General features: G+C 40.2%; 1 protein-coding gene across 2 annotated transcripts; it reads left to right on the plus strand.

Annotated features, from left to right (window-relative positions):
- Nucleotides 1-24,081: 24,081 nt before the first annotated feature.
- On the plus strand, nucleotides 24,082-50,942 carry CNR1 (cannabinoid receptor 1). 2 transcript variants are annotated; one of them, XM_007111152.2, is made up of 2 exons: nucleotides 24,082-24,120; nucleotides 45,362-50,942. In XM_007111152.2, exon 2 carries the CDS (start codon nucleotides 45,425-45,427, stop codon nucleotides 46,841-46,843), a length of 1,419 nt encoding a protein of 472 aa, XP_007111214.1. In that variant the 5' UTR covers nucleotides 24,082-24,120; nucleotides 45,362-45,424; the 3' UTR covers nucleotides 46,844-50,942. The 2 variants fall into 2 exon arrangements, with proteins under 2 accessions (XP_007111214.1, XP_007111215.1); XM_007111153.2 differs by lacking the exon at nucleotides 24,082-24,120 and having other exon boundaries at nucleotides 45,425-45,510; nucleotides 45,586-46,843.
- The last annotated feature ends 11,787 nt before the right edge of the window (nucleotides 50,943-62,729 follow it).

The raw sequence follows: 62,729 nt of genomic DNA on the forward strand, positions 1-62,729 counted from the left end.
AAAATCTTCACATATCAAAGATATGTGTACATAAAATTCTAATATCAATTTTCATTTTTAAAAATTGGAAAACTTATTTTGAAAAACAGTATTTCCAGAGGAGGAAAAGGGCTTTTTTTCTACATTAATCACTGCATCCTTAGACTAAGTAGTCTTGTTTTCCAGAATAATAGGCTGATTAATTTCCAACCTTATCAAATTTCCTGGTTGTATCAGATTTTTATCAAGTAAAATATGTTTTAGACATCCTTGGTCATTTTTTTGTATATTTCATCACAGCATGGTGCATTAAAATTTGGGGGTTCATAATTTTTCAGCACTTTCATCTGTACAATGCATTTTCATCCATTTTCAAATGGATGCGTGCAGAGAAGAGCAGAAATAGCTTTACCCCAGAGTCAATTTCCCATACATTCTAATTCAGGAGTGTGGAGGAGAGACAAATTATGAAGTCTCTATTTTTGTCACAGTCTCTTGCTCCCCACCATTACCTTCTCATCTCTGAAAGCTTTTCATCCTATCATTAAAAAGACTGCCAGCAATGTATGCCTATACTTTGGCATTTAACTCATAACTATAGAGAACATGTATACATTTCCCCTCCTGCTAGAAGATGAATAAATCCTTAACTAATCTAAAAGAAGCCAACTCACCAAGTTCTGTGTCCAACATTTCCATTTCTATGTGGCCTCTGATGCCACCTGCCTCCTGAGAAAGTGGCTTAGAAGTGAGAAAAACTTGCATGAAGAGCAGTTGTTAGATACCTGGACCACAAACCATCTAGGAAACCTAACCTGTCATGGACAGCAAATGCCACACTGAGAATGACATCTTGTTCATGGGTAGCACCCAGGTTTTGTCACTCTACATTAAGTAGGATGTGCACAGAGGGAGTAGGGTCCAAATATATGTATATCAAAATGGAAAATGAATCTCACAAGTAAAGATTAAAGGAATGTGGGTAGGACACTTTGGTAGGAAAAAGCTGGCTTTTTTTGGCACCATACCTGGACAGGGGTGTGGAGGTGGAGAGAGGAGGAAGAGGGGTACAGGAATAGATTGGAGGTCTAATCTTTGAGCTCTGGGCTTTCATTTCTTCTCAGAAGACATGCCTTCGTTCCACTTTTTCCATTAGTTTAACACATTCATTTCAATTGCACAATTAAATCTCACTAAAGTGTGAGGGAATTTAGAAAGAAACAACATAGTTGAGTGGGGGGAAAAGAATCACAAATATAATCTTCGATTAATTCTCTTGGCACAAATCTAAAACAATAAATGCCTTCAAGGGGTCCCTGAAGACATTTCACTTTCAGATGATAAGGACTCCCCGTATGTAAAGTTTCATTTCTAGGTCAATGGCTTTTTGTTTTTTGTCTTACTTTGTTTTGTTTTTGCTTTTGTTTTTGGAAAGGAGGAAGGAAAGGAGGAAGGAGTAGTCATTGTTCTCTTTGAGAATCTGATGCTTTCTAAGGGTCTGAGCTTCTCCCCAGGAAAAATGCAGAGACATACACATTTTTACACATAATTCCATTCCACTTCTACTTCTCAGTCCAAAGACAACTTACTGAGCCCCTTTCTTCTCCTCGAAGAATAAAGTCCTTCCCAGATTGAACCTAACTCCAGACTGATCCAATTTAACTTCCAAACACACCTAGTCAGTGGCCCTGGGTTTCTGCCCCTAATTTTGATCTTTCTGTCTAACCTGAGCCATTTACTATCTCCCAGAATCTTTGAGTCCTAAGATCCTCGCAGGCTTCTTCCTCACCTCTCAAGTCTGCAGGAAGAGTCCCTGGCCCTTAGAGATTCAGTTCACCTCCTCCCCCCCCTCCCGCCCTGCCTTTACAATGGCTCCTGTGGGGAGCCACAGTAATGATGAAGTAATGACAATCCCACAGTCTTCCCTCACAAATTTTAAAGCACTCAAGTCTGCTCCATTTACATTTTAACACAAGAATCATTAGTCCCTTGATGGAGAGCTCAGCTCTTCAATTCACAGCATTTTTTTTCTTTCCTTTTTTTTTACCAGTAGGGAACATTTTATCACAAGCCTAGATAAAGAAGATAAAGTATGACTTAATGGCCCCCTTCATGCATATATTTCATTAGAGATTACTCTATTTTCAGAGCTACCAAAAAATCACACTATCGTCATAACTTAAAAGTAAGCCAAACCAGCATATTTCTTATCAGTTTACATTTTCCCACAAAAGTGAAAGCATGTGAGAGCTAAGATTCTGTATATTAAACACCAAAGCCCTCTTACATTTTTTAATTTTTATTGAGAAATAATATAAAATGATTAAAAATGATTAAAATTACATTGTATAAACATACCTTTATATATGATATGCAAAGAGTATTAATTATAAATTGAATTATAAATATAATAAAAGTCTTGTTTTTCCACAGGCAAAATACTTTGAACAGTTCTAATTAATTGCTGATCTGAATTTCAGGCTATATGTAGTTTAGTACCAGATACATTTTTGTGACTATTTGCTTTCTTTGTGCTTTTTTTCCTTTGTATGTGTATGTTGTCGACTTAAAAAAAAATGCACAATGTGAGAGTTGAGAGTTAAGTGTTATTTGGGGCAAAATGAGGACTGCAGCCAGGGGACAGCATCCCATTATGATGGGAGAAACTGCTCCCATCATAGCTCTGAGAAACTGCTCCAAAAATATAGGGGGGAAGGTCAGTATATATGTGATTTTGGTGAAGGGGGAATGCATGCAATCAAGCACGTATTTTTTACAGAAGATTTCTGCTAGTCTCACGCAGGTTACTGCTAGTCACTAGGAGCAGACGTCACCATGAAGGATTTTAGTGCTTTTCAAGATATGAGGAGATACAAGAATTGGGCTCACAAAATTGGCTCCTGAAAATATCTACCTATCTGAAGACCTGTTCTGCCGGTTTTCCCCAGAGCACAGAGTGCCCCATTTCTGCTCTCCACCCGGAACTCTTTACAGGGGGTGTTGAAAGTCAGCAGCTGCAGCAGGACATGATTTGATCCTTGTAGAGGTAGATGGCAAGTGCCAATGGAAAATGCCAGTTTGTAGTTGACAATGTCCTAAAGAATTGTTAAGAATAATATCTACCAAAATGCATGCCAATACAGGATATATTTTTTATGTAGTAATATTTGAAGAACTCCCAATGTCTTTTTCATTTGAACAAACTTAAAATAATGTTTTTTGACAAGGCATTCTCTCAGTAACTTTACTTATTGAAATTGCTGGGAAATTTAACACTGTTAGCTGCACTATTTCTCTTAGTGGTGAAAAGAGATGAAAAATGACACAGTGGAGTCGATATTGCCAACTTGCTGACACATCTTGGAGAATAAGTCCGGTCATGGACAAAGACTATATTAACGTGAAATTTACTAGTGACACTTTATTAGGGTCCCTTTAAACACAGCATCCAAGTAGTGAGGACGAGATGATCTCAAATCAAACCTCTTGCCAGCTTGTAAGTCAGAAGATTGGGTGCCTCCCAGCTTTCACATTCTCCCATGGTGCTTTGAACACACAGCTCTCATCAGAGCACTTTGGTGTTATGCTTACCTGTTTCCCTTTGGCACTGCTCAGTCAAAAGCATGGAATTGAATATATTTTACTTGCTTTTGTGTTCCCAGTGCCAGTTACTTAATGGGTGATCAGTAAATGCTTCTGAAATGTAGATAAGACATCAGTTCCTGCTATGATCTGAATGTTGGTATACCCCCAAAATTCATATGTTAAAACTTAATTCTCAATGTGATGGTATTTTTTGGTGGGGACTTTGGGAGGTAGGATTAGTGCTCTTCTAAAAAAGACCCCGGAGAGCTAGCTACCCCCTTCCACCACGTGAGATTACAGTGAAAAGATGGCCATCTAGGAAGTGGGCTCTCACCGGACACTGAATCTGCTAGTGACGCCATCTTGGACTTCGCAGCCTCCAGAACTGTGAGAAATAAAAGTGTGTTGTTTGTTAGCCACCCAGTCTGGGACATTTTGTTATAGCAGCCCACACAGACTAAGACAGTTCTCTATGAAAATTTTCTTAGGGCTTTTAATAAGGCTATTTTAATTAAATTGTATCATGGTTGTTCAATCCTTATTGAGTGTCGACCTGATAATGCATACAGCTTGACAGCTTGGCCTAGATTTCTTCTGAACTGCTTTGCCTCATTAACATTTACTCATCCTTCAGTCTCAACCAAGACCTGGAGTTTCAGCTAAGATCGCCCTGGTCCTCCTGGACTAGGTTGTTCCCTGCCAAGGTGTTCCCATAATATCCTGTGCTTCTGCTTCCAAAGCTAAGTGAAGAGGGACCAACCCACCAAACTGGTATTGAGATTGCTTCAAAGTGGAAACATCTGAGTTACAAAAGGTGCAGAAAACATTCTTATCTGAATTTCCCTTATCCGACTAGAATGGAACTTTATGAGAATCAGCTGCCTCAAATCCCAGCCGTCTCACCCCTGGCCCCTCCCACCACCAACCTTCAGGGAGGTCTCCAGTCAGGGAGACACTGACCTTGGGCGCCAGGACATTCAAAAAAAAATTGTATAAACAAGTCTCATCAGAACCTTCCATCCTTTGAACACCTTAAACTCCTCCCCATCCCAGCCTTTATTAAGCTGGTATATATACTTTTACCCTTAGCTCTTCCAGGAGCTACTATTTCTATTAGGGTACTCTTGCATGCATAGTAATTTTTTCCTCCTGTCAATCTTTCTGTCATCAGTTAATTTGCAGGCCCTTGACTAGTCTGACCTAAGTTGGTAGAAATGTTTTTCTTCTCAACACATAGCTCTGTTTATTACAAATTTGTTTTAATATGACTATGAGCTCACTGAAAGCAGAGATTGAGTCTGTCTTGTACTCCATGAATCTCCTAGAAGGTTCCCTAAATCCCTGCTTATCCTTGACTATTTTTTCACTTCATTCACACATGAACAACAAAGTAATTGGAATTAGAATCCATTGTACTATAGTCTTTTTCTCCCCCAAAGCTAACTGGATATTTCTTGATTAGACTAGTATTTAATTCTTGTTAAATATACCTATTATTCTCCTTCTCCACATCCTCATCCCCTCCTCTTTGTCCATTCCATGTTTTTTTTTACCCTTTTCTGACCACTGTTTTCTGAGAGCTGTCTTCTCTCCCTGTTGGCATTCTTGTCGGCTTGCTCCTGATAGAGTTTGACAAATGGGAGGTACCAGCAGGAAATCAGAAGGTAGGAGGGGAGAGAGAGGTCAAAGTTAGCTTTTCCCCATTCCCCCCTTGCTCAGTGCAGCATCTCTGGTAGTAGCTCTGTCCCTTTGCAATTTGAGAACCCCTCCTCCAGGGTTCCAGCTCACTGGACTCTGCTAACTCCACTTTCTCCCCTGGCTTCTTCAGCCCAAGGTACTGAAAACTTCCCCTCATTGCTAATCTCTGGGTGTTTCACCTTCCTTCTTTTGTACCTTGGATCCTCTCTGTAAGTGGAATATTTATTAAAGTCTCTTCACTGAACCATCAGAAGTGGTTACTGTTTCCTACAGTGCTCATACTGACACAGTAGATAACTTGATGTGTTGTTGTTGGTTTTACTTTGTGTGTGTATTGGGGGTGGGGAGGGGTAACTGAAAGTGCCTAGAATTTTTACATACCTTTATTGGGAATGAAAGTTGTCAAGTATTATTGAGTATTGTTGTTTTGTTATGGCATTTGACTGGAATATTATCCATACTTTGATCCTTAGATGTTTAGACTGAATTTCTTTGGGTCAGCAAAGTTTTCTTCCATTAACTCCTTGATCTTGGTACTGGTCCATCTATTCTGTTATCTGCTTTGGGAATTCTATATCCCTTGGTTGAATCTCCGTGATCTTTTCCCCATATTTTTTTATTATTTCCATTGTCACTTTAATCTTTTATCTATTTCTTCTGTGTTCTGGGAGAGTTTTGCAAATTCTTTCTACTTCACTAATTGATTTCCTGCAATACTCTCGTTCTATTGGCTGCTTCCATCTCTTTTAAATTTAGCAGTTGTGTTTTTCAAATTCAAGCAATCTTTCATTACTTCAGATTTTCATAATTATTTATTCAACTTATATAAATACAATCTCTCTTGAATCTTAATGAGAAGACAAACCAAATATTTTTCAAAGCAGTTTACTGAAAATGGCAGTTCTCTGAGCTGGATTACCCCCTATTTTTCTTTGGTTTAAAAATATCTTTGTAGGCAATATGATATTTCTCTGTTTACTCATCATTCAGAGGGTGCTATATGCTTCCCAGTTTTGGCTTACAATTAAGTAAAACTTAAGTTAGGTTCTATCAGAGATTGGTGTGAGTTTCTGCCCAAATCCTTCATTCAGAGGGCCAACAGGGTCTGGATTAAAAAAATGAAGAAAAAGGGGCTTCAGAAGATACCAGCAGAATCCAGCAGGGAGAGAGTCAGAAGTGACCTGGAGCCTGAGTTGCTGCCAGAAACCATGTTTTATTCCTCTTTGCATTACTAGCACAATATTTGGTTAAAAACAGTTTAGATGGATGGAGTGAATGAGTTCAAAGTTCTAGAGTTTTAAAAGTAGTCATTGTAATTTCCATATTAAAAAAATCAACCTTTTAACTATTCATTATTTTAACACACTGTCAACTCTACAAAATTGTGGGTTTAAAGAAAAGATTAATTTAATGTTTTTAAGTCCTAAAGTGTCATTTTTATTAAAATGCCATTGCTTTCTAAGTCCTGAATCAATATTCTTTCTCTCTGTACTTGGAGAGAACAAATATGAAAATGAATCATCCGACTGGCAAATAGGCCATGGGAGGCACGATGGTGTCAAGAAAAGAGCAAACTGATTTGTGAGAGTAGAATCAAAGTCCCATTTTCACCATCTAGCCATATGACTTGGATGTGTCATTTAAGCAAAGTCTCAGTTTTCTTATCTGAAAAATCTGCCTTATCTAACTCAAAAGAAGGGGACAACAGTGCATTTTAACTGTGAAGTTGCTATGCAAATTTTAGTTCTGGTTATTATTATAATTTCATGTGCTGTATTAATTTTAAACAAAATGTTCTTTGAGTTAGAAGGTAAAGAACATGAAACATTTCAAGAATGAGGAAAAAAAAAAAAAACCAACCCTAACGATCTCTGACTGTACCGAAGGGGGAACAAAAGGATGTGAGTTTAAACAAGAAGAAGAAGTTGAAAAAGTAAAGAGTCCTTGAGTTTGAGTGGATAAGTAAATGTAGACACACAGGAAAAGTGTTGTTATTTTCCATTTCCTTTGGAATCAAACAATACTCCTATATGGACCTTTTTGATTTAAGTGATAATCCGTGGAATATGTTATCTACCATAGGGATAGAGAACCAGTCTTTCAAACATGTACCTTTGATAAAGCAGAGCAGGCTGAGAACACTGTAAAGTCATTAGTCCACTGCTATGTGCATTCTCCTTGCAGTAAACAAACTGCAAAAAGTACCAGTTGCAGTATAGGCTGAAAGAAAATTTCTTGACACACTCTAGGGCCCTCTGGAACACAGGTGACGAAGCTAATGGACCAAACCCCCCTAAACAATATAATACCATTTTATCAATTTCATCAAACAGGAGGACTTTCAGTTTTTACACTGCTTTAGAAGAGAAACAAGAATAACAGATTTGATTTGTAATAGAAAGACTGAAAAACAAAACAAAACAAAAACCAGTATCAAGAATGAAATGCCATAAGAGGGATTTCATGATTCCTAGATTATACTCATTTAGGAAAATAGGCATAACTCTTTGAAATATTCCTGTGTAACAGTGATCCAGCACCATACTGATTCTTCATGACCATTAGAGTAGATTAGCAGATTAGGGTTAAATAAAAGTTTATACGAAAAGGTTTTTGACCTTTGAAATGCAAGCATAGTTGCACGGTGCAATGACAGTAACTAGGTCACATCTCCCCATAATCGCAAAAGAAGGAAGAGGTTCCTTACAGAATGTACCAACTCATTAATTAAGTGTTATTGAGAAACTTGTAGGCCCTGTTCTGGGAGCAGGGACTAAAGTAATGAACAAAACATACAGAACCTTGTATAAATGCAACTTGCATTCTGGTGGATGGAGCTGACGTTTTGGTGTTGGTTAATGCTTTTTTTAAATTTTAGAGTTTTATGGTAGTATTATAGGTAGTCAACATTTTGGAGAAAGGATTTTCACATTATGTAAAAAGGAAGTAAACAGTAATAAATCATCTTTGGAGAATAAGAGAGAGAGAGAGAGACTGAAAAATATTTAAAGTGCAACTGAATAATATTTTAATTATGTAATTTAACACAATAGTTAAGTTCATTCTGATAACATGGGAGTCTGGGCTATGGTTAGCACCTTGTATAGTAAGCCATATATATCTGGCACTTGCATTCTCTTTCCATACCTAAAACTACAAAAAGCACCAATTACACAGCATAAGTTGAAGAAAAATGACCTCTCTCTCCATAGATAGATAGATAGATAGATAGACAGAGCTATATCTATCATATATATAGGAGAATATTATATATGAGGGTATTAACTTTAAGATCTGAAGACTGAGCCTTAGACATCCTGCAGAGTGAGAAAGCAGAACTCAAGATTTTCATACTAAGCCAGGACCTTACAAGAGGATTAAAGTAGATCTAAATCAGTAGCATCCCCTGGCTTCTAGTAATCCTGGCTTCTAGGACCAGGATTTATATCATAGCCACCCTCACATCCTGGTTCTCAGGCCTTTGGCCTCGGACTGAATTAGACCACTGACTTTCCTAGTTCTCCAACTTGCGCATGGCAGATCATAGGACTTCCTGGTTTCCATAGTCACATGAGCCAATTCCTATAATTGCATTAGTTCTGTTATCTGGAGAACTCTGACTAATACAGATATCAAAGAAAAATAGAAAATCTTAAAAGTAATCATTCAAAAGAGAATGACAACTAGACAAAGCATACTTCTCAACAGCAAATGGAAGCCAGTGTCAGTGTAATTTACCTTTAAAGTGAATTGTGTACTCAACTAGATTATCTTTCAAGAAAACTGTCTTTCAAAAATGAAAGCAAAGTAAACATATTTCCAGACAAACAAAAACTGAGAAAGTTTTCACAGGCAGACTTTCAATAAAGGAACAGTTAACTTCTAAACTACACCTAACACTTATATAACACTTATTATGTGCCAAGTTCCTTTTATTTATTAACCAATTGATCCTCAAGATAATCCTGTGCAGTAGCCACTATCATTATTCCACATTTTACAGAGATATTAAGGGCCAAGGTCATGCAGCAAGTAAATACCAATTCCAGGGCTTGAACTCAGGCATAGTACAAGTCTAAATGAAGGTGTATTTCAGGACAAAAGAAAATATTACATTATTAAAATAATAAGTAATGGACAAAGAAATCAGTAAATATATTATATAAATATATATATAAATATATATAAAAATATATTATATATTAGATATATATTATATATATTATATAACTATATTATATATTATATATATTATATATTATATATATATTATATATCATTTATTATATAAATGAATATTGTCTACATAAAATGATAATACCAATAATGATGCTGTCCAATCTGAGGGGTTAAAAATCATATAAAAATTGATAAAAATTGCATGTAAAAAACTTCCAAACTCATTACGAGGCCACCATCACCCTGATACCAAAACCAGACAAAAATATCACACAAAAGGGAAAGTTACTGGCCAATATCACTGACAAACATAGATGCGAAAATCCTCAACAAAATACTAGCAAACTGAATCCAACAATACGTTAAAGGGATCATACACCATGATCAGGTGTGATTTATCTCAGGGATGCAAGGATTTTTCAATATCTGCAAATCAATCAATGTGATAAACACAGTAATAAATTGAAGAATAAAAACCATATGATCATCTCAATAGATGCAGAAAAAGATTTTTGTAAAGTTCAACATCCATTTATAATGGATGTTGCGGGCATAGAGGGAACATATCTCAACATAATAAAGGCCACATATGACAAACCGACAGCTAACATCGTACTTAACAGTCAAAAGCTGAAAGCATTTCCTCTAAGATCAGGAAAAAGACAAGGATGCCCACTCTTGCCACTTTTATTCAACATAGCTTTGGAAGTCCAAGCCACAGCAATCAGAGAAAAAAAGAAATAAAAGGAATCCAATTTGGAAAGGAAGAAGTAAAACTATTTGCAGATGACATAATACTATACACAGAAAATCCTAAAGATGCCACCAGAAAATTATTAGAGATCATCAATGAATTCGGTAAAGTGGCAGGATATAAAATTAATATACAGAAATCTGTTACAATTCTGTATACAAACAACAAAATATCAGAAAGAGAAATTAAGGAAACAGTCCCATCTACCATCACATCAAAAAGCAACCTAAATGTCCACTGATAGATGAATAAAGAAAATGTGGTATATAGATAAAATGCAACATTATTCAACCTTAAAAAAGAAGGAAATCCTGCCATACGTGACAACATAGATGAAACTTGAGGACATCGTGTAAGTGAAATAATCTAGCCATAGAAGGACAAATAGTGCATGATTCCACTTCGATAAAGTATCTAAAATAGTCAAACTCATGGTAGCAGAGAGTAGAATGGTGGTTGCCAAGGGCCGAGGGGAAGGGGAAATAAGGGATTGCTAATCAAGAGATATACAGTTTCAGTTATGTAAGATGATTAAGTTCTAGAGATCTGTTGTACAAAATTGTGCCTAAGCTACAATACTGTATTGTGCACTGAAAAATCTGTTAAGAGGGTAGACCTCATGTTAAGTGTTCTTAGCACAATAAATTTTTTTTTTTAATTGAGAAACCTTTAGGGAGAAACTGATATATCCATCATCACAGTGGAAAATTTTCAACACACCTCTCTCAATTATTAACAAAACAAGCTGACAAAAAATTAGTAACGCTATGGAAAACTTGGACACCAAAAGTAACAAGCTTGGTCTTCTGGACTTATATAGTACAATGTGCCCATTATTTACCACATTTACAAATGTTAACCATGTTCTCAGCCATAGAACAAGTCTGAATAAATTTCCAAGAATTTGTGTCATATAATCAGGTTCTCTGACCACAAACAATGCAATTAAGTTAGACATCCATAACAAAAAGATCAATTTTTAAAACTCTCCGTTCTTGTATTTGGTAAGTAAACAATGTTCTAAAAATTCATAGTGCAAAAAATAAATAAAAATGTAAATTTATTTTAAAACACATAGAAATAATAGAAAATGAAAGCAACATATCAGTGCCTATGGGATACACTGAACATGTACTTTAAAGGAACTGTATAGCTTTAAAGTACTTATTAGAAAAAAAAAGACTGGAAAATTAAGAGGTTAAGTATCCACCGTAAAGAAGTTGAAAAATGTAAATTCAAAGAAAGCAGATAGGAAGAGCTAATACAGATAAGAGGAGAAATTAATGAAATTATATAGGTAGACATAAAAATAAAGCTACAATTGCTAATAAGGAAAATCTCTACAATCTATTATTAAATAAAAAAGCATGGTGAAGAATCACATAAACAATAAGATCAAGATGGTGTAGGAAGTAAGATTATACATTTATATGTATAAAATATCTTTAAAGATAGGAGACAACAAATGATCATTGTTTCTGGAGATTGGAACTAGGTTTGCAGCAAGGAGGAAGACTTCATTTCCATTCAACCCTGAATTGGAAATCCTAGTTGGTATGGCAATAGGAGAAAGAAATAAAAGCAGGATGACTGGAAATGAAAAAAAACAAATTCACCCTTACTTGCCTATGATATGATTGTCTCCATAGAAAATCCAAAAGAAGCTACAGACAAATTACTAGTCTAAATAAGAAGGTTTAGCCAAGTGACGGGATATGCAATCAATATATAAAATTCATTGCATTTCTATAAATACACAGAAAAAGTAATTTTTTGAAAAAAAGAGACATTTATAGTAGTAATAAAATGTATAAAATACCCAGGAAGAAATTTACCTAAACTAATCATTTTATGTAATTCCTTCAAGATCTCAACAAGGTATACAGAGAAAATTGACTAGCTAATTCTAAAATTTATATTGGAAAGCGAAGCATGAAGTATAGCCAAGACATTCCTATAGAAGGATGAAATTAGAATTTCTACGTATTGAAAGACTGTAAAGAAAGTCAAAAGCCAAGCTACAAAATGGGAGAAGATAGTTGCAACGCATGTAACCAATACCACATTATTATCCAGAATCAATTTCTTTCTCACGCTCATCCTCTCTCTTCCACAAATCAATAAGAAAACAACAAACTACATCCTATATGTGCGATAATAATGAGCAAAAGACATGGACAGGAATTTCACAAAAGGGGGAATAGGTATGTGTATAAACATATGAAATAGTCATATTGATATCAAAATGTATTGAAAAAGAATAGATACATGTAAAATGTATAACTGAATCACTCTGCTGTACACCTGAAACTAATACAACATTGTTAACCAACTATACGCCAATATAAAATAAAAACTTTTTAAAAAGTGTAACTACTAAATTAGAAAAAAATTAAAAATCTGACAGCACCAAGTTTTGATGGTGATGTGAAGCAAGCAGAAGTATTCTACACTGAATATAGGAGAGTGAAGAGTACAGGCATTTGGGGAAAATAATTTGACATTATAAACACAAGTCAAATATGTCCATATGTAATAACCCAGCATTTCCATTCTTAGGTATATTTATCCATGAAAAACTCTTATATCTTATCTGGAGACGTGCACAAGAAGGTTTATAGCAACAAGCATCCTTCAAAAGAAAACAGTTAAATTCACTGGGGTGTGTTCATACAAAGATATACTATTCAGAAGTAAAAATAAATACAACTATTAAAAAAACCAAGCTGGATAAATTTTGTCTACATAATACTGAGGGAAATATGCAATCTACAGTACCATATTTCTATAAGTACTGAAAACAGTATTTTTGGTGATAAATATGTGATTAAAATTTATTTAAGAAGAAAAAAAGCAAGGCATGATAATACGAATGTCAGGACGTCATTTACTCTGATGGGGGAGAGGGCGTATGGGACAGGAAAGGAGTTACAAATAGACATTTTAAAAAGTAAATTGGCTCTTAAGTTGGGTAGTTATGTTCAAGAGCATTTATTTTATTAATGTTTCATCATTTACTTATGTCACATATATTCCCTTTCTGTTACCAGAAAGTGAGGCAGCTGTATGAGGTTTGAACGAGAGGGGATTCTCTGAATGCGGTCCAGGAGAGAGGTGCCCTGGGCGGCTGACAGGGCTGTTTCACTCCATCAGTAGGTTCTTGTAATGGACGTGGAGGTTTTAGGCTCCCTTAGCTTCATGACAGCTGCTGGTAAGGTCACCAAACCTCCTTCCTAGGTTCTCATGCCTACCAACTCCCTTCGGATAGTAATTTAACTTCCTGTGCTCTGAAAGAGACTGTGCTGATCAGAAGAATCACAAGTGTGCATTCTCATCATTCATTGTCATTTTAGCTTACATACATCAGTCTCTTGTGAGTTTGGTTACCATAAGACAGCATCTCTTAGGGATCTAGATCGATTAAGGACCTAAGGACAAGCTGGTGTTTCTCATCATGCAGAGCTAAGGGTCAGACTACAGCCCATGGAGCCCACATCAAGGTGCTGCCACCCTGACTACTCAGTCTCATTCCACATTGTGGTTTTTTAACTTTCTCAGATGGAATCATGACATACAATGTGAATTTTGTTCATGACCCCAAAAAAGTTTTGTCTTACATGAGATAAACTAAATGTGTCTCATTAGGTTCCTATATAAGACATGCAATGTCTTATTTTGGGGGGAATGGATGGATACATATTTTAATTCATTTACTTTTATTGAGCACCTACCTAGCAAGCTCTAGTCTAGGCTTTGAGGTTACAAGTTTCCTACTCACATATGACAGCTTATGTTCTAGTGGAGTGTAACAAATAAAAGGAATTGTCTCTGAACTAAAAATGTGCTTTTAGGGAAATTAGAAGACAAACATCTCATAAGCATGAGATGAACTTTAAGCAGCCATAAAGGAAAAAAGTAACACAGTAAGGTTAGTAGCATTAGCATATATAATTACATGAATATCCAGGATGTATTTTTAGGTGATGTATTCCGTTTAAAGTGAAATCAGATTGTATGATATTACTCACACTTGTAAAATACACACAAATACTTATGTATAGGGTTAGAGTAACCAGTTTAGACAAATATGCTCCAAATATTAATGATCATTTCGGGTAATCAGATTATGAATTACTTTAAATTTTATTATTCATACTCTACATTTTTTACAATAAGCATTTATTACTTTTATAGTGAGAAAAAAAAATCTATGGCACTATTTCCAATAGAAAATAATAACAATAGCAACAACAATTCTCTGCTTGCTTATGAAGACTTTACTACCCATCTACTTCTAGTAGTGGAGAGAATTTTCACTGATCTATGCAGCCTCTCGTCCCCTGGATGACCAGTGACACATGTTCTCTAGATACTGGGCAGGTCTCAGGGCAGTAAGCGAGCATCTTCATGTTATTACTCCTCTTTATATGCTCACGGTCACTAGGTTGGCCAGTTTCCTTTCTCCTAGAAACAGAGAGAAGCTCTTCTGCCCACAAATTGCACTGTCCCTCTGGAGAGCACTGGGCAGAACTGTCTTGGCTGGGCTGGTTCACTGGAGCTGCTGTGTAGGATTGGAGTAACTATCTTCCTGTGGGTTCAGGGGCCTGGAGGGTGAAGAAGGGATCCCAGAGCCTAAGCAAGCTCAGAAGCCAAATGATCCAGCAGGTCCCTCTTGAACCGGGGAATGTGAATGTTCCCTAGCACAGGGGGTTTCATCCCTGGCAGACACAGTGCCTCTTTTTATGACAAATATTTTGTAGTATAACCTTAAGTAAAGTGAAATAGAATTTATAGATAGTATAATTTACTATACACATACTTTAAAAAAAAATGAACGTCACACCCTAAACACAATATAAAAGGAACCAAAAGGCAAGTAATTTATAAAATAAACATATATACCATTATGTAAAAGCTTGGGTATAGTGGTAGCATAGTCAGATTACAAATAGAATCACTGTGAATGCACTAGTTATAAATAGAGACCAATAAAAATATGTCGGTTTAGGACTTAAAATGCCACAGCGACGCAACTTTCCAAAACGTTTAACTCTCTATTTACATCGTGGCTATATTCCTGGAAAATTCAATGTATATTAAAAAATCACAAAGGAAAAAAGAAAACAACAAAAAACTGTGGATGAATTTATATGTAAAATGTAGCCAGGCTCTGGGCTCAGGATAATAAAGATTCTTCACCAACATGAACGCCCACCAAAACATTTGTAGATTGTATGGGACACAGGACAATTGTTCATTCGGTGAGACTGCCCTATGCACTGCAGCATGTCTAATGTCCCAGCCCCTTATTCCACCCTCCCAATCATGTGACAACAGAATACCCTTTCTCCTACAAATTTCCAAATCCCCAAATCCTCATCTACCATCTTTGAGCTGGCCCAGCGCTGTTGGAGAGATGGGGCCAGACTGAGTTCTCACTTGACTCTAGCTGTGCGTTTATATGGATTGATCATGTCCATTTAAAAGGCTTAGTATACAGTTGACATTTTCTTTCAACATTTGAAATACACGAAACTTTCACTCCAAAATTCCACTCCTAGGACTTTGTCCTTTCATTCAGTCAAGTAATTCTATATACAAACAATGGATAGAAGGATATATATATTACCCTTAACAGCAAATGCCTTTGAGTGAAGAGTTGGGAGATTGGGGTATGAGGTGCGGACTTTGTACTTTCTATCACATAATTTTTCATTTTAATGAGTATGTTTCACTTTTATGAAAACAGTACTTTTTTTAATGCCATTTTTACTCAAAAATAATAATAAAGCCTGAGAATGAAATGATCAGCTTGAGTAGTGACCCAACCCATTGAGCACATTAGACCCAACATATTACTGTGATGTCACTAAAAGGTGTCGTCTTGACATTGTGTTGTCTTTGAATCCTTTTCTCAATAAAATAAAATGAAATGTCCAACTTTACCTCAGTGTGCTCTCACTTTCAGGGTTATTGTTAGACCAGTTCGTTTCTCTGAGGTCTCTTAGAGCAGAAATGAATTAGTTAAGAGCTGCTTACACAGAATATGCCAGGAATTCTCCGAAGTCACCCTTGGGGCTGCCTGTAAAAGCTGAGGACTATTACCACTTCAGCTTCATATTAGGCGAAGTGTCAGATCACAAATTCACAGACCATCGCAAATTTCTCATTTTCAGTATTTAAGGGACTCTAAGAGATATTGATATTGTCGAGAAATCTTTCTTATTTTCTACTTTCCTCCTGTTTCTTTTTTCCTTCTGTTTATTTTTCCTTTCTTAGCTCTCCCACCTACCCACCCAACAGGCTCCTTATTAACAAATACATCTGTTAAAGGACAAAAGAACTAGAGAAAGGGGAAACGAAAGCCTTCCTCTAGAAGGTGACAGAGTAGTGGAGGCATGGCCTTGACATTGGGATTCTCCTCATAACAGATCATGATAGGAAACTTCAGAACTGAAGCTTTTTTAAAAATGCCATTTACTGATGGTTCATTTTACCCTTTTATATTCTTTAATAACTTTGACAATATAAAATTGTCACATGATTTCTTTTTCTAGACTGTTGATACATTGGATCATATGTGGCAAATTATTAACAGCTTTTAGATTAACTTCTCATATGAGATTTCTACCCTTACAATTCTTCTTCTGATGCCTGAAAACCACACACTACATGGAGATGAAGTTGCTCTTATTTTACTCAATCCCTGCTCTAGGGAGGATGTTAGTTATACTGCCTTAACACTCAGCAACCAATTTTGAGGAAAGTTATATTTTTAAAGGAGTAGTAAATTGCACATTTTCCAGATTTTTATGCATAAGGGAAGTATATCCCCTTGAGTGGAAAAAGTGACCCCCAGTGGGCAACAATTTGCAGCATGCAGTAGCGATAAGCACAGGTGGATCAGTCAATTTACTAGCATAGAGAGACATACCATCATGCCAGGGACTGAAATTCCTTTCAATGCACATAATTATCTATTACCTCTGTCCAGTATTCTTGCCTAAGAGTCTTCAACTTGGTTATTAGCACACTACATCCTCTTCTCTGGGCCTTAGATACAAAATCAATGCCTTCGCAGCTATAAGATTCATTATTTATTATATTCTCTCGACATAAGCAGAATAATTAAAATATTCTATGTAATCTTACACAACTGAGAAATCAGTGAACCACTATATCAGATAAATTATTAATGGTAATAAAATCTTTCAGTGAATTTTTCTTAAAGCTTTTTCCAATGTGTTTCTACCTTTATTGTCTTATTAGCCATTTTCAATGACAGTGTAAAAGAATTTAGGCAAATTAGTGGTACTCCCATCTCACAGAATCGAAAAGTGAGGTCTAGACATGGTAAGTGGCAGTCTGGGTCATTGGTGCCATACCTTTGGATTCAAATCTATACCGCCAAGATGTTCTGGTCTCAGATCTCACTTAAAATTAGAAGACAGTAGGATCCTTTCAATTCTTTAAACGAAATCTTTAAACTAAACGAAATCTTTAAACTAAATTTAGAAGACCATAGGATCCTTTCAATCTTTAAACTAAAATTAGAAGACAATAGGATCCTTTCAATTCTCCAGTGCTGTTGAAACAATAAAGTCTGAGCTGTACCTGTTTCTTTAACGTGTTTTGGATTCAACAGACAAGACAACAAACTCACAGAATAATCATACACCCCATTGGCTTTTGCCAATTCTTACCTTTACTGGCAGCTGCATTTCAAGAAAAAGCTGGTGAACTGCAGGCAATGGCTAATGGGGACTTCTCTGGGTATCAGTGCATCCAGACAACCGCCTAAAGCAGATAACCGGCAGCATCTGTTTAGAACGGGGGCAACAGCAAAGAAGTCTCAGCTGAGCCCCAAGAAACCCTCAAAACGTGAGCACTTTGTTTACGAATCAGCTGCCCGCCCTCTGATTTGAGAATTAAAGACCCTCCAGCCATACTGTGGTCCTCTCCAGATAGTGAATACAGATGCAGCTACAATGTAACAATAGTAGTGAGGGAAAGAAAAACAGCTATCATTTATTGAGAGCCTAAATTCCAGGCACCAGCCTGGGAGTTTTAGGTTTATTATTTCTTTTAATCCTCATAACCCAAGATAGATAGTCGTTTCTTCTTCTAAGTTCCCACCTGAAGTTGAAAGACCCATGAAGAACACTGAGAAGAGAGTTTACTCAGAAGGCAGGTCAAGTGACTATTTAAGATGTACATATTTTTAGCACTATTTTTCTATTATTTGCCATATTTTGATACGATAATACTGCTGCTAGCCCTATTTTTTTTCAACAGGAAATATTTAGACATATAATGTTTGCAGCCTTTTTTTTTTTTTTTTTTTTTTTGTGGTAAGCGGGCCTCTCACTGTTGTGGCCTCTCCCGTTGCGGAGCATAGGCTCCGAACGCGCAGGCACAGTGGCCGTGGCTCACGGGCCCAGCCGCTCCGCGGCATGTGGGATCCTCCCGGACCGGGGCACGAACCCGTGTCCCCTGCATCGGCAGGCGGACTCTCAACCACTGCACCACCAGGGAAGCCCTGCAGCCTTTTTAATCATAGAATTTCGATGACTATTTTGCAAGAGTTTAATCAAGGGGGAACAAAAGCTTTATGAACCTGTTTTCTCACTCCCCTTATTTGCACTATGTGCTTATTTATTATCTGTTAGAACATACTCTTCATATGGTTTGAAATGAAAGGATGATCCATCTCCTCATTACTGATCCTCTGCTTGGTGATGAAAAACAAAACAAAACATATGAACAAAGGAAAAATGCCTTCCTGTCATTTCTCAGCCTTCCTTGCTGCTTCTCAGCTGGGACGGTTCAAGAGTGGGGTTTAATGAAAGAAGGTGAGTAGGTGAAGAAAAAAGCCCTAACGAGCATGTGTTTAGTTATATGGAAAGATCACTGAGACACGGCAGTGATTTTCTTTGTGCCTAACATAATGCAGTGTCCCCCAAGGTCAAAGAAGCCCATCATCCGTCCTTCCCCACCCCTTCATTTCCTACCGTGGCAACCAGCTCCTCCACCTCCAGCATATATCATAAAGTTTAATTTCGGATGGCGGAGTGGAAAAGAATGTCATTCCCCATCACCAGCTTGTAGCTCTTGAGAAACACACAGAAGTGGTGCAGGAGGGTCTTTTGGTTGCTTGCATCACTGGTTGAGCATCTCATGAGCGCACATTTCAGAGGTCAAGCTTGGGATGACAGATACCCAGCCCAGTCCGCAGGCTCACTCACACTCACCCTTTACATTGGGAATGAAGAATAAATTCCCATCTCGCAATGCAGCGCCACCGAAAAAACACACTGCTTTAATGCTTCGAAGGAGAGCCAATAATAACTGTCGAACTCCAAAGCAACGCACCGAATGAGAATGAATCCTGTCGTCATAACATCATTCTGAAAATGTCTTTAATCACCGAGTGTTCCAATCGTGTGGTGTGAGCATCACACTGAAAATACCCAAAAAAAACCCTAAAAACCAAAACAAAAAAAACCAACCACATGAAGCCCAAACTCAGAACTCCCAAACTCTAAGAGAGAGCGATGTTTTTGCTTCCACTTCCCAAACCAGGAAACCGTTACTCATCAATCCCAAGAGATCACTCCTTTAGGGAGTGGGCGAGAGGTACGACAAACCAAAACAAGCAAAAAAAGAAACTGGGGAGTACGGCTCCTTTCGGATCAGCATCTATCTCAGGGAGGCAGAACATGCTTCTCTAATGTTCTATGTCCAGTATAACTATCAATACTTTGGCAGAAATTAATTGAGATCTATTTTTCTTTCAAGTTGAAATCTGCAGCCTGAACTGTGCTCTCATCCTCTACATTGCACTGAGTGAATAACCTAAATTACACAGAACGGCAGTAAATTGGCTCATCATAGCCCTGTTCTAATTTTAAAAGCATAAAAAACTGAAAAACCAGACAGCCTCACACGTAGCAATGCAGGGACTAGTGAAGCCCGCTAAGGGGCTCTCAGTGTCTTTCCCCAGAAGGTCATGGGTTCAAGTTCAACCTAGGTCTGTGATGACCAAGGACCATCCAACGTCTTAGGATAAATATACGTGTGCCTTCAACATAACGTTCCCAAAAGGATGCTGACAGCTTGCATCTGTCATGCTTGCTGACTCTCTCATGAGGACAGTGGCTGGCCAACCACATGTGGAAACTAAATCACTTCCTCCCACATAAACGTGATCTTTGCCAAATGCGAACTCCGAGGCACTAAGGAGTATCTTGCTTTCACGCTGTCTGCTGTCTGCCCATCTTCCAGCTCCAAAGGAAAAGTAGAGCCACTCTTTGACTGACAGTCTAACACCTTGATGAGCCCAGGACAGACTTTAAGTTTTAAAGACTTACAAGCATGCCCACAAGAAAGGTATTTTCTAAGCAACATGATAACTCTCTCAGTTTCAACAAAGCATTCACTCATGGCGATAAAATGCCAGGTCACAAGTCAAATTTTGACTCCATTACTGAGCATTATCCTTGAGCTCTAAATGGAAAGTCAGTACAATTCACCAGCTGTCAGGCTCCAGCCTTCCCCTCACCCTGAACAACAACAGACTAACAGGCTAAACAGTTATAGCTGCTGGAGTCACTACTTGATTAGATTCTTAATGAGTGGCTCTGTCCACAGGTCACTTCAGCCAGTCACTCAACAAATAGACTTCAAGTCATTTTTGATCCCAGGTTTCTGCTTGGAATTTCATAGAATTCAGTGAAGAGATCTGCCATCAATCAAAAGAGATTTAGGATGATTAGAGATAATTAAGGTAATTAGATTGCTCCTCTTTAGGAGAGAGCAAAAGTCGGTGTGGGTGAGTTGAGATATGAGATTTCCATAGAATTCCTTCCATAGGTTGTAAATGGTTTCCACCCTTAGATTTTTGATGTTCAGCACCAAGGAGTAGATTGGTAAGTGGGAGAATGCCCTCTAAGGGGCACCCCCAGGATGTGTCAGTGTTGTATATCCGAGGGATGCTAAAAACCTCGGCCACCTCAAGAGCATAGATTGCCACGCTACAGGGAAAGATGGCAGCACCCATGTGAAATCCTGTTGGCTAAAAGCCCTCCAGGAGCCCAGCTCCCTAGCTTTTCCTGTCACCTGAAAGATGACCTCATCATAGCCAGAAGAAGATCTGCCTAGATCCTCTCTTTTGAATACTAGAGGGGACGATCCTCTCTTTTGAATACTAGATCCTCTCTCCTGAATACTAGTGATCATCTGAACCTATGCTACCAGGAAGTGGCAGACTTTGAAGTTATTTCTTGTCAAGTCACAGGGTCACCTGGGAAATTAGAGTCTGTAAGGTCACAAGGGGGACGAAACTTGGTGAATACTTCCTCCTGCCAAGGGTGTGAGGTGAAGGTAAAATTAACAACCATGACCCCTAAAAAGAAAAAAAAAAAAGGGAACAGATGCTGAAGCGCCTCCCACCCCCCTTTTAAATCTCTAGATGGAGCTGTGTCCGCAGTGCCAGTGGGTTGAAGACGGCTTCTGGCAGGAGCAGAGTCTGCCTGAGGCATCAGGTTTAATCCCACACCTACCCAACCTCCATAGACTGATGGGTCCATCAGATCTTTATTTATAACTTAGTCTATCTACCTACCTAGTAGAAATTGATCATTTCAGCTGTGAACTCTATCGCAAATGGCCGTTTTTCCGATAGAGAAATGAAAAATACTTTTTCTAACCTAAAGCAGTCTAGGGGGATTTTCGGAGACTTCACTGGCGCTCTGTGCCTTTCCAGGATTTGGCCTGATTTTTCCAAAAGGCGCTCAACAGCCTTCTCTCCTCCAGGACTCTGGACCCACCATCCTTGGGCTTCCTCCGCACCAGTTTTCCTCCCTTCCTTGCGAGGCTGGCTTTTCCGGATTCTCACCACGTAGTCCAAATATGGGGCCCAGATATGTTACGATTGCTGTTGGTCTCTGGGCTTGGGCAAGAGGAGAGTGAAGGTCGGTACCAGAGCGAGTGCGGGATGAAGACTGGGGCAGAATTTGCCAGATGCCCAGCGGGGTGTCATAAGATGAACCCCGAAGTGGCCACGGAGAGGAGAGCTTGGGAACTGAACCAAGGGTTTTCGGCGGGGCTCCTGGGGCAGGAGTGACATGGCTCCATCCATCAGGTGGAAACCATGAAGTCCTCCCCCGACCCAACGCCAGAGAGATAAAGATGTCTAAATAACCAGGGTCGCTGCCACAGCAACACTGCCCGGGCCCCGGGGGGAGGGGGAGCGCCTTTTCTGCTTGAAGCCACGGCTGGGGCTTGTTTGTAGGTTCGCAATTCACCAGGATAAATGTAAAGACCAATTAAGGTTTGATCCGTGCACACAGGAGGCAGACGGCGGCTGATAGTGGAACCAATTAACGAGCATGTCCCCTAATTCCTGCCGCGGCCGCCGGGCGCACCGAGGATCCCCAGGCGCCTGAGGCGCCTGCCCCCGAGCCCCGCGCGCCCCCCGCCAGGCCCTGGAGGGGGGCGTCCTCCTCCAGCTAGAAGGTGCAAGGAGCGGGTCCCCCGGGCGGCTGGGGAGGGGGCGCGCCCGGTAGGGAGGCGCAGAGCCAGCCGCCTACGGAGCCCAACTGCTTGCAGCCGGGGCCGGGCGGGTGGGGCGCGCCCTAGTGGTCCGCGCCGGGCGGGGACCGCGGGGGCTGGTGGCGGCGCCCGGCGCGAAGCCAGGCGGTGCCCGAGGGCGGAGGACAGGTGGCCGCGTGGCCGCCGCCAGGTAGCAAACGGCTCGGGGGCTGCGCGGTGCGGTCCCCAGCCTTTGCCTGCCCCCGGGCCGGTTCGTGGCCGCCCGCCGCGGGGGGCGGCCTGGAACGGGGCGGGGGCTGGAGGCCGCACCCCCGGGCCCGGTGCGCCGCCGCCTCGGGCCCCCCCTCCCCAGGTGCCCCCTTCCCTTCAGGCTCAGCCCGCGGGTCCAGACGTGACCCCCGCGCAAGGTGCTGGCGCTGCGCGCTGCCGGGGCGCGTGTGGTTAATGGCCCGAGGTCGGGGACGGCGCAGGCACGAGCCCCTTCTTGGCTCGGCCAGGGTGTGAGGGTATCCGGGAGGAGAGCCAGGTCATGGCGGTGGGGGCCCTGGGGACCGCGGCGGCGGCGGCGGCGGCGGCGGAGGAGGAGGAGAAGTAGGTGACGCGGCCCGGAGAGGCTCGTCCCCTCTGGCCCCGGGGCCGGCGCCGCGGCGGATCCCCAGCGCCAGCAAAGTTTGGAGCCAGGGGCGCCGCGCGCCCGTCCCTCCCCGCACAGTTCCCTCGGCGGTGTCTGTGCCGCCGCTGCTGCCAGGGCAGGACAAAGGCTCATTAACACGTGATGGGACCGCGCTTCATAAATGGGACCGGAGCGAGAGGGAGCCAGAGGCAGAGCGCGAGCGGAGGGAGAGGCAGGGGCCGCGCGAGCCGACCAGGCGACGGGCGCCCGGGCTGGCGGAAACCGGTGGGCCCGGCGGGGCGAGCGGGAGGACCCAGCGAAGAGCCCCGGGAAGGGGTGAGGCTCGCGGACGGAGCGGGCGCCAGTCCCGATCTCTGTCGCGGGCGGGCGCTCGAGGCAGGGGACGCCGGCGCGCGGGCTGCACGGACCGACCGACTTACTGACCGACCGACGGAGGCACACCCCGCTCCACCCCACCCCGCCCGGCCTCGCCCGCATCCCCGCGCCGGCGCCGCCTCCCTCTCGCGACTCCCCCGGCCACCTCTTCCTGCTCCGCTTCTTTTCCGCCTCCGCCTCTGCTCGGCTCCCGCGGCGCCAGTGCCTTCCCCTGGCCCGGGCGGGGTGCCTCGGCTCCCGGCAGAGCTCTCCGTAGAGTCGGGGCGGGGGGTGGGGTACGTTTCGTTCTAGCAGAGAAGCAGCCCCTGCGCTGGGCAAGAGGTGCCGAGGGAGCCTCTCCCGCGAGGACCGGGGGATGCGAAGGGTAAGACCTGGCAGAGTTGCGTTTTTAAATACTTCTTCCGCCTCCCGCCCCCTCGGGTGCTGACCGGCGTGGTCCCCAAGTGTCCTTCGTGGAGTTCTTATTCCGTGCGAGCGAATTGTGCATCGGTGTTTACCAAGCCGTAGAGTCCCAGCCTGTTAACTGTGGTCTGTGCTACTTCTGGAGGTTTCTACCATTTACTAGTTATTGAATGTGTGTGCACCTGGCTCTCTGTATGCACTGACGTCTGTTTGTGGAAAATGTGTAATTGTGCATGTTTGAAAAACGGGCGCTTGAGTTGGTACTTGATGCTTCTAAGCCATATCATCAACTAAGTCTTCCCGAAGAAATCCATCGATCTCTGCACCAAACCTGAAAACTGTCTAAAGTCAAATATTAAATGTCATATAAAGGAATGTATATCAAATAATAAACTTTTGCATATAAAAATATAGCTACAGGAACCACTCTTCTTTGAGGAAAAATGAACGAGCATTTAGCTGATATCTCAATTTGAAGTGATGGAACCATTTAATTCAGAACTAGCTGTTAGATGAAAAAGTTGACGTTGTGTTTTTAAGAGACATTTCTTGCCAAGGCTCACAATCACAAACGGATCAGCTCCTGAATGAAAATGTGTTTGCTGTGACAGACGTGAGAAACTGTCATTTGGTCGTTTGAAAGTTTAGAAGCAACGTGCATGTTTCTGATTTTAGTTTTTAATTAAACAGATGAGAAAAAATGTAGTCACCTTTTAATCAGTGTGTCTCCCATGTTTTTTATTTTCCTTCGGATGAGTACTATTCTTGCCTTTGTTGTTGCTTTCTTGATGTATTAGCATCCTCGGGCATTTAATCCAATAAGAAATTAGGGCAGAGCTACTGGTTTTAAAGGTGTTGAAATATATCTCAGTGGGTCCCATAACTTCTTCTCATTTTTAATACCAAGTTAGTATCTTTTGAACAATGGGGGAAATGGAATCTCTCTGGGGAAACTCAGTGGGCACTGAGTATCAGTGGGTGACCACTGCCATCAATCGATTTTGCAGAATATTGAGAAGCTCAGAGCAACCAACCTTTAAGGTTCCCATAGGACTTCATCTGATTTAAGGTGTTGCTTTTCTAATCCCACCCTACTGACAGTTTGCAAGAGAAGATATACTGATTGATTTTTCTCTGTCCTTTTTTCTTGGTATTCCTTGCCCCTCCCCCACTCTGTAACTCAGTTAAAAGCAGTGTTCTCAAAATAAAAGGCTACGTATAGTTTCTTAAGTGAGACAGATTATTTTCTGATTATCCATACATGAACAGAATCCACACACCTCCAGAATTTTAAACGTTGCATGCTGCAGGCGGTTTCTGTAGGTACAATAGCAGTTACCACAGTTGGGAAGACGCTTGGACATGGTTTTTAAAAACAAATCCATTTTTAGGTTATCAGGAGAACTTACTGTAAACGAACTCTTTTTGTTCCAAAGATGTCTCCCACTCCAGGCAAGGAGCAATCTTGGTTGAGGTAGGTATCAAGTGTCTGATGGGGAAAGGTCTCATTGTGTTCCTTAGTCTCCCTGGGGGTAACATGATGCCACAGGGGGCAACTGCTCAGTTTTGACCTTTCAAAAATAAAATTACTATGCTTGTATACTCATTGTTAGGAAGGCAAATTATATTCATGACACCCCCCCCCCAACTTTTAATAGATAGCATCAGTACATGTGCATATAAAAAGAATGTTATGCCTAGTCCCTTAAACAAGCCCTAGGTGATATTATTTACTCTGGCGTGTGAAGTTTCACCTTGTAGTGAAAAATCTCATCTCACGTTGGAGTAGTGCTCGGCTTTGTTTGTTATCCACTGTTTTCTTTTTCTGTTACCCTTTTCCCAGTGGACCACGTGCCTCCCTGTCTCGCTTGTGAGATTGTTCTTCTCTAATAAGCCTAGCTGCAGGATCAGTGTGTTCTTTTTGGCATTTCAAAATGTTAAAATAGTGAAATTGTTAAATGTTACCAAGACGAAACTGCTGGGAATGAAATGCTCCAGAAGAACCACTACATTTGTGGCCTATCACAGTCTCTTCCAAAAGAAAACTCCTTGAATCGGTTTACCTATTTTCTCAAGAAAGAAGCAGTCCCAGTGATTGTGTTGATATGTATTTAGTATGCGGTGTCAGCTTATTAATTACTAAGGCAAAGCCTGAAAAACTCACTCAAAACAATCATGTGACATTCTTTTTTGCTTTGACTGAATTAATCTGAACCACCAGGATATTTAGACAAGCTCCTAGGTTGTCTTACCTATTAGTATGTGGAATTAGAATTGGAATTCTCGGCTGTATTAGAATAAACTGTTATGAAATGGAACTTATAATAGCAGTTTATAGTTCACCAGGCTTACCAAATGTTTCTTCCCAGAAAACAGTTGGCCTAATAAGGAGAGGGATTATTTCCCATAATTAGCTCTCCAGGAATGCTGCAAGAAAGAGTAATAAATCAAATTTGGAAATACCTAACAACACATGATGAGTAAAACGAGATTTGGTTATAGGGTCTTGAATTTGGTTAGGAAGATGGAGCCTGTCTGTTAGTTTGCTGACTGTTATTCTTGGGGTAATGATGTTAGCTCAGTTGCATGAAGCACACAGATGAGAGCTTTCATTCCTCTTTCATTCTAAAGGGATGCCATTGTCTCCACCAGTGTAAGTCTGTCTCTTTTATTTTTGTATTCATCATTTTCTAATTGAACTAACAAATGAGAGTGAAGACAGCCTTTGGGTTTAAATTATTTATAATTCTGCTTCTGACTCTGCAATGACCTGGACCTAACATTGTTGTGAAAAACTGCCAGGGCAGGTTTATATATTGCATATCTATATTTTGAGGGGCTGAAAGCTCTACTGATTTTGCTTTTCTTGACTGAAAGTTGGTTGAGAAGTTAAAGAATAAGAGGAAATCAAAACCAATGGATGTATTTTGTGTTGGCAAAATTTTAACTTCCTATATTCCCCCCTGAATCTCCAGCTCTTTCCTAATCCTGTTCTCATGATAATGTTAACCTTATATTATAACCACATGAATGCTGATTTTTGAGGGACTGGAGGGTTCAACACTTTGTAACTGAATTGCTGTTTAATGTTTTGATAACCATTTAATTCACTAATCTGTATATTCTGACATTAGATTAGGTTAACTTTATAACATATTACAGATCAACTCAGATTTCTCCCAAATATTTTCTGGACTAAAAGAAATAATGTCATCCAGAGTTTACAAAATGTCAGGTTATATACTGCATAATTTAAGATGACCAAGATATATAAATACACTTTTATAAGTATGTCTGAAGAAACTTTTTCAAAGACATATATCAAGACCGAAATAAAAACTGAGACATGTTGCCTTGATATATTTGAACATATGAATCAGATTTTAAATAAATACTACAAATTTGGGGAAATGTCCAAATTCAAGGCAGCTCTGCAGAGGACATGGAAGACTCAAGGCAAAAGGAAGTATCCAGCTTGAATCAAAACAAGGCTGTTCTTATTTTCCAGGATAGTGGAAATCTGTTCCAGTGTCCTGTGTTCTAAAAATCTTGCAAAGATGCTAGTATGGGCAGAACCCTATTCGATTATAGTTTTCTCATAAACACCGATTGATGTGTTTAACACAGTTTTCACCAATCTTGCTGATTGGTTATTAATTTTGGAAGAAAGTTGGGAGAAGATATACAAGGTTATTACTGTGTCACGAGATGCATGTTAGTATAGGTATATTTGTTGGATATAACACATTATAATGCTATCACAACTAAGTTAAAACTATAGGAAATGTGTGAGGGGGAAAGGGGAAGGCTGTTTTAGCGGTTTTCCAGTGCTTCCCTTGGTACTCTTCAAATGGTTTGAGGTTAGATGAACTTCTATCTCAAACAGGCTTGCATGGATAATAGATATGTTTATGACATATCAGTAATCAGAGGTCAAAGCCATTACATAAAGTAATCAGTGTGATTACCTCTAGTTATTAACATAAAATATTTACTGAAAATCTTTCCTGGGTCATATTTCTTCACTGAACAGGGTGCCTTATGGAAAATAAAGTACATTTCATTGTAACAGTTTTTCTAGGGCAGTTGTGATTACAAATATATTCTTGATCTAGTGTTTATGGCTATTTTCCATATATTTGAAGTACTTTCCATATAGATTATTGGTGAATAACTTTGGGATATCCTCTGAAAGTTTCATTTGGACAGGTGAATTTCATAACTTAGTGAGCATGGAATTCTGAATTTCAGAGTTGTGTTTGTATGGGTTTTTGAGGAAAGAATTGTTTTCACCCCAAACCTGAGCAAGTAGGCCTGGCAGAGTCATAGCAGTTGTTTCAAAATACTGTGAATTCTGTTTTAGCCCCAACTGGAGAAATGTTCACACCTGCACTTTAGGAAGGCTTTCAAAAGTTTTGCTTTGTTTGTTTTCTTTTCTTTTCTTATTGAACATGCCAGTTGAGACTGGTCTAATGGGAATCAGTGTGTTTTTAGCCAGCTCTTTTTTTTTTTTTTAACCCCCTGCGCTGTTATTGCATTATAGTCTGTATTTTTGAATAAGTTTATTAAAATAAATTTTGCATTTTTGAATGCAGCAAGGGATTTAAGTTCCCTTTTCTCCTAACACAGATGGCAAATCATTTTTCCCTTGGAGTATGATATTTTATTATCTGATGTCTTATTTTTCCACTCAAATTTGGATTCTTAATTGTTTAGAGTTTGGATTCGATGAAGAGAAATTTGATACCTTTGACATGATTCCTTACCACCATTATAAACTCTGAATAGTATTAAAATTTTTTTTTAACTTCAGGAGGTAAAGTGCAGCATAGTTTCCAAAATTTGACAGTGTGATGTCTATTTCTTTATTCCCACTAGCAAATTCCATGCTATTGCTTTTTAAGGAAAAGCAGAAGCATTTTTCAAAGACACGCCAGGCAATCTGTTGTGGGAATTGAATGTACTGGCAAATGCTTTCACAAACTGTGTATGTCAGTAGTATATTTAAATATAATTAAAATAATATATTATTAGGAAATAATGTTTTTCAAAGTTTATGTTGAAATGGGAGGGTTCCCCTCTTTCCTTTATCATTTCTTTATTTGTTCTTAGACCATATATTTAGAGAAGAAAATTGGAGTCAATGTGACTTCTGTAAATTGAGTTAAAAGGAGTTTTACATTTAAATTGGTGATAAATTCCAGTATGCTTTAAAAAAAATTCTACTTTCACATTGGACATTTGTACCAGGAAATTTTATAACATTGATTGCTGTTGGTCAGGTGGCTAAAAAAGATGTTTTTAATATAGCAAGTGAACCAATACCATAGATAGTATGCCTTTGTCACTCTTGTTTGCTTTTAACCCAGCTATATTTAAAAATAAATCAGCTTGATTTATTCTTTGTAAGAGAGCTTATTTTAATACCACTGTGATCTGTGTATTTTGGTTTATCCCAGTGTTACTTCTTAAATGGACCATATTTTCAACTCATTTTAATGCATTGCTACCAGAATTTGTAAATGTTTTCTCTAGCTTTTGTACAAGTTGTGGTGAACAAGCGATATGCATGTGGAGAAAAAGGAAAAAAAAAACTAAAAAGAAAAAAATTAAACAACTTAACTCATAACTAAAGGAAGCAAAAGATTGTCCAAAGAAATCTGTATCTTTGTCTATGTGGGAATTTGACTTTGGAAAATGTACAACTACTTTTGGAAATTAGATCTAAGTTCATACAAATTTTTAAAAAGGGAAACCTTTTGAATGATTTTAGTCCTCGGCTAAGGAGACTAATTATGAGTAATCTGTGATCCATTTTTATTGATGAAATAATTAGAGAGGGAACAGTCTGCCCAGAGTCATATATTTAAGTGCTTTGGGATACATTTCCATATATTTATAACTTGTAGGTATTTTTGAAAGATCCCTGCCAGCTATAAGCAGTGCAAATTGCATAATTACCAGGGTAACTCTGTAAGATAATTTGCAGTAGATTTGCATTACTTGGGCCTACTGCAAAATTTCCATTTTAGTTTGTCATTTTCTGGGTTCACCTCCCGTGATACATTATTTTATGGTTTTGGCAAAAGAAGAACAAATAGAAACATTTCCAGCTTAAAAAGGAAATAAGCTGGAGTGTTACTTACTTTTACTTTTTTCCTGTTCTTTTATGCTCAGTAGTCAAGGGTTCCTTCACAACGGTGTTGATAGACCTGGTTAGCAGTCCTATCAAACTTTACATAGACTTTGTAAATAGAATTAAGAGAAAATGGTATGCAGTTTTTAATTTATATCTGCTTACTGGGTAAGTACATGTTATGTCTTGAAGCCACTTTTCTTTGCTGGACAAAAGATCTAGCAAATAAGTTACCTGAAAAAGTACAGAGAAGCTCATTTTCAGGCTAGACTACATTGTTCTACTCCAATCAAATAGAAAAAGCTTGGTTTTAAAGATCCTCTGTGGGAGACTACTTTATCATGAACAGAATTCCTTCACCATCCATTTCGATGATCGAAAAACCTATGCTCATAGAATATTCTTTCTTCCTATCTCACCTCAATTCTTCTTAAAGACTGGTTCTATTTTCCTCCCCCATCTAGTCTTTTTCACAGGTTTCCATGTTTAACAATGGTTCTAAAATTTTAGATTGTCTTAGAATCTCCTGGAGGCCTTGTGAAAACACAGATGTGCCCCAACCCAGGAACCGAGTTTCTGATTCTGTAGGTCTGAGGCCGGACCTGAGACAGCATTTCTCCCAAGTTCCCAGGTGATGCTGCTTCTTCTGGTTGGAGAGCATCCTTTGAGAACCACTGACCTATAAAATAACTAACTCTGTGTGCCCTTCCAAACCACATGTGACTTCTCAGACTGTTCTTTAAGGTGTACTCTGGGATATCCAGCCTATGCTCAACTATCTTATTTCCTAGTTCTTTATCTTCACATCACTTTTTCTGAATACTTTTAGTTCCTCAACTCTGTTCAAAATCACATAGTTGTACCACACAAACCATGATTCAAGGTCAAACTCTTAAGTATAATAGAACTACCTCATGGTTTCAATGGCATAAAAACTCTGTACTTGCATCCAATTTGTTACTACATTTCCAAAGCATATTTTACATCATTACTGAAACCAAGTTCTGTTTGTAAATTAAAATTTACATCTTGAAAGCATATTTTTCTGTTTATATCTTGTATTGTTCATACACACCGAAAATTTTTTTTATTAAGTGATTTTCAGCTAAAGTAGGTGATATGTAAGTACCTAGTTTTTAAAATCATGTTTAAATGGAACCCTGAACTTACACACAATAAAAATGTTTAAAATTATTCCAGTGAGAAAATGATAGGAAGGAAACTGAATTATTTAGAAAACGAGTGTATCCTTGATTTGTATGAGTATTTAAACAAATATTAACTTCTCTCGTGAAATATTCCATTTTAGCTTCCGTAATGATAGAAAATAATTTTCCATTCTTTTTCATCGCAGAGTTATGACCTGTGTTGGTGATTTTATATTTGAAAATTGGAAAGCCAAATGTTTCATAAAATAGAAATGAGTTGAGTTTGTTATTAGAATTGATTTGGGGCTCCTGAGACCTTCCATTCTTACTTTTAGCATCTCTTGGCATAAACGTGTCATTTGTTTTCCGTATAACTACTTTCCTTTACTCATTCTTAATTACTTGCTTGAGGCACAATTCCAAATACTCACAATTAATTTTTATCAATATATTAAATTTTCTTAATGCCCTTTTGCCTCAGAAAAGCAATTCGAAATTTTGTTTTTGTAGGCACTAGTAATAACCCTCTTTAACATATTTTCTTATTTATGTTTAAATTAATTCAGTTGTAAAACGCATAAAATGTTGTTAGCAGGAAAAGTTGCTCAACCAAAGCAAGAACCAGGTCCACTGAACAGAGTAACAGATTGATTCCTGAGGGCTTATAAAAGCCACTCCATCTAGTGGTTGAATTTTCACATAACTTCTCTTGATAAGTTGCTTTGAAAACACTTGCACACAGAGAAACCCATCTGGGAAAAATCAGTGCATAATAGCATGCATCTGAGGGAAGGAAAAAGTCCATTATAATCATAATTTCATACACTGTCTTTAAAGGTCTATCAACAGCACATAGTTAGGATTCATTCACAGTTGTGCATCTCACAAAAATCTCCTTATATGTCATTGTTATATGGCAAAACATTGAGGTTCATAGTACATACTCAGGCTGAACAAGGATCAGAATAGAAAGTAAATACCTGATCTTTGTCCGTAACTTCTACTTGCCATCAAAATAATTTCTGTTTGATACTGAGATCAAAGATCCTGGGATAAACAGTTGTTGATGTCTTTCATGTAACTTTTACATCTGGCTACAGTTCTTTCCAGTTGGATGTTTGTATGAGACCAAGACTCAGGTTTACTTCCCTAATGATCAACTGACTTTATGCCAAGGAAAACTGTCCACAGTTAAAAGTCATTCTGCTAGGATAGCTCTGCTCTACTGCCAACATTCATTTAGTAAACGGGCATTGAGTACATACCCGGTGCCAGGCACTGTGCCAGGCAGAGGACATTCAAGACCATATAATACAGGCCCCTACTCTCAAGGTGTTCATGATCTGAAGGGTTTAGACACAAGAAAGACTGCTATGGGATGACTCAGCATTGCCAATCATCTCTCCAGGGAGAAAACCTCAAAGCACATATAGGAAGGGAATTTACCCAAGCCAGTACTATTTGATGCTGAAGTATCATCTGCTTATTACTTGTATTCATATCCTACTCAACTCTGTCTTCTGTGGGAGGGGAAAGGCAGATGGATGGGCTTTATTGGATGGGTTCGTTGGAATGGAGAATCACTTCCCTTGCTTCCTTGACCTGTATCCATTATCCAGGTGTGATACGTGCATAGACAATGTCTACAGTGTTTAGCACAGAGCACATGCCCAACAAAAATATGTTACATGAAGCATGTAAGGGGCCAATAACTTTATATCCATCTGCCGCCTTGCTGTAGTAACACAGCTGTGTGCCCTTTGGGCGCCAAGAGTGAGTCACAGGCACTCCCTTGTTGGAGCCCAAATGACGATTACATAGTTTCTTCTGCCTTGATTCCAGGCAAGATCTTAAGAACTTGAGAGGCGTCCTCTCTCTGGGCGTTAAGAAAACCACCCTGCTCATGGTGGGCAGTGGAGTGATTTCCTTTGAGTTTGAATATCTCCGTATGGGCAATGGATGTTTCAAGCTTTTGTCGACTAACGACAGTCACGTCTCATTCAGACCTAAGGAAGGTGCCCTCTCTGTTCTTTGCTGGTGTCGTGGAAACTATCATAACCGTCCATAATATTTATAACTGACTACTGAAGAAAAAAATATATACGTAATTTTTAAAGTTAGTGGCAAAGACGAGTTAGATTTTATTTATTACTTGCCAACAGCCATTGATTGCAAATAAGGTGCTAATCCAAGGCTAGGATTTATAGCTTATAGTTAATTCTCATACTTTGTCCCTAAAGCCCATGGGACAAGGATGATTTGCAAGTGCTATGGGCAACTTTTTTTCTGTCAACAGAGCAATTCCTTCAGATTTTAGTTGTTCAATTGTGTAAAATTATTAAGTACTATTTATTACCTCCTTTCTCAAAATTGATTCTTCCCTTTCCTTAGAAGTGGAAAGAAGACAGTCTTATTAAATGGTTCCTGGACCTCGAAGCTGAGAGCAGGGACGTTGAGTTATACAGACTTGTGTTGAAGTTCTAACTCCATTCTCTCTAGTGGGAAATGCTGGGCAAAGCTGTACCGCTCTAAGCCTCAGTTTTCTCATATGTAGAATGGGAATTGTAATAGCACCTAATTCATGTAAATATTAAAAATAATACATATCCTTAGCATGATGCATGGCACATAAACATGTTTCTGATTGAAAATATTTGGGAACTGGAATTTTCTCTGTCGTACATTTAATCACCCTAGTCACCCAATCACTGAGATTTGAGCCTGGGGAAACAAGACTCTGTTTTTAGTTGGATTTCATGTGTCTGTTCACGGATTCAAAGAGAAGATACTTTTTGTTGAAAGTTGAATGAAGAAACTGAAAAGTATGCTGCTCCATTGGACAACATGTAGCACGCTTTAAACCACTGTTGTCCTTGGCAATGAACTGTCAAGATTACCTGCCTACTGGGTTCTGCATATTGCTTTCGGCCTTTATTGATCAAACCTCATGCAAGATAAAGACAATCTTATGGAGTATTTTGTATATGGGCCAGGGCTTCTATTGAATTGAAAGCTTTGCAAATTCTATTTTAAGGGAAGGCTGCTTCAATTATGCTCCTTACAGCTTATATAGAAAATGTATCTCCCTTACCCCAACTGCCCCCTGTGCCAAACAAGCAAAGGCACTTGGTAGGAGGAAACATCAAAACAGCAGAGCAAAATTAAATGATTAATGGAATTGGTTATAAAAGTCAACAAATCTAAGGAATCAGTTCATCTGTATCATCAATTTGCTTTTGTGATAGGCTTTCCTCCTAGCATTTTCACCTAATAGTGAGTGCTTAGTTTGATGTAGTTTAAAGGCATCATTTCTTGAGCCCTGAAATTCTTTATGCTTTAAGAAGCCTATAAATGTTAAATAATTATACTTCAGGTTAAATTTGAACAGAAATATAGCCTGATAAGTGTCCTAATGTCTATCTGGTTCATAATAATTGATATTTTTAATGAAAAATGTAACATTCATATTGTTAGTAAGAATAGACCAGAGAAAAGGGTACATTTAATAACTTCTGCTCTATGTTACAAAATATAAGAAAAGCTAAGCCTTTCAGAACCAACTGAGCATTACCAGCATAATGGAATTTTCTTTTATATACGGGAAAGAGAGAGAACATTAACACAAGGAAGAAGAATTATGTATTTTTGCCTGAATTATCAGGATAATTAAGTCAATCTTTGACTTTGCTGTGGAAGATGGTGCAATAAGTGACCAAACTACTTTAATAATTCCAAAACTCAACTGGTTAGATAAGAGTTAGAACAGACTCAGTTGCCCATTCAGCTGTAACAGAAGCATCATTCATCAAGTTGTTAAGCTGGCCCGTGAGATCTGCCAGTGTATATTAAGGACGTGCCTTAGAAATAATGCAGTTATAAGAGTCAACTAAAATTTTCCCTACTGACTTTAGAGAAATACATTAGCAAGTTATTTTTCTTGATCAGATTAAGAGAAACCAGACTTGTTCCCAGAAATGAATGGAAAATAACAAACAAATATATCCACTGGCACCTTCTTTCTCTTGAACCATTCGCAAGGCTCTTTTATAAGGTTAGCCAAGCAGAACAAGACAGAACCAAGAAACTAAGGAAAACAACACGATTAAGAAAAGGCCTATGGCTCCTACATTTGATATCCTGAACGCCTATCAATCTAGACATGAAGAGCTTGGGATTATTTCCTTAAAGCATTTACAAACTTAGAATCTAGAAAAGGAGCCTAGATTAGATTAGAATCTAATCTAGAATCTAATCTAATTAGATTAGATTCTAATCTAATCTAGATTAGTATCTAGAAAAGGAGCCAGCTCGGCTGATACAGTCTGTAACTATATTGGGAGTGCCCTTGCTTCTGATGCTTCTAGAGGGTTTTCTGCCTTCCTGGACATGACATCCTACAGGAAGCAAATACTCTCTAGTGCCTCTTCCCCCAGAGATGCTGCAAGGATTTTGACTCCAGAATCAGCAGTGCCAAATATCTAAATTACTGAAGTGTCCCTCTGAAACAAAGAAGGTCTTCAGTGGGGCAATGACATCTAAAATAGCCTGCTATTAAATTATACTGGTATAGAAAAGACTTTATTTGAAGTCTTGTTTTGAGGACCTACTCCATGTTCATCCTAATCAGAACATGGATGTTTTATACCCTTAATGGTTATAGAAACAAAGATACAGACTCTGAATAAACTTTTTAAAAAAACTCCATACTGCTGCCAAACCCATAACAATTTCTTGATGACACCATAGCCTGCTAGTTGATGTATAAGTTTGGAGGTGGTAGATGGAGAAAAGCAGGTGTGCATAGAGAGGTGGGCAAAAAGAACAGGTGATGTTATTCTAAAAATTGAAGTTTTAAAAAAATAATAGATTCAATATATTAAAGTATTTTTATTATTGTTATAAAGGCATGATTTACAGCCTAAATTGTTAGACTATGTTCCTTATATTTTTAAAAGCAGAATTCTAGGAAAATCCCCTTAAATGTCATTCAATCATTGTTTTACTATAATGGTAACAAAACCTAACTGCTTCTTTAATAGGTGCATCTACACATATTGCTGGAAATTTCCAATTATGATTTTCCCAGTAGCAAACAAAAACAAAATTAATGGTAGCTGCATCCCCCAAAGCCTAAACTATATTACTAATGAACTCTCAAAGAAAACTCTCAATACAAAAAAAAATAATAATAGTAAGGTGGAAATTACTGTAATAATTCAAATGTAAAAATAAAGAGTTACCGAAATGCAGAGCACAGTTTTCTTGCCATGATCCCATTAACTGTTAAAATAGCCTGTGCACAGTGGCATTTTGACATTGCTAAGATCCTTGAACTGCACAAAATCCATGTATATGTTTAACTGTATTCTTTAATTAAAGTTGGCTTATATTGGGTAGAAATTACTCTATATTTCATAACCACACTGTGCCCTGACTCAGGTTTTAACAAGCTGGTTTTTTTTTTAATGAAAGTGCTTGGTCACATTAAAATGGGAAATTGTGATCACATATGTGGTGATCTTAATATAGAGTAAATCACAGGCACACATGTTTTGAATTATTGAAATAAGGTTTGTGATCCTTCATCTTAACTGAAGAAGCATTATACCTCTTCCAAATACTAATATTTTCATCCTTGAGGACATGCCAGTAGGCAGATTTACCTAGATGGTCTGGGATAGGAAAGAGTGATTTAGTAGGAGGTAGTCTTAATTACTATTGGCAAAATGCCATAATTCGTGTTTGTAAGAAGCTGGAAGACTAGAATATACTATAAGATGCAAAATGGCTTTATCCTAGTTACTGTTAATGCTTAAAAGCATGTATAAAGTCCAAAAACAGAAACTCTGGTGTCTGAGAGACATGGGTTCAGCTACAAACTCTTCATATTCTGGACAATATATTTAAAATCTAATGGTCTCCACTTCCTTATCTGCGACAAGGGGATTATAAATAAGCACCTGATAGAGTTGTCATGACAATTTCATGATAGAATATATGCAGAGTCTCTCAAATGCCTGGAATGTAATAGACATTCAATAAAGTTTCCTCCTCCCTCACCCATGTGTGTATCTTATATCTGCTTCATGCTTTAAGTGCCGAGACAAAAATAAAAATTGAATAAGTAGCCTATGGTCTAATTAAGTCAATGAATTATCTGGAAGGATAATTAGTATATGGCAAAGAGCCATTATACTAAGTAATGCTAATAATAATTAATATTTATTGAAGATTTAAATTTTGTGCCAGGCACTATGTTAAGTACTTCACGTGCACTTTCTTTTTCATTTCATTTTCAGAACAATTCTATGATTGAGGCATCCTCCTCCTCCTCCTTCTCCTTCCCATTTTACAGATGAAATAATGAGCTTTAGAAAGATTAACTACTTACCCAAATACAGGTCTGACACTAATCTTGGTTTGCTAACTCCTAATTCAGTGTTCTCTCCATTACTGGTGCTTGGACTGGCTGGAATCAGTGGGGAAAAGAAGGGAGATAGTAGCATCCCAGTCTTAGGTTAGGGAGATGATGTATCATAAAGGTTGAAAGCAGCTCCAAACCTGTCAATATCCAAACCATCTCCAATATGGTAGCCACTAGCCACATGTGGCTATTAAGCCCTTGAAATGTGGCTAGTTCCACATATTGAAAGGATAATATTTTGGATGTATTGAGTTAAATAAAATATATTATTAAAATTAATTTCACCTTTTACCTTTTCCTTTTTACCCTCGATAATGGAAACTTTAAAATTGCCTATGTGGCTTGCATTCCTTTTTTTAAAAAAATATTTTGAAGCTATACATCAAGCTCATAAACTATTAAATAAAGTATGTTCCAGCCTCTTACCTTGACAAATATGCCTTCACGAGGGCCTGCAAGGCCAGGTTCAAATTTAGAATTTTTGGCCTCCTTGGAGTTAGACGGCAAAACGTGATGGTGCGGGGGAACCAGCTTTGCCCGCCCCCCCTACTGCTCCCACACACACTGCACCACGGGGACACACGCACGCAGGCACACGTGTGCCATCGGCCCAGCCTGCGTATCCTCACACCGCCTCCCCCACAAACAGCTGCCTCCAGGTGGCCTCCAGAAGGACAGACCCCAGGAGCAAGCCCACGGAGTTCCTGGAATTGGAGGAGGGTGACTCTGGGAGGGCATCTCCTTGACCCCATCGGGGGGGGGGCACCAGCTGGAGAGGCTCTATGACAACGAAACTATGATACCCTCTATAAGATACACTCTAATTTCAGGGATGTTAAAAATGTGAAAAAAATGTGCATTTTTTTAAATTTAATTTTTTGTTGAAGAAGAATTGACTTACAATGTTGTGTCAGTTTCTGGTGTACAGCAAAGTGTATCGGTTATATATATATATAACTGATATATATATATATATGCTCTACAGTAGGACCATGTTGTTTATCTGTTTTATATGTAGTAGTGTGTATCTGCTAATCCCAAACTCCTAATTTATCCCTCCCCCACTCCCTTTCCTCTTTGGTAACCGTAAGTTTGTTTTCTATGTAAGTCTGTTTCTGTTTCGTAAATACATTCATTTGTGTCATATTGTAGATTTCACATATAAGTGATATCGTATGGTATTTGTCTTTTTCTGACATACTTCACTGAGTATGATAATCTCTAAGTCCATCCATATTGCTGTAAATGGCATTATTTCATTCTTTTTCATGGCTGAGTACTATTCCATGGTATATATGTGCCACATCTTCTTTACCCATTCATCTGTTGATGGGCATTTAGGCTGCTTCCATGTCTTGGCTATTGCAAATAGTGCTGTTATGAACACTGGGCGCGTGTATCTTTTTTCTTTTTCTTATAGATTTAGTTAATTAATTAATTAATTTATTTATTGGCTACATTGCGTTGTCGTTGCGGTGTGTGGGCTTTCTCTAGTTGCGGTGAGCGGGGGCTACTCTTTGTTGCAGTGCGAGGGCTTCTCATTGCGGTGGCTTCTCTTGTTGGGGAGCATGGCCTGTAGGCGCGCGGGCTTCAGTAGTTGTGGCTTATGGGCTCTAGAGCGCAGGCTCACTAGTTGTGGCGCATGGGCTTAGTTGCTCCACAGCATGTGGGATCTTCCTGGACCAGGGCTCGAACCCGTGTCATCTGCATTGGCAGGCGGATTCTTAACCACTGTGCCACCAGGGAAGCCCCGCATGTATCTTTTTGGATTATAGTTTTCTCTGGATATATGCTCAGGAGTGGGATTGCTGGATCATATGGTAACTCTATTTTTAGTTTTCTTGAGGAACCTCCATACTGTTTTCCATAGTGGCTGCACCAACTTACATTCCCACCAACAACAACCCAAAAAATGTGCATCTTATATTGGATGTCCAGCAGCCTTCTGCATTCCATTTTTATTGGACAACACTGCTCTAGAATCAGAATATCTGAGCTCATTCTGGCTCTGCCCTTACTAGCTGTGTGAATGGCAAATTACTTACCCTCTCTGTGCCTTTCATCTGTAAAATGGAGATAATAATGGCATCTACCTCACAGGGCTACTGTGAAAATAATTTGATATACATCGGAGGCTCAGAGGGCCAGCTGCACATAATAAGCTCTCCATATGTGCTTAAAAGGGGAAAAATCAGCAAGACTTAGTGGTCTACCTGATTATAGAGGCCGAGGAGAAGGAATCCAGGGTAAGTGTGGGCTTGGGTGACTAGAGAGATTATTCACAATACTGTAAGAAATGTGAAACATGACATGGCTGCATTATTTGTAATAGTAAGAGATGATAAATAAGCTAAACCTGCATCCATAAGAGGCAGGTCACATTCATCTAACAGATACTCAAGGCAGCTGCTAAATGAGGAGGGAGGTTTTGTGTACTGGTGTGGAACTGTCTTCATATATACTTTTAGGTGGAAAAGCAAGGTGCCAAACAGTACGTATATTAGTATTTGTTAAAAAGAAGAGAAAGAGGGGATAAATGTATATATATTTGCTTGAATATGCATGGAATATCGCTGCAAGGAGTACCAAGAAACTTCTTGCCTCTGAGGAGGAAAACTGGTTGGCTGGAACATCAGAATGGGAGAGGTGAGGTTGACTCTTTGCTGTATATCCTTTTGTACATTTTGAATTGTATGAATGGAATATATACATATAAATAATCAAAATGTCAAATAAATTAGTTTTTAATTAGGTGGTGTGAAGGGAGAATTAGTTACTTGAGAGAAGATGACTTACGGGACGGAGATCATGGACTGGCCCCCAGTAGCTGTTTGGAAATGTTGGGCTCAAACTTTGATCTTCAGGCCAAATGTCCATTGAACTAATTACCTTTCTCTCTTCTAATTTTAAGAAAAGGCAAATATATATTATTAAATCACGGCTTTCATGGATCAGTTAATAAAATTCAACTGCCACTGTATTAGGTTCATGGGAAGATTTCTAAGGGAGCCCAGCCTCCCCCATCCCCCACTCCGCCTGCTATCATGTTATCAGGTCAGTGAGTCACCTAAGAAAAAAAAGACGCCAGTCCTGTGCTTGGAAAGCACATTCTAGTTATGGAAATAAATATGTAAACTTATGCATAAATGCTCTGATGAGGTCTATAACAGAGGGGAAAACTGGGGGACTAGTTCTCCCTGGTGGGAAGGGCAGGTCAAGGAGCTAAAGATCATTTATCTCAGAAAGACAACTTAGAAATGAGTATTTCAGACAGAGGGAGGGGTAGGAGGAAAGGAGGAAGGTGTGCAAGGGTGATTCAAGGAGCAGGGAGCCACCTCCCAGGCCAGGAAGCTGTGTGTTTCAGTATGGGTGGCAGTTGAGAAGCAAAAGTAAGATTTGAGGAAGTGCCAGGACCTTTAGCGGCTCTCACAGATTGTGGCCATCTTCTGTGTCCTTCCTATTCCATGAACACTTCCATATGTAAGTGGAGTTGTCGAGCGAATGTAAGTTTGCACAAAGAGCAAACTTGACTCAAGAGACATGGCCCAGTGGTGGGCACATGTAGGACATTTTCTGGAAGAGCCGAGGATGTGAGAAAGGATATGACAGACCAATGGCTGAACAGGGAACACGAGGACAGTTGAGAGTTAACAGGTGGAGCCAGGCTGAGCTGGGGACTCAGGAGAGATTGTAATAGACGAACCAGGAAGCGCAGGGCAGCCATTGGGGCTGTTGAACTTCAGTCTTTAATTTCTGCGTCCTTTATTTTTATATCCTCAACAACTAGACAACCTCCCTGGGACACCTGGTTGGGCTTTAGCAGACTCTCAGTGCGCACTGGGTGGCCCTGTGTGGTCTGTGCACCTAGTGCCCCTGCCTCTGGTTGAGCAGTTCCCAGCCCTTGTGTGCCTTGCCCTTTGCCAGTGTGGGAGGGTGTGCGGAACCGGCTCAGAGAAGAAGCAGTAAGTTCCTGAGCGAGGCCAGAAGTTAGCCATGGATGATTCAGGGCCCTTGGCTCGGTGGTGCCTCCAAACTGTCATTGCAGGCTATACTGATCGTGCGAAAGGGCTACAGGACCACGAAGGAGCTAAGGGAGCCCTCCTGACTTACCTGTCATGCTTGCTTTGTTCACCATCCGGTAAAATATTGCCGGTATTCTCCTTCACCTCTGTCTAGCCAAAGTTGCCTGTGTCATGTGGCTCATTGCATGAGTATTTAGGCTAGGTAATCATCACACAGGCAGCTTTCATTTACAATGGCGGGTACCTCATCTAAATAGAGCATTTTTCCAGCACGAATGGATCGGGCAGCTATTTAGGATAGATACCCTGATTCAAGCTACATGCTTATTTATTCCCATTATGATTGGGTGACTCCCTCCCCCACCTTGAATAGGAAAGGGATTTTTTTTCCTCTTTTGAAATACATATATTCAATCAACCAGCTTATGTAGGGCCCCCTTCTATACACTAGGCATTACATTAAATGCTATGAATAAACACTAAGATAAATAAAATTCCCTCCCTCAGTGAGCTTACTACCTAGTGGGTGGGAGGGAGGGGCAAAACAGATGCAAACACGGAGAAGTATTAGAATATTTAGTAAACACCATGGACACCATGGTAGAACTCTATCTGGATATTCTAGGGGCCCCAAAGAGGCTATGGTGGGAGCAGGGGAGCTACATCAAACTGAGGGGAAGGAGTTGACCAGGTGGAGGAAGGGAAAATGTGTTTGCTCAGAGGAGTGTGAAAAGCAGTGGATTTGGTGTGTTCGTGGAACCGAATTATCTGGTGTGGTGGCAAGTCCAGGAATGGTGATGGGGGGATGGAGAGACAGGCAGGGGCTAGACAACCCCGGGAAGGAAGCCTTTTACTGGACTTCATCCTGTGGGTGTGGGGATGGAGGTAGAGAGCTTTCCGGCTCAGGGGGAGCAGAATGTGGAGAGCTCTGGGCACAAGGGAGTGAGGGTCAGATCTGAAAGGCCCTCAGCTGGGCTGACACAGATGGCAGAGAGAAGAGCTGCGTGGGGTGGTCGGGAGAGCATGGGCCTGAAAGGGAAACCTCGTGAACGAACTTGAACTTGGTCTTTAGGGCAAAGAGGTTGAAATAGGGGAGTCACGTAATCAGCCGCCTGTTTTATGAAGATCACAGCAGCAGCTATTTATTTGGCAAGTGATCAAAAGGGGATCAGTCCAGAGAAAGGCAGGAAAACTGGCCACGTGGTGGGTACTCGGGTTCTGGTGAGCAGTGATGGTGGCCTGGACTTAGAGGTGGCAGAGTGTGGGAAGCTGGGCCACATTTAGCATGTTGTGCCTATTCCCAGGTACTAGACAAACGGAACAAAAACCACATCATGACACTTCAGGTATTCATTAAAAAGTTTTTTCTGTGTCTCCGTGTCCTGGCTCCACGCACATTAATTCTACATATTCTTGGCATAAACATCCTTTCCTTGGGGAAGCCGCCTTCAACCCCCAGACTGCTGCTCCCACAGCATCCTGTATGTCCCCGACTGTAGCTGTTACAATGCTTTCTCATACTTACAGGGTCAGCCTGTCTCCTCTGCTACACTGAACTCCATGTGGTCAGGGGCTCTTTCCGGATACTGTTCTGTTCTTAGTGCCTAGTACAGTGCCTGGCATAGAGTGGGTGTGCCACAATTTGTTGAATGGATGAATAAATGAATTATTAATTCAGATAGGTGGGATCTCTGTGTTTTAGCAGGAGGATTCAGAACATTTTAATTGGATCCAAGCTAATGCCTATCTTTTCCCCCCTCAATACAGTGTGATATGCTTAGGAACAACAAAAAGACAATTAGTAAAATATTGGCTTTTGTGATTTTTAAAATGATTGTAGATATCACTCCATACTTCTAATATTTCTTCTTTATTTATTTATACTGAGATCATTGACATTGAACATTGGCTTAGTTTCAGGTCTACGACATCATGATTTGCCTCTCCCACACGTCTTGATGTGGCCCTTTTATCGTTTGTTGTGAAGTGCCATTCAGCTGGTTTTCAAGTCTTTTTCAGAGGGAATTGTTCCATTTGTAGCTGTAGATTAGGTGGGCCTCTGGGAGGAGGGGGTTCAGGATCTTTCTACACCGCTATCTTGGACTGCCCTCAGTATTTCTAATATATAAGCTAAAGAGCCCAATAGCCACATTTTAAACAAATATTTATAAATAGGAACACCAATTCTCTGGCCATTTATTTTGAAACAGAGCCAAATCGCCTTGCTGAGAATTGAAGAGCCCTGAAAATCTGGCCGCTCCCCTCAGCCATCCTTACTTCCAGTGCCATCCACCTGGAAAGGCTTGGATGATCAGGTCTTTCTCCCATCCTCCAGTGTGTGCTGGTGTCACCTCCCCGCTCATGGAAGTCGCTGTCTGGAAGCACTGTCCATTGTGACTACTTTCCAGTGTTAAAGGTCTTGTTCTTCCCGGGAGCATCAGTGCAAATTTACCCTTCGAAACATTTTTCTTGGCTGGTGTAGACATTCTAGAAGTTCGCCTCAGCCATGGCTCAGTTCAAACGTCTTCTCTGGGTGAGGGAACTTGCCTGATGGAGTCAGGGCTAGAACCTGGATCTTCCCATTAAGGCCACTCGCTTCCTATAGTTCCCAGCAACGCCCTCCTCTGCCTTTATGCTCAATACACAGGCCACACAACTCAGTCCTTGACTCCACACTCTGTTGTTCTTTGGTTGTCTTATATGCTCAGTCTCACCTGTGTGACAAGGCAGGAAAGTCTTTAAGAGCAGAGATTGTGTGACATGTGGTTGCTTTCCCCACCAGCATCAGGACTCTGTGTGTGTGTGTGTGTGTGTGTGTGTGTGTGTGTGTGTGTGTGTGTGATAGTAGAAGCCAGGTGGCAAACACTCCCTAACACAGCCACATCCAAGACACATTGATTTCACTTGACCACCAGACCCTGGAGGTCCATGAGGGCCTCACACAGCGACTCAAGTCCAGAGAGCTTAAATAATGAAAGAAATAGATGTGTTGGGTGTGTGACCTACCTCACCAACTTTTGACAGCTTTTCTTGTTTTTTTTTTTCTGTTTTTAATCTTAATTGTGTTTTTATTTTTATTACGGTATATTTTTCCATACATTGATCAAATGCGTGGCTTTATTTTATTTATTTATTTTTTTCACTGCTCTGTGTGGCTTGCAGAATCTTAGTTCCGTGACCAGGGATCTGAACCTGCGCCCTCGGTAGTGAAAGCGTGGAGTCCTAACCACTGGACCACCAGGGAATTCCCTGGGAAGCTTTTCTTTAACTGAAGGATCGACTCATTTTGTTGACAGAATCGGACAAGGATTTGACCTGTGTTCAGAGACAGGAATGAAATAACACAAGGGGACATATTTGGGATGTTTACCATCATTTTTTTTTTGTGGGGGGGCGGGGAGGGCGAGTTGTTCGTGTGTTTTAAATCTCCCTTTTCTCTCCCCATTCAGCTTATCTGTTTTCCCTCCCATCAGGGTTTCCTGCTGCGGGACTCTTTCTCCGTCACTGTGAGTGTGGCCTAATCGAAGACAGAGGGGATGAAGTCCATCCTCGATGGCCTTGCAGATACCACCTTCCGAACGATCACCACAGACCTCCTCTACGTGGGTGCCAATGACATTCAGTACGAAGACAGCAAAGGCGACATGGCATCCAAATTAGGGTACTTCCCGCAGAAATTTCCTTTAACTTCCTTCAGGGGAAGTCCCTTCCAAGAAAAGATGACTGCGGGAGACCACCCCCAGTTAGTCCCAGCAGACCAGGTGAACCTCACCGAGTTTTACAACAAGTCTCTGTCCTCCTACAAGGAGAACGACGAGAACATTCAGTGCGGGGAGAACTTCATGGACATGGAGTGCTTCATGATTCTGAACCCCAGCCAGCAGCTGGCCATCGCCGTGCTCTCCCTCACGCTGGGCACCTTTACGGTCCTGGAGAACCTGCTGGTGCTGTGTGTCATCCTCCACTCCCGCAGCCTCCGCTGCCGGCCCTCTTACCACTTCATCGGCAGCCTGGCCGTGGCAGACCTCCTGGGGAGCGTCATCTTCGTCTACAGCTTCGTCGACTTCCACGTGTTCCACCGCAAAGACAGCCCCAACGTGTTTCTGTTCAAACTGGGGGGGGTCACAGCCTCGTTCACGGCCTCCGTCGGCAGCCTGTTCCTCACGGCCATCGACAGGTACATATCTATTCACAGGCCCCTGGCCTATAAGAGGATCGTCACCCGGCCCAAGGCCGTGGTGGCGTTTTGCCTGATGTGGACCATCGCAATTGTGATCGCCGTGCTGCCTCTCCTGGGCTGGAACTGCAAGAAACTGCAATCCGTGTGCTCAGACATTTTCCCTCTCATCGACGAGACCTACCTGATGTTCTGGATCGGGGTCACCAGCGTGCTGCTGCTATTCATCGTGTACGCCTACATGTACATTCTCTGGAAGGCGCATAGCCACGCCGTCCGCATGATCCAGCGCGGTACCCAGAAGAGTATCATCATCCACACGTCCGAGGACGGCAAGGTGCAGGTGACCCGGCCGGACCAAGCCCGCATGGACATTAGGCTGGCCAAGACCCTGGTCCTGATCCTGGTGGTTTTGATCATCTGCTGGGGCCCTCTGCTCGCAATCATGGTGTACGATGTCTTTGGGAAGATGAACAAGCTCATTAAGACAGTGTTCGCATTCTGCAGCATGCTCTGCCTGCTGAATTCCACCGTGAACCCCATCATCTACGCTCTGCGGAGCAAGGACCTGAGACATGCTTTCCGGAGCATGTTCCCCTCGTGCGAAGGCACTGCACAGCCTCTCGATAACAGCATGGGGGACTCGGACTGCCTGCACAAACACGCCAACAATGCAGCCAGCGTCCACAGGGCCGCGGAGAGCTGCATCAAGAGCACGGTCAAGATCGCCAAGGTGACCATGTCTGTGTCCACGGACACGTCTGCCGAGGCTCTGTGAGCCAGACGCGTCCCTGGCAGCACAGGAAAAGAAATTCTCTCTCTCTCTCTCTCTCTCTCTTTTTTTAAAAGCTCAAAAACCCAGAAGAGTCTGTCGTCTCATCGGTTATATTTTTTTAAGTTGACCACGCTCAGTGAAAAGGTGATTGTCACCGTGATCAGTTTTCAGTTCTCTAACGTTTCCATAGTGTAGGTCCTCAAACTCAGTTCTCCGGGGGTTTACGGTGAAGAAAGCCTGTTGTTGAAGGGACTGGAAGGTCCTTCAAAGTCTCAGTGAAATAGGAGAGAACCTTTGGCTACACAATTGGAAGCCCAAATACCCATAGAAAAAGGCCATCAAATGAGTAATGCCTTTGTAATCACAACTTTCATTATAATGTGAAATGTACTTGTCCGGAAGTGATCAGAGATGTCCATTTTTACGACAGTTATAGTAATAAAGTAGAGCTATTTTGTAAAGTGTAGTGTGTCCTGTGAGATGTGTATCAGTGTTTACCATGTGTTATTTATATTTGTCTAGTCCAGCAAAACTGCAAGGTGGGCTTCTACGAGAACAATGGCACATAAGCAGTGGATATATGCCAATGAGACCACTTTTTAAAACATTATTGCCCATGATGTAACTTTAGAAACCTTAATAATTTTTTCAGATATCTCTATTTAAATTTGACATTGAAATAACCATAAAGGTTTATTTTTCTGTTAGTCCAACAAGAAGAATTTGAAGACTGTCCAAAGTCTTGAGCAGAATTCATTGACACTTAAAAATTTCTTAGTCCTGCATTTTCATACGAGGACTCGTATTCTCTTATGGACTATAGCTGTTCTGTTGGCTGATGGATTACAATCAGAACAGAAGAGAGACTGCATATTGACTTTGGCTGACATCTCCGACTTGCTTTAGACTTTAGCTCTTACTGGACCTCTTAAGACAGCATGTGTCAATCTTAATGTATGTTGTTATCACTGTGCAATTGCTGTTTTCTTGAAGAGTATTGCATCCTTATATTCCAGGTTTACGTAGATTTCATGCCTGGGTGGCCAAACAACAGTCTTCATTTTTTCTTCATTGAAAAGAAGTATTGTCTGGATCAGTAAAATTATACTGTGTGTGAGTGTGAATATAAATGTGTGTGTGTGTGTGTGTGTTTCTATCCTGTAACTGTTCTAGTAATGTCCTAAAGTGAGAAAACTGTGACCACGTGAAAGCTGTTCCCCTTCCTGCGCTCTTGCACAAGAATTCAGTTTCTAAAATTGAGTTCTTCCGGAAATCTAGTTGATAAAAATACTGACCATAAATAAGCTTTCAGAACCCTCCCCCTTTGAAATTGGGTCAAGTAGTACTAAACTGACCTTTAGGTATTTCGTAAGACCAGCGTTTAGCAAGGAATCATCTATAATGAACCTTCAGGTCAAGGTCTGTGTTTACAGTGTTCATGTCGGGAAATGGGAGTGTTTTGGTTTCTGAGCACCTAATGTTGATCAAGTCCATGGAGATGTAAGTCATTATAAGGGAAGTAGCTCTAAAATAAAACCCTCCAGTGGTAACATAGTTTAGTTGTGTGTGAGGGAGCGTGATCCCAGTTTAAGTAGCACTATACTTTGCTCACTGCAGTGGGACTACCACATACGGCTTATGTGGTAAGAAGGCCTATCGGACAGTGGGTGAGACAGAAAAGGGCAGTGAGGACCTGACACACTCGTGATTGAGGCCTGGATGTCATATGGCTGCTTCTGTGCTTTCGTGCAGATGCCCTTGGTGATAACCCAGCACCCAGCTTTGTCTGTATAGGTTTGGGCTCTTTAAAGAACAGGCCTCTCCTCTGTTCCTGATTAACAAGAGGTGCTAAAGCTTAAAGATGAGCGTGACTTGCTTTCTTCTTACGCCCCAGTTTCATACTCCTTAATGGTGCCATGGGTGCTCTGAATTAGGCCCTTTCCCAGTAAGCAGTGATAATGCTTAAGAAGCCACCTGACTCTGACAAATTTTACTTACAAACTCTCTTCTCCCTAAACAGATAAAGCATGGCTTTTGCAGGACCAGGAGGCCTGCATAGCCTGATGTAAAGCAGAGAGCTAGCAGTTATCTGGTGATTGCTAGCTATGTGGTGTACCCAAGCAGCCTGATGGGTCAATGTCCTTTCTTGCAGTGTAAGGCTGAATGTGGCTTGTGGGCCAAGCTGAGATGCTTTTAATTGTCTGTATGGCTCGAATCTGCCCGCTGGTTCCCTCACTTTACCTCTCTGTGATATGCAGATGATGTGCTCAGTGTGCTAGAGGATTAATAAGATCTCTTTAGAAGGAGAAAAGATTATTTATGAAAAAACTCACCAGGGTCTAGTTTCCATTGAAGAGTTGCCACTCTTTTGTTCTAAATTACCCTGAAGATTAATCCACACATCTCAGAGCTCACTAGGCAATACCAACGCTCTTCTCACAGCTATGAAGACCTGGTGAAGAGGAAATTCTTGTTATTGGTAGAAGAATTCCAGGATTCATTTTTGAAACTGTATTTGTGTGTATGCAATGTAGATTTTATAGTGTGTTGTGCTTATAAGATCTCGATCATATATAATAAATTAAGGGACAATGGGGCTGACAGCACTAAACTTGGTGCTTATTGATATTCTAAGAAATATCTGTGAAATATCATCATGTATGTGTTATATCACCTTCATTTTAAAACATTTAAATGAGTTTGATTCACTCTGATACTTTTAATATCATTTCCTAACCCAAGTGACTCAAATGTTCTCCCCAATGAATATACTCATGAGAATTATTATTCAATAGTATCATTCATTTATTAGTCCCTTAATGAGACCCATTGCTTTAAATATAATTTAGGTTGCAGTAAGCTTTATAAGGTCTACCTTCAGAGTTATCTACTTTCCTCTGAGGCTGACATACGTGTCCTGATCATGCATTTCACCACCATATATGTCTTTAGAGAGGGCCAAATGCCAACCTGCTCAATTTCTTCAGAGTAATGATGAACGCTTTCAATCCCAGACTAACGGTTTTATTTAGAAAAGGAGGGCTGTCTCCAAGAACCCCTAATTTTCCACTATGTATGAAATAAATGTAAAAGAAACACAGATCTGGAAGAAGCTACAGACATATGCCTACACTTGAGATGATTCCCAAGTCTCCCGTCACTTTGAGTCAGGTCTGTGTAGCATTAAGTGTCATGGAATTTTGGCCGTCTAAACCCACACTGCAGGAGGCAGGCCCAACCTCCAGAGGAGAATTTTGGCCCTTAATGAGTGGCATTCTAGTTACTGTCCTGTTGATTGATTTCTGCCATCCCATGTCTGTAAAAGAGACCACCAATATCATGAGCAAAATTAGATTTCTCGTGTTCTAACTGTATATTTGTATGATATTTTAAAATCTCCTAAATGCTGGGCAATGGCTATTAACAATTGTCTTGCACTGGCCTTCTGATGAAATGTTAACAATGCCTATTGTAATATAGACAAAACATTTTATCTACTGGTTTGGGCTGAATGTATGTAAATAGGTTTTTAAAAAGTCAGATGTTTAAGCAGTGGCCTACAAATCAGTAATTTTCAGATAGGAGAGTTTCTTTACATTGCTGTGGCATCCTAAAAGCTATCTTCACGTAAACTTAGTGTACTAGGCCTGCTGAGGATCCAGAGTGCTCAAGAAAGGAAACCTTTCCTTGTAATAATATGAATTAAGATACCAGATGATCTGGATTCTTATTTCCAATGTTTCAAGTGGAAAACAAAGCTCTTTATTGTCTGTAAATCAAACATGATTACTTTTCCTCTTAGAAGAATATTGTATTGTTAGATGTTTGTTGAGCTGGTAACATCCTTGCAACCTCTGCAATATCTTTGTTAGTAATAAAACTTTGTATACAAGTACTAGTAAGATTGTTATTCAATGTAGCTTCAGTCATTAGATTACTATAGTGAAGTAGTACTAATGTAATATTTACAATGTATTAAGCCCATGCTACATTTTAGTTCAATGATGTAGTTAAATTGTTATTTATTCAAAGAGAAAACATCCCATCATGTCTATTGTCCGAAGTTACCTGGAATCAAATAAAAATTCTAGATTATCACAAAGAACATACAGTGTCTTTGAATTCTGCCTTATTTCACAGTCTGATGTTAAAACACTTGGGGTTTAAATTCTAAAAGATTGATTTGTTCCCCAAAAGCAATGAAGACTTTATTTGAGAAATGGGTATAGATTGGATTAATATATTAATTTTTAACATAGGAAAAACATGCAAAAAGCCATCATTTACATAATAAAGGACAAAACCCTGACCTACCTTTTACATCATTATTTAATTAAAGCGTTTAATGATTTTTTTTTTTTTTGGTACGCGGGCCTCTCACTGTTGTGGCCTCTCCCGTCGCGGAGCACAGGCTCCGGACGCACAGGCCCAGCGGCCATGGCTCACGGGCCCAGCCGCTCCGCGGCACGTGGGATCTTCCCGGACCGGGGCGCGAACCTGTGTTCCCTGCATCAGCAGGCGGACTCTCAACCACTGCGCCACCAGGGAAGCCTGCGTTTAATGATTTTGAAGTAAATTAAAGCAAATGTACTATTCTCAATGTATAAATTAAGTTGGAACTTAGCAGACTTAGTAAAATATATAAATCTAAAGAATTTATAACATCATATATTTGGAACCATGTGAAAAAGATAATTACTTTTCAACTTAATTTATAAAAACATAAATTTTTATCTGAACAGTAAGAGAAAATATTTTGAAATTTTTATAATGCAGTATCAATAAAAAAGCATTACAATTAAGTTTACACAGTATTACTGTCTGAAAGTATGTTTGTAGTCAATTTTGAAAGAAGACTTTAAATTTTTCAAATGATGAATTGGCAAATATTTGAAAATAGATCATCTTTATTTTTTTAATAGCTATAATTAAAACTCTTCATTCTTCTTTTATTAAGCATTGTAGTTAACTGCATGAGCTAAATGCTTCTAACAAAGAGCAAGTGACATGTGTTCTTAACTCTTAAATTTTATACTGGGGTTTGAAGGGAATATGATACTTATTTCAATATCTTCATAAGCATCTTGAAACTCAAAACTGATCCCAATCAGTGACATGTGTTGCCATCTATATTGAAATATACATTACGAATGATGTAGAAACAGAAAACCAATTGAGGTATGCAAGAAGCGCCACAGTATGCCCCCAGATGGTTCCAACTGGAAAAATTTCACCATCCTCTTTAGAATATTCTATGGTAAGTTGTTTCTCCTGGCTTGAAGGTGATAGCATGTGAAGTTCTTGGTACAGTCTTGGAATATAGAAGATGAGCTATACACATTATCTTTGTTCTTCAACTCCTTGTCCCTGGAATGCCGGTAAGGGAAATTTGGAGTGTACATATCTGATTAGTTTAGGAGGTGATGAAATGTGCAGAATGGGTGAACATCTGAACATCTCAAAAATACAGGTTGGGTTACTTGTGAACTACTTCACAAGTTTCTGGGTAAGGCTGAGTAATGAATATGGAGGATTATAAGACATATGAGTTCCCTGTGACATACCCAAAGGGAAAGAGAGTGACGGGAGGAAGGACAAATGTGATGAGTAATTAAAGTACACAGGTGCAGTCTTGGATTAAGAGCCAAATGAAATTCTGGGACTCCCCAGTACTAACTGCAGCACCTTATTCATTGCTTTGAACACGGATGCGCAAATATTTGTACAGCAATGGAATAATTTTTCTTTTCACTCTAAGAAATTAGATGACTAATGCAGCACTTCAGTTGTTTATTTTAATAATAACAATAGCAGAATTGTTCACATCTTTGGGTAAGCCTGATCCATTCGAAAATGTTTAAATGTTTACTACCTAGCACACAATCTTTTTGGCTAACATCAGAATCATGACAGATGTCAAAGATACCCAGCTTTGACTGACAGAGGCAGCTATTGTGCTGGTGAGAACACTGGAGAAGAAATTAGTAGACCCAGGATGTAGCTCTGGATCAGTCGCTTTCTAGCTATCTGGCCTCGGACATGCTACAACTCTGACTTGCTTTTCTCATCAGTAAAAAATGCCAGTTCTGAAAATAGCAGTAGCATCAGATGATGTAAAGTGTTTTGAAGAGCTCGGAAAACTATGAAGGGCTACACCAATGTAAGTATTGGAATTAACCCGTGTTCAAATAATTCATTTGATCGTATTCAGCCCACGTCTATACCAGTCCTTTAGCTCACGGGTCCCCAACCCCCAGGCAGCGGACCACTACCGGTCCGCGGCCTGTTAGCAACCGGGCCGCACAGCAGGAGGTGAGTGGCGGGCGGGCGAGCGAGCCGGGCTTCCTTTGCTGCTCCCCATCTCTCCCCATCACTGCATTACCGCCTAAAGCATCACCCCCTGCCACCGTCCATGGACAAATTGTCTTGCACGAAACTGGTCCCTGGTGCCAAAAAAGTTGGGGACTGCTGCTTTAGTTAATAATCAGGAATAAAGAAGCCATATTCTGTTGTGCCTATGAGTGAAAGGCATCGTACCAGCACTTTATATGGGGACCATATAGATATAGATAGATAGATAGCTACATATATACATATATATCTGTGTGTGTGTATAGATGTGTATGTGTGTATATCTATCTATCTCCTCAGCAGCGCTATCATGTGGGTGTCATTACCTTCATATTACAGGTGAGACAAAAGCTCAGTCAGGTAAAGACCACATAGCCGAGCTTAGAACCCAGGCCTTCTTGATTCCAAAGCCCATATTAATTTTATTAAACAACAGTGCCTCCACTCATTCATCCATTATTGATTTAAAGCCATATATTCCACAAGTATGCATCAAAAACTTCCCCTGCACTAGGAAACGCGAAGATGGAAACTTATCTTTTCTTACCGGAATGCCTACTACAAATAACACCCAAAGTTCTTGCGTTTTACAGCACGTTTCCACATATGTAGGTGTGGATCTTGCCCAAGTTTACCCGGGTAGTTAGTAGTGAGTTGAATCTCTGGAGCTCAACCCCGGGTCCTTGGGCTCCCAGCTCGGGATCTTTCCCCCCGACAACATTGTAGCGTTAAATGGGATGTGATGAGGTGCCCGGTTCTAACCAGCTACCTGCATTTTCCCTCCTTCATTCTCCAGACAGCAGCAATTTGAAACCTTATCAAACCCATTCTGGATGTCAAAATAAATTAAATCCGTGTTCTTCATCACCTGCCTAGTACAAGTCATCACTCACCTTGGGTAGCTGAAACAGTGGTTGAGAAGTTCGATTTATTTTATCCCCTGAGCTGGGTGCTACAACTACATTCCTGATCTCACTTAGAGTAACTATTTTTCCACCTCTTTGGCCACTTCCTACCACAAAGTTTTCATTTTAATTCTCTTAATTAAAAAAACCACGTGCTTTATTTTTAAGTTGTATATAGAACAAGGCATCTAGGAGATAACACTCTACTAGTCAATGAAATAGAATTTGTTAAAATCGTAAAATACAATATAGCAAGTATGTACTGAGAACCTATGTTGTACTTAGCACTAACAATAATGGTTAGCATTATCTCATTGATTTGGAGATGCAGCATCTCATTTAAGCCTCTCAACCAGCCTGTGAAGTATCATTACCCCCATGTGACAGACAGTAAACTGCCCGAGGTCACACGTAAGTGGTAGAGTTGAGATTTGCTCTTAGCCACTACATTACTGAGTTGATAGCCTTAAGCCAGTCTCCATTTAGCAAACTGTACTGTGCATTTATTTTGTTCAATTCAAGCAATGTTTATTGAGTATCTACCAGGGCAAGTCCTCAGATTACTTAAGATCTAATGAAAGAAGGCGAACACTTAAACAGATAATCTCAGTGCAATGCAACAAATGCGAAAATAGACAAGGCCATGGGAAACCAGAAAGGGCACAAGAAAGTGACTTAGGAAGAAGTAATACCTGAGCTGAACATTGAAGACCAAGAGGGAGCTAGCCAGGAAAAAAAGAAAAGGGAAAAAATAGAGATAAAAGATGTTATAGGGAGAAAAATAAGGGTAGGGTGGGAGAGATTTAAGAGAGCGTGATGTGTCCAGAGAATGACACATAGACTGATGTTGACTGGGATGTGGTACCCAAAGGAGAGTAATGAGGATGAGGGCCAAGGGTCAGACCACCAAGGGCCACGGATGCTAAAGAGATTTCATCGTTCTTTGTGCACCTCACTGTGATTTACAGAGACCTGAGCAGATTCATAATATAAGTCAAAAAAGATCAGAATTTAGGTAGCTTTTCCCCTAGTTCTGCTGGTTCAAAGAGATTTTTTACAAAGCATTGCATATATATGTAAAAGTATGACTTCCTGCTCGGCCCAGTAGAGCACCCAGGGCTGGGGGGTGGGGTGGGGGCTCCGTATCCTGTTTCCTCATTAGCCGGCCACATATTTTCCCTCCTGATGACATTACTGTCGCTGCTAGAAAGAGCATTATTCACTAGGAACTGAGGGACATCAATTAGCTCCCCAAACAGAGCGTCATCAGTCACAAAGTGTTCCTGGTCATTAGTCACCTGGGCTGGAGCAAACCCTCTGATCTCAGGATGACAGGGACGATATTGAACTCCAGCCCTTGGGGCCTCCAACCCTGTGCCCTATTGCCCTCTTTGTAAATAAGATTATTGCGGCTACTGTGTGGTTTGCCCAGAGAGATACAGAAATCCTTCGGGGAGCAAATAAATAAGGACTAAGGGGGAGAATCTTTTTTTTTTTTTTTTTTTTTTTTTTTTTTTTTTTGCGGTACGGGGGCCTTTCACTGTTGGGGCCTCTCCCGTTGCAGAGCACAGGCTCCTTTCACTGTTGTGGCCTCTCCCGTTGCAGAGCACAGGCTCCGGACGCGCAGGCTCAGCGGCCATGGCTCACGGGCCCAGCCGCTCCGCGGCATGTGGAATCCTCCCGGACCGGGGCACGAACCCGCGTCCCCTGCATCGGCAGGCGGACTCTCAACCACTGCACCACCAGGGAAGCCCGGGGGAGAATCTTTTAAAACTGTCCAAAGCAACCCAACCTTACACCTGATACAAATATAATTATTTCATTCATATCGAATAACACAGACTGTTTTTCAATTAGGAGTTTGAGTTTATAAAAGGAAGGAAAAAAACTGAAAACACCTTTGAGTTATGCTGTGGGGAGGGGAATAAAGCTTTAAAATATCCTGCCATCAATCCTTTTCCAGCTTAATTGCATACTTCACAGTTTTTGTCAAGATTCACTATACCAGTGTTCACAAAATCTACTCAAAGAAACGTTGCATCTTTTTTGGGGGGGGTGGGGGGAGCTTTGCCATACATTTTTTGATAGCTTTATTTACTTGCACTTATAAAACTAACAGCGATTTTTCCGGTTTGTGCCTCATTCAAACCTCTGATTATTCTAGAAAGGGACAGAGACCTTTTAGCAGTTCAATTCAGCCTCTGATTGCTTGTCTTGTTAAATCCCTCTCTTTCTAACATGGGTGGCTGTGAACAATTTGTCTTACTTCGTCATCCAATGCAAATATTTTCAAGTATTAATCCTTTCCCACTGGTTGAGGAATTAGAGATAGAAAGCCTTAGAAAATGCCCTCCATTTCCTAACAAAGGGAAAAACCTTATGTATTGCTGCATTATTCTCTGACATTAGATAAATCCAAATATCCCTTTGAATGACCCAGAATAGGACACACTTACTACAAAACGCCACTGTCTCCCAAGGACAGCCTCTAGGGAGAGATGAGCAAGATGGAGCATGTTGCTGTTACAGCAAATATGAATCAACAAAGATCTTGGTACAAGTTTTCCCTTCTTGAGGGCCCTCCGAGAAGATGGGGGCATGTTTGCTTCCCCTAGAGCCCCAGTCCCAAGCCTGCTGGGTTGAACTCCCCCGCTCTCACAGCCATTGCCATGTCTACATGGAAAGAGGACGGCTGAGTTCACATGTGAGAGAAGGACAGCTGGACAGTGTTTCTTTAGCAAAAATTCTGTTATGTCTCAAAGCATGAGTGTTCTTTGTTCTAATCACGTTATGTCCAAGAGGAGGGAAACAAGAAAAGAAATATTGATTCTGAGAAACTGATTATGAAAGTAAATTCTTTAACAAGGTGGCCTCAGGAGATGCCTACAATAGAACAGGAAGCTTCTTGAGACTTTATTTGCCTATTAACAGACCACTTTTGATAGTTTGAAGCTAGAAACAAGCAACACTACGGTTAAAATGCAGTGGCCACCAATGAAATCGGCTTCCATGGCTCTCCTTATGGAGAGAGCCTGGCCTTCTTAAAGTTGAAGGACAACCAAAAGCACTTCCAGGGCTGCTTCTAAGGATGACTCAGCATGTAACCAATGTATGACCTCTCATCTTAGTTGCAAAGATGGCAGTGAATACCAATGCCAGGGAACAGTCGTGAACCAAGGGACTTGGCAACAAGGCTTAATGCCATTATTCTCATTGCTATCATCTCTGACAGTAAATGGAACAAACCAGTCTAAAGAGCAAGCTCTTTCCTTTGTGTCCAGGGCTAGAATATCCAGATGATAGGCGGTGGGCCAAGAGAAACGAAAACTCTGGGGGAAATCAGCTTTACTCTACCTTAAACTCTTACAAATTTTTTGGCTTATTTTTCATGGTGCTATAGGTTTGTGTTGGAACTCTGAAGCCATTTGCACAAAGGACAGCAAAGACAGCAATTATCTGGAAAATGGGACCTAAAAACACTAGTTTTTTTCTGTAGCTAGGGGAGTAAAGATGAGGCATAAAGACCAGAAAAGAACATGTAATTTATGAATGAAAATGAGCTTATCTAACTGTTTGGGCCTAATGAAAATTCCCTAGGTAAGTGATTAAGGTATTTGCAAAGATATTAGATTTAGAAACTTAAAAACAAATAGGTCTTTCTTATCCAAATATATGTAAACACAATAACCGAGAGATTTAACATTACATAAAGCGGAAGCTTCTAAATCTGGCTGTATAAACTTGTCCATTTGCTTTTTTCCCATAGGCAGAGAATGAGTGTTCAAAAATTGTAGGAACCTAACCAGGTGTGGCCCATTAAAAACCTTATGTCCAATCTATGATAGGCACTGCTCACCATTGAACATGGAAACAGCCAGACAGCTTCTCATGTTCCCACAAAAGGATGAGTTCATTCATCTACAAGGTAGTCAATGAAAAGCATCTTGGCAGATTTAGCTATACAGGTGTTTTAAGACAACTTGATAGATTCAAATTCAAATTCATAAAAAAGACAAATGGGGAGGGAATTATTTCCTCACAAAAATACTTTGCAACTGCAAAAGCGCTCATAGCAGGGTGTGCCTTGAGTTGTCAGCTCCTCTGCTGGATTTCAAATGTAACTAAATGTTCATAAATCCCATTTTTTAAAAAGTTTATTTTTTTTGAAGTATAGTTGATTTACAATGTTGTGTTAATTTCTGCTTACAGAAAAGTGATTCAGTTATACATATATATATTCTTTTTCATATTATTTTCCATTATGGTTTATCACAGAATATTGAGTATTGTTCCCTGTGCTATATACAGTGGGACCTTGCTGTTTATCCATTCTATAGATAATAGTTTGCACCTGCTAATCCCAAACTCCCAATCCGTCCCTCCCCTACCCCTCCTCCTGCTTGGCAACCACAAGTCTGTTCTCTATGTCTCTCAGTCTGTTTCTGTTTCGTAGATAAGTTCATTTGTGTCATATTTAGATTCCACATATAAGTGATATCATATGGTAATTGTCCTTCTCTTTCTGACTTACTTCACTTAGTATAATAATCTCCAGGCCCATCCACGTTGCTGCAAATGGCATTATTTCATTTTTTTATGGCTGAGTAGTATTCCACTGTATATATGTACCACATCTTCTTTATCCATTCATCTGTCGATGGACATTTAGGTTGTTTCCATGTCTTGGCTATTGTGAATAGTGCTGCTATGAACATAGGGGAATATGTATCCTTTTAAATTATAGTTTTGTCCAGATATATGACCAGTTCTGGGATTGCTGGATCATATGGCAACTCTAGTTTTAGTTTTTTGAGGGACCTCCATACTGTTTTCCATAGCAGCTGCACCAATTTACATTCTCACCAACAGTGTAAGAGGGTTCCCTTTTCTCCACACCCTCTCCAGCATTTGTTATTTGTAGGTATTTTAATTATGGCCGTTCTGACCGGTGTGAGGTGATACCTCATTGCAGTTTTGCATAAATCCAATTTTTAATAACTTTTCAGAAATAGCAATATTATGCAAAGGGAGATGTTCCTATAGTTTAAAACTTTTCACCCTTCCTACCCTCTAATCCTACGCAAGTATTTCTTGCGTCCTTCTGTATTCTGTAACACAGAATAGTTTGCGTGGATAGATATAATAAACTGAATACGTTCAGTTCCTCAGGACATAAGACCCCTCTGCAAACTTGAAATTGTGTTAGGAATGTAGGCAAACCTCAGCTCTTCACAATTATAGTGAATGAAATAAAGTGAATAATGAAATCCATAAATAATCCCTGGATGTCCAGATCCTTGAGAGCCAAATATGAAACATTCTGTAAAGATTTTTCCACTGATACTAACAAGTGGGAGAGGAGGCTGATTAAAGTCTGATGCCTTCTTTTGCCGACCTCTGTCTGCTGACAGAAATAACAGTCAGACAAATGGTCAGAGAGAGGACAGCACGAGGTCCGGGAGCAGAGACACTCAGCAGACCACATAATTACCTCCAAAGTAACAGAGAGAAGACCAGAAACAAGGCAGGAGCAAGCCAGAGGGGATTTTACTTCCATTTAACAGTGATTTTGTCCGTGTCCAGTGGGTGCTGGGGCTAAGTGCTCGGCCTTGGACCTCTCCCAAGGCTCTCCAGAAAGGCCATCACCATCAGGCAGCCCCCTCTCTCCCTGGCTCCCCAAAGCTGCAAAGACTCAGTGAAACCACTGTGCTGTCCTGGAAAGAATGGCAGGCCCATGTTCAAGCCTGACTTAGTAGCTGAGTTTGAGCTTGGCTGTACTTCTTTCCTGCCCCATAGATTCTAGAGGCCCCAATAATTGTTTTCCTGGCTGCTTTGCAGAACCAATGGGCTAGAACTGTGATTAAATGAGATCGTTTCTGCGGCTACCTGTGAAGTCTGTAAAATGCGGTATTCATGTAAGATTTTTTTCGGGAGGGTTTAGAAAATGAGACAGCATTGCAAGGCATGTCAAAGGGACTGGGTGTCTTCCCACAAGCTTCCAACAGGGTCCAATCCTTTTATCCTGTCTCACCTTCTCTACCTACTTCCAAGAGCTCTGACAGCCTGAAGGGGAGTGTGGTGTTTGTAGCCAGCACTGAAAAAAAAAGGGGCAAACCTCTGCTATGTAGCTGAACTGCTGGCAGAATTCTTTTAAAAATATGATTCTGTCTTCTATGATCAAATTCAATGCCACCTAGCCAGAGCCTCCCGGGTGATGCCGTAGCAGTCAATCTCTGTGCACAGAATTCATATATAAAGTCAAACTCTTTGCAATAGATATCATTTTCTCCCAAAGATCATATACATGCAAAAAATTGTAGACACTGAAAATAAATAAAATAGATGATTCCCAGTGGACTTAGGGTTATACTTGAAACTTCTCCGTGTAATTGGTAGCACTATTTCAGTATCGATTGGAGATCCAATTTGGGGAATCAATTTTGGGAATACAGATTGAAAAACTTAGCTTGTCCATTTGACTTTCAAAAACAGGATTGCACCATGATTCCTAGCTGTCAACTATCCCATTATGATGTTGTAGAGTAATTGCTTATCGCCACATTGTTCTTGATTTTTTAGCCAGGCTAAAGCCCTGTGCAAAGACCAAATTGTTTTACTCTGTTCCTTAATGATAGTTGACATGAATCAACAGAATTTGATTATTTGTTGATTTATATGTTATTCATTCAACAAACACGTGTGCAAATCTATTGCCTACACTGGGGAAACAACTCAAAGCCCCTTGGAGGTTACATGGTTCTGTGATAATTTATAGTACGTAAGTGATCCCCTGTACTCACAGGTCTACAATTCCTTGGATTTTGAATATCTATTAGGTTTGAGCCAACATTCACTTCTCCCTCCAAAAATGACTCTTTACCAAGTCCCATGAGATATGAAGTCACCTGTAAAGATGTTAGGATAGAGAAGTCTAGGTGACATGAGACTTCTTGCTAAGAAACGGTATTGATTCTCTGCATTTTACACCGTAAGGGACTAGTTTGCAAGGCAGCAAAGGGTGGAGGATGTTGACCCCCCCAGATGAGATGAGGGGAAGGAGTGGCTGCTAGGAGAAGAAAAGCTGTGATTTCTCCAATTAGAAATGAATTCAGATGAACAAGATCCTTTATTAGACTGCAAATGTCCTCATGACATATTGAACTTATCATCATTTATACCTTAGTGTAAATGTTCTAAAATAATAGCTTCAATTATATGTATTTGTTAATAATCACTTTTACTTCACTTACCCTGGGCTAGGCTAAATGATAATAATAATTTACCATTCTAAATGATAATAGTAAATGATAGACTGTGATACTATTCTGTAAAGCCTATGTTTTCAATAATATATGTCTACCATGTAGATTCTGATCTACTGTCAATTTCCCCCTCGGATCAGACATGGGCACTTCTGGTAATTCTCCTGGGCATGTCTTGATCTCATTTGTAAGAAGGCCAGTAGGTTGCTTTCACCACCTCCATCTAATAATGCCTTTTAAGCTTCCAGAGTTGCATCAATGAAATAAGTGCTTATTCTGCACTGGGAATTTCAATTTCTAAATAAACATTGCAGTAGGTCATTGTTTCTGAATAAGATGTTTGAAAGATGATTTTGATAGGCTGCAATGTGAGATGTTCTATATCTTTTTAAAGTTAATAATAATGCTATTGTTTATATATATGACATTTTCTTCTTTTAGAAAAGTGTTTTCCAATAACTTATTAGTTTCACTCAGTTGAATGCATTTGCCCTTTGAGCTCCATGGTTCTTACTGTAAGCATGTTCTTCTATTTCCCAGTAATAACTGATGTTATGTCAGAATCTTTCTGTTTTAATTGATATAATTCTTTGACCCAAGGAAGCCAGAAGTCATGTACAAACACACTGCTTTTTAAAAGCCCATCAAGCAATGGCCATTACCTGCCATTTACACATGTAGACACTGCAATTTACAAATGTTTATAGGAGAATCACTGGAGAATTCCTTCCCTTTAAAGTCATGTGCAAATACATGGCAGATCTGGGAATTAAAGTGTTCTAGCCATATTAATGTCTTTATAAAAAGATACAGAGATGGTGAGATGGGGAAAGTGAGTGGGCACTAGAGGGGAGAGAAATAGTCTAATGGAATTCTTCCAGATTAAACCAGTACATTGAAAATTCCCTCAATCTCACTGCATGCCTATCTGAACTTGCAGAATAATTGAGGTTAAGTGCAAATTTCAAGAGAACAAAGGCTCCTCCACCTGTGACAGGTTATTCTGCAAAAGGCTGGTATGTCATTTTGTCCACAAATCCAGAGACTCAGAGGCAGTTAAATTTATGGAAGTTTAGCTGATTAAGAATAGAGGTTCTCGGGCTTCCCTGGTGGCGCAGTGGTTGCGCGTCCGCCTAAGAATAGAGGTTCTGGAATCAGAGTGCCTGGGTTCAAACCTTGGGCAAATACCAAGTGGGACTGTGGACCTATGGAATCCTCCATTTCCATTGACACTTTGTCATATCATCAGGAGCACTTTTTTTTTTTTTTTTTTTTTTCGCGGTACGCGGGCCTCTCACCGTTGTGGGCTCTCCCGTTGCGGAGCACAGGCTCCGGACGCGCAGGCTCAGCGGCCATGGCGCGCGGGCCCCG

This window comes from Physeter macrocephalus, chromosome 10 (genome assembly GCF_002837175.3).
Source record: "Physeter macrocephalus isolate SW-GA chromosome 10, ASM283717v5, whole genome shotgun sequence".
NCBI lineage: Eukaryota > Metazoa > Chordata > Mammalia > Artiodactyla > Physeteridae > Physeter > Physeter macrocephalus.

What these genes read in the sequence shown, in the direction of transcription:
- CNR1 (XM_007111152.2), top strand. Translation starts at nt 45,425, where the DNA reads ATGAAGTCCATCCTCGATGGCCTTGCAGATACCACCTTCCGAACGATC.